Consider the following 72,089-nt stretch of genomic DNA (forward strand, 5'->3'; position numbering starts at 1 on the left):
AAAACAACTAAAGCTAAACAGTTTCATTTGTTCGAAACATCTTACCCATATCGAATCTTTCGAACATGCCGGCATTTGGCTAATGTCTGTAAATTGCCTTGTTATAAAAATACGTTTAGCTTCATTTATAACATCCACGTAAATGATAACAAAACCTCATAGAGAACAGGCTCCCAAAACTCATTTGGGTCTGGTGAGTTCTTGACGCATTAATCCTATTATTAAAAAAAAAAAACAAAATCGTTTGTTACTACTAGAAAATACTTGGGTTCAAATACATTTTCCTCAGAGCTTGGACAACAACTCAAATTAACTGTAATGAAGCTGACAAAAAGGAGGAGCGAGCACAGTAAAATTAATTGAAATTGAAAATTGCACATTTTAACTGTTGACGTTGAATGCTGTTGAGATTTAGTCTAAGAAGTTTGGTCATTGAGTTTCTTTTTTAATGTAATAAAAAAAACTACAAAATTGTGAAAAATTAGCTGCTGTTACGTGTTCTTAAAATATTTTGAAATTATGGTTGAAAAAAGAAAACTGCATCTCAAAATATAACATTACATACAGTAACTGAATGTATGATGGAAATTATTCATTCTTCAAAGCAAACACAATCAACACTTACTTTACGTAGCATACAGGCCCTTTCCTTCATGCCACGTGTTCTTGGTTCGCATCCCTATCGTATCTGGTGCCCGTTATCATCAGTCCTACCACTATCACGAATCTTTTACCAATTCTTCACACGCTTTTCTTGAACAACTCATCCATTATGAAGCGAGAACAAGAAACGTGGTACTTTCCCAACGCAGAAGGCAGAGATCGATACAGCCGTGAATAGGTTGGGCGGGAATCATTACCGATAGATATGAGCAACCTTTTTCATGCAATGGTTGTGAGAGGCAACCACTCTCGTCGAAGCAAGCCGCAGAGGAAAAGAATTTCTCAACCGGAAGGAATAGGAAGGTTGTAAAATCTTGATTGCCTTAATGCATGGACGAATGAAAACGATGGTTAGAGTTTGCTTTCAACACTTGTAATGTGTTGGGGAAGCGGATTGTGGACAGGGGAGTTTCATTTCTTTCTTTTGTAGGTGCTTACCAAACGAACCACCACGGGGAGAGGTGTGAAAATGGATGATAAAGCATTGGCAGCGAGACAGCAAGATATTGTAGAATGAGCCAGTGAGCAGAATCGCAGTACATAATCGAACATAAAGGGCGTTTTAATGCGCGGAAATGCTTCACTTCCCATGTCGCTCACAAAACGATAAACCGCCCTCCACTTATCGATGCGGTTCTTTTCAAAATCGGCTAGCGTAGGCTGGGCTAATACGGTGTACGTGATTGCATCCCTGTAGCGATGGGTATCGTAGCATGATGCAAGGTTTGAGCAAAGCGAAGTACGCCTCGAACCAGTATTTTCACATTTTTCTACGTCAATGAGTTTTATTTGTACATGGCATGTTCTGGCTGATAGTAGGGAGAGCACTCGAAAGCTGTTCAATTGTTTTACATCAATGTTTTACAGTTTCCCGTTGGATTAGCTTGGTGTCTGAAGTAGCATTAGAAATGAATAAATGGCAACATTGATAAAAAATGTATAATTTTTCATAAATTTCAATGTAGGAAAATGAAACCAACGCGGGATAATTTTTTGCCGAAACGATTTATTTTAGTTTGCCAAAAAATTTGTCTAGATTCCGCGAGTGGTTTGAAAAGGGCGCAAATCTTATCCTGCGCTCTTTTTATAGCTTTTCCCTCGTCACTTCGTGTCCTAATCGGCTTGCGCTTCGTGTCCGTTAACCCTCCTGGTTTAATACAGGTCGTTCAGTACCTGCGCTATGTGACAACATTCAATTTAAATAGAAACAAATCCCATTTTTCTTCAGCAGCAAACTTACAACCAGTATGAAAATCTCTAATAAAGAGCCATTATCAATGGAATTGTTTTTTTTTGCCCGTTACATTTTTCCTTGTTTTGGTAGCGTTCAATAGATTGAAACTAAGAATTGGTCGGTTTTTATTCCAAAATAATGTGTTCGAACAAATGCATATTACCATTATTTCATTAAAAAATATACACCTATGGCTACGCAAGATAGCAAAGCAGTCTCTCCTGAATAAAAAAGGACCTTTGAACACTATGGTACGAGCTTGTTTATTTACATTTCATGCGCCATTATTTCAGCAATAGCAATTTCAGCTAGCTATAATCACGCCACTGCTTTGCTTTAAGCGTTTCGACTGTTACACCAATGTAATCTGAAATCCATGGTACAGTATAGTAACAGTTGCAAAGATACGATGTTAATTAAAGCTATTCAGAAGCATTTCAATGGTTCCCTCCGCTGCTCTTGTGCATTCATTGTGCAAAATCTGTGAGATTTGAATTACCTTTTCCTCTTTCAAATCGTTTGCTTATTTTTGCTTGCTTCCAAACCACAAAAAGAGATAATAATCAGCAAATGGATCAAGTTACACAAACAAGTGGTAAGAAAAGTGCAGATGTTTAAGATATGCAAGCGTAGTTTTTTCCTTAGATGAGGTTGGATGTGTTAGTGTTTTTTAGCATTAACTGCAATCAACATTATACTAGCAGGTTGTTTATAAACAATTACAGATAATTTAAGTGAACTGACTTTAATTAATTTTCATGTGTTATATAGAAAGCTCATATTGTTAAAAACAGAGAGATTTCTTTCTTATTAAAGATACTTTACTTCTTTTATCGCACACTCTTTCATGGCATGAATTTGATTGCCAAAAGTTTAGATTAGCAAAGTGTGGATTAAAGAACATGCAGATTGAAATGGTGCGGACTAACAAATGTGCACTGTACAGTCATTCAAATATTATTTAAATGTAGACAACACTTTGTTGAGTTTTGATCCTTAAAAATGCATGCTTGTAAAAGAAGGAATAGGAAGAAGGTCAGCTCTTGTGATTCTTTTACCTGAACAAGACGCAGAAACATAGCTTTTCACAAAACTTTCAAAATATTCTTATACAAACTCGAAGCGCTATAAAATATACGAACAAAAAAGCTTTTCCAAGCATCTGAAAAGTACAAATAACCATTTATACTTGATTTGTTGACAACATTTTAAGCGGCTTAAGTTATATTCTGCACCCAGAGTATGATATATTAACACCAACCTTCGCTCTCGAAACAATCCTTACGCAGCCTGGCATCTTGGCACAAAACCCACTGATCCCCCCGAGAACACACGAACACAGGTCAAACAATTCTTTCTACTTGAGATCCGCAAGAAACGGAGGAAAACGAAAACAAATTGTTGCATTAAAGCACCTTTCTCACAGTTAACACCTGCCCTGACACAAGGTTCAACGGCTTCTGGTGTAAATCACGCAAGAGACGAAGGGACGGTGGGCTTTGATATACCGAGAACCGTTCACAGCACTCCCATTTTGAAAAGAACACCCAAAATCGTCTTCATAAGAGGGCATTACATTCCGCTTGTAGCGGTAATTGCGATGCAAACGATGAGAAGATCGTTGGGCGCGCAGAATAATTTATCTTAATCTAGTGATCCAATTTTCTTACTTCTTCGTGCAAGGAATAAACTCGTTGCAAGCAGTAGAAAGTATGTTGTATGTTAAATGAATGATATATTCTTTCAAAGAGTTATTTTATCACATTACTCGTTTTTCGAAGCTGTTATCATAGAAAGTAAATGTACAGTGAATAATTGCACAAATTTCTGGCAGACTTTTTTTTAACACAATTGCAGTTAAGTTATCTAAAGAAATTTACATAAAACTGTACCGCATTTTATACAAAATACTGATTGAACCTTTTTACATTTTTGTTGTTGCAATTTACATTGCTATTGCTAGTTTGTTATTATTACTAAATACAAACTGCGGCTACGTACAGCAAAGAAAGCCAGACTGAATTGGTAGAGGTATTCAAAAGTAAACAGGCGAATTGAAAACGAGTAACGACCGAGCCTACATCCAATTATTCATGACGTGAGTGAGTGGACATAACAGCGAATGAAATTATTTCGCGTTTATTGTTTTTCCCCAGTATCGATTTCGGTCCCACCGGGCTGGGGGTCAGCGAGAACGGCCGAAGGTGGCGTAGAGTAACGCATTGCGTTATTGCCAGCGGAGTGCAATCGTTCTGTGTGTGTGGTTCGATAAAACCTCGCAGTTGGTCGAGTATTGCGAAAACGTGATGCATATTGAACAGTGTGCATTCACGATTGCAATTCAAAATTGATGCCCCGAACGAGTGTTCGGCGGCGTTGGAAGGGCAAAAAAAATCCTTCATTGACCCCGTCGGTGAAGGTCGCCAACGCTCGAAAGCATAATCGGATGCAGAAATTCGCTCAAGCAAATTATAGATTGAGGTTTGCGAAATCCATCATCGGCACACAATCATCCAGTGATTAATGAGGTGCGTTCGAATGAATGCATTCAGCGTGGCAGGCAATGGTTCAATATCGTTTGCAATCAATTGTCTTTTGTGCTATAGGAATTTTAGGGTATTAAATTTACCGACTTGTGTGCATTGGAAATTGTTTCGGGATAGTATTGTTTAGAGACTGTATGTAAGGTGGAAATAGCTGAACTTTCCAAAATTATCATAATAATTATAAGGATTAATTGTCTTGTGATACATTTGTTAAAAATAAAATAAATCTAATGGATTAGCACTCGGTACACTGAAACAACACAATGCCAGAAAACAACACAACAGATATGCTTTTTCTGTGTTGTCAGTGATAGAAAATGGTCATACAATGAAGTTCAAACATTTTATTATATTTTATGCGGCCCCTAGTGTTATGCAATCTATATATCCGTAAATCTAGTGATAGAATCACAGGCCAACAATGTATTGCATAAAACATGATCAAACAACTCGAAAGTTCGCTACCATCACCTTGACATCTCTTTAAGCTACAAAAAAGGAACATTCCGTTGCTCGGAGGAATTTTGTTCATTGAAGTCAACAATCTAATTTCGTTGTGGTCACGTTACCCACCTTTTATTACTTTCTCCGATACTGAAGCGGCTTGTACTTTAGTCACCTGAAGTGTACAACACCGGTGGCACGAAAATCTCACCCAAAAGTGACCCTAAACTGAAGGGAACAAAAAGTAAAACAGAAAATCGCCAAAGGCCACACTAAGCTGCATTTGCGTGGAAAAGAAACAACAACAAAAACTGGCAAAATAAAAATAAAGTAATTTGATTCAAACTTCATCGTTTTTGAGAGGGACCTTTTTACCACTTACCGGTGAATGTAAAATAGCTCATTCCAGCAATAAGAGAGTGAGCCGGAGCGACTTGAACGAAGCTGTGGGAGCTACTTGATCGTTTCATGTCAGTTTTGCCATTAAGAAAGGTCAAACAAAAATAATGATTTTCTCTTATTAATTTACTCCTTAATTCAATGTAAGATGAATTGCAAATGTAATTAACACAATAAAAAATAATTTCACGTCCCTGTTTAAATAAACAATTATTCATAAATCATGGTACGTTTGCAAGCAATTGCTTGTTCCCTAGTGGTTATTACATCTTTGTTGTTGTGCTTTTAACTTTTTGTTTGCTTAATTTATTATTTCCGATATGAAACAATTTCAACAATCAAAACCGATAATTTATTTTTTTGCTTTCTGCTCTATGTGATGTGATGTAGGACGTATTAGCTTTCGTTTTCAATTAACTAATGTTCCTGGATAACGATATCAAGTCGAGCTCAAATTTCTTAAAGTCCAATTCATTTTGCAGCCATTGAACTCAACACTCGCATTGCAAATTTCACTTCAATGTTCAGGCAAACAAGAACTTCCAACAATCATGCGATGGTAGTGTCTAGACGAGAGGATATTATTATTGCATTGTTTTTACCAGTACCCTGCAATTGGTTTCTCCTGCTACTCTAGTTGTGTTCACCGGTTTAGGTCAAAATCTGGGAGATTTTAATCATTCAGAAGCTTGTTGAAACTCTCAGATAAACGGAGTTTACAAAAGAACAAGATGAACTTCTCGTTGTGTTTCACTCGTTTTGGAATTTTCATTCATTTCATTTGTATTTTGCATTAAACAAAGGCCATATCCACATCGCAGCTACAAACATGCCTGTAACATGCGTTGGTTGAGATTTCTACACCGTTCTGTTGTAGTGGTTTCAAAAATGTGTTAGTCGAATCAAACTCTTATATTATTATAAGTGTTTAAAGCCAGTTGATGCATTATTAAATTATTGTCCAAATACTTTCCCCGACATCATCATTGCGGACACTTCAAAATTGTTTTAAATGATGTTTCATTGTTTAATAATTTATCTAAATAAATCCAAAATAACCTGTCCGGAATTAAGCGGTTTTTGAAAAAAAAAAACACATTTTTAGTTTTCGATCTACAACTTGAACGGATTTTGGAATTCTTCTCTTTTGTGCGGTTATGTATACATGGAGGGCTGAGGGAAGAGTAGATTGATGTTTTGATAATTTGCAAAAAAGTGACTGAAGTAGAAGGTTTTAGCAACTTCAGGTATTTGGATGTGACTGATATGTATGAGCTGAAATACAATATGCTTCGGCTTTCATCGTTTTATTCGCTTTATTGTGTTGAGTAGTAAAGAGCATTTACAAATATTACTATGAGATATGTATAAAATATATATTAATCTCAAATACTTCAACATGTTTCATTCTTGTATAAAGAGGCGTTTAATCTAAATAGGTAAAGTTATTGGTGATTGCTTGCGTTGGCGGTAGGCTTTCCTTTGAGATGGTGGAGAGTGTGATTCTAACATCTCACACGGCATGGTGTGGAATAGCTAACGCCACGCTTCGTTAGAATGATGCGCATAGTTGAACAGTGATGTTAGCGAAAAACGAAATATATATCCAATTACATGCTTGAGGTATGGTCGTAATTCCATCGCTTCCAAATCGCATGTCAATGTCGGTAATCGAACTCTGTTTGGCTCGGGATGTGTAACATAAGCTACATGCCGCAAAATCGAGAAGTAAAAATGCGCACTTAAACAGCATAAAACCGTATCACAAATAAGATTTATATAGATACATAGCATTGCCTAGACATTTATGTTCCATGTTCTAAATAAAAATATATCATTTGTGTTAAATCATCCAAGCGAACTGATTACATAAATGAAAAAGTAAGTTTACTATTTGAAAACACTTAATAGAATGAATGATGCTCATGCATAGAACACATTTAAGTAAATAAATAAATGAATATTTTAATTAAATACAATCTAAAATTCTAATACTATTTCGCTACAACGTAAAAATACATTCCTATATAAAACTACAATAATTCAATAACCTTTTTTCAGCGTAAAGGGAAGCCAGAATCAATTGAATTTCGCAAATGATTGCACTATCACTTTTTAACAACTCCCTTGCCGACATGCATGAGAAGCTGATTGCTTTAAGCTCCCTTGAAACCCTTCACCTCCTAAGCGATTCGTATTCCTTTAAGCAGTTTCCATGTGTCTTTTCGAGAAAGACTCAGATAAGAAACTGTCTCGATCAAAACAAGCTGTCAGTGAAACAAGCGAGCTGAAGTTGCAAAAACTGCAGCAACGAAAATAGCAACATTGTGCCAGTAAAGCTTTCTGTATCATTTGCCCGAATATCTCACGAGAGCATCACAAGCACAACATACTTTATTTTTTTTTTTTCATACCAGTGCTTTATTTGCTGGTTGTGGTCATGTACCTACAAGATTCGTGTCAAAAAATTGGCATTTTTTTCTGGCGACAATTCAAAAGTAATTTTTCACTCCCACGAAATCTTCTGAATGAAACAAAAAACTGTATAAGGAATATAAGATTTATGCAAGTAAAATGCGTTTCGTTTATACTGGTGTTTGTAAAACCCTTTCAGTCAATTAAAAATAACAAAACACAGTACATTTAGTAATTTTAACTAAAATATGTTTATAGCAGTTTCATATACAAGCGACGAACTATAAATTTAAAATTCATTTTAGTTTTCCTATATTTGTTTCAGTTATTCATGATCGTTTCTAGTCTTATCAGTTATCTTTTTTGTTAGCAGTTATACATACATACGTACTATGTACGCAGATATGCACAGTTCAGAACTGATGAATGTGATAAATTAACGTTGAAAAATAAGGGCCCTCCAGCATTGCAGGAATGATTGCATTCACCTATCCACTAGAATGACCTCATTATATGCACCATGAAAGCAACCAAACTAATTATAAATGACAGTCCATTCATCCTACCCATCATTGCGAAAACTTATCTTGTATTGATTTGATTGCGTGTTGTTAAATGTGGAATCGATTCTAAACGAATAAAAACCGTAATACTATTGCTTCAAATGCGCATTAAAAGGCAAAATAATACATCAAAAGTGCATGACTAATTTTGTTATCATAGTTGAAAAATACAAATTAATGTAAAACTTGTTTCATTCAAGAAGAACAGTGAACCGTAATGTTATTTAGAACATTTATTTTACACCAAATATTCAGGTGTGCGAAGGTACATGGTCTTCATGCAGTCTTTTCGTCATGTGTAGCAAAAGATGGTCAATAAGTTGAATAATTAAATTTAAAACTGTAAAACTACTAAAAACTAACAAAAACTATGGAAAAGCATTAAAACCACCCAGAAACTCTGTTATATGCTGTAAACAGTTTTTGTCGGAGATTTATTTTATATTTTTGTATTACTTATTTATTTCCTTTTATTACTTAATTACGATATAAAACGATTTAGCATACGATCAAACAACGAACGAGCAGAGAACAACAAACTCTATTAATACTATATTGCATGAAATACAAAATGAAAAAGTCAATTAGTGTGTTTTGACTATTGCGAGATTTTATACCTACCTGCAAACAGGGATCTCACCGTTGTGGAACTCAACTGGTCAGACTGTATGAGTGTCGAGCGCAACATAAGCTCCTAGAATAAAACACCGGGCGTCTCCAGGGCTCTCCAGACTCCGGAAAAATCATGCGGAGAGGGTAAATACACAAACGATAAACACGCATACACGCACACTTACAAAACCACCTAGCATCAGTACCTTAGCAATGAGCACTAGAAACCGACCGAATGGAGCCCTGTTTTAGTGGCATAATAAAGATGAAACAGAAGAGCGAGAGATTTAACAGGAGAAAATGTGAGAGACAAGTTTACCAGGAGAACTTTTTGAGCAACGATCTCCACTCTACAGACTCTCTATTGCTGCAGATTGGGCAAGGATGCAACACATCTCGGATAATGTCATTTCGGATTCAGTTTCCTTCGAACCACGGTTTGATGCTATCGTGTTTATCCTTAACGCTCCGTACAAAGCGATACTCCTTGCACACAGTGTGTTTCGCCATACGGTGGTAGATGGCAGCTGGTTCGATTTGTATCCTCAATCTATTGGATCGATGGGTTGTTTGTTTAACGCTTTGGAACCAATACTGTGATACAAAAGTGGTGAATCAATTAAAAAACTTGTCGACATTGCAGTGAGTTTGGGGTTAATTGTTTGATTGCAAAAAATGGATTGAACGGATGTAAATGGATTTTGTGTAAGTGTACGACACAGCAGTGAAGTTGGAAACTAGCCAGCAGTGTGGATTTGGTCCTTTAAATTTCTGATTTGTTCAAGGAATATAGTGCAAATGGAATTGGCGATTAAAAACATGTAAAAAGTGATACTGAATTTTGAAAATAAGATCAGCATCGAGCTTACGGTCAGCAACGAATCAATTAACAAAAGCAGTTAAAATTGCTTGGCATGCATTTTAGTTCATATTACCACACACAAAATCAATGTTTAATTATAATTTTCGATATAGAATCTGATAAGTGATTATCAGAAATATGAAAGATTAAATTCTACTTAAATCTTGTTTCTTATGATGTGAAAATTCAGAACGAAACCATGATCGTGGCTCCGTTCAGTGGCAGTTCATGTATCAGTGTACCATTATCCATTGCTGTGCATAGTCGTTTCCCTCCCCATGGATCGTGCGTCTGATAATATTATCGTTTGTAATCCTAGCCATTATCTGCGAAGCAACAATTTATCTTAAGACGGGAAATGGAAGAGAGAGAGCGAGTGAGTGATCAAAACAAAAAAGTGTACCAACATCCGAGCAACATGCTATCCGAGGAATAAATGAAAAGTTACACAACGATGCCTAGCGCCTGGTAACGTAGACGGCATTTTCGTGACCATCATTTTGCAGTGTAAAAATGTGCCATCCGGTTGACGTCGTAAAAATTAATTAAAAGTTAAATTAAACCTATCGTTGGCTCCGCCCGTGGCCCACGCCCGCTCCCACCGTCGGAAGCGTTTGCCACAGCTGACGCAAGGAGGTGCTTGTTAAAAGCACAATGCATTTCATGTAATGAGATTGCTGCTGTTGCTGTAGCACTGCATCCGTTCCGGAAAACCACTTGTATGCTGGTCTAGCTCGTCCTACCGGGTGCTGGCGTGTGCAGTCGGTCGTGTTGCTCGTGGTCGGATGAATGGTTCGTCGCGCGTTCGATGTCGTCGGTGGTTGGCGTGTTTGTGTGTGCTTGAATGTGTATGCCAGCGTACGGTGTGTGCGTGCGGCCGCATCCCATGAGCTAGGATCGAGAAGGCAAATTTCCCAAACCCGCTCAGCGTACTGGCAGTGATAAATATGCGTGACCCTAGCGGCCCTCAACCAGGAGAAACTGGTCGTTTTGGTGGTGCGGCGATCAAACCACGGTGGCACGGGCAGCAGGCGTTGGCTGCGGTGAAAAAGAGTGAGCATAATTTAGCGCTGCTAGTGACACCCGCCCGGTTTGTTAGTGTGTGCGGAAGGTACGGAAAAGTCCGCCCGCTTGCGCGAGTGTTAGTGTACAGTGGTAAAACATCATACCAGCCCCGGGGTAAGTGGCCAACCAGCTGCTGAAGAAGAAGGTGACACGCCACCGTTAGTGCAGTGCGAGGGAAGTTGGGTGACTCGACACGAATTAGACACGCACGGGTTGAGGATGCAAGGTTATTACCGAAACCACCTACCATATTAAAACAACGAGGCGTTGTGTTTGAGCAAGCAGGAGTGTGCTTGCCCCCGTCACTGCCCCTATTTGCCATCCACAAAAACTTGCCATTTCTGAAAGTCAGCGTCTCCCGAGGGTGGATTAGTTTAACATTGATTGGTTGCGAGCTGCTTGGAGCACATTTATCAAACCATTTATATGCAGTTTCAAGTAATTAGTGAAGATGTTCAATCCATTCTCTGTCTTCTACGTTGGAGTCTACATACTACTGTTGCAAAGCAGAATTAAAGGTAAGTCTGACAATCTTCTTTCTATTTTGATCTTTTACTAATGTTCAAATTGTCTAAATCGGTATAATTTTTCAGCATCTCGTAGTGACATTTATTAAAAACTATCTTGAACCACTTGATGTCGATCAGCCCATGCTTGATTATTCCGATACTTTCTATCTTTATCTCAAATTTCTCACCAGTGGTGTAGTACATTTTTAAAATTTCCACGCATGAATAAATGAGAATGAATATATAGGATGGTACGAAATATCCATTGCTGCTCAATGGAATTCTTGAACACAACTTTTTTTTTAAGATTGTAAGCTAAACAATGAAACAAGGGAATCTAGTAATTTTTAAGCTATTCATTTGATCTCAATGAATTTTTATACTGTTGGGGAAAAATGTAATTATTGAACCAAAATATTCTTCTTCTACTTATTTGTGCTTAGATAATAGTCGTTCTAGGGGGATTTGGTTCATAAGAGGGGGTTTACCTATGACAGACATGTTGTTGATTCGGCCGAGGTGAAGGCAGTACCACGGTAATGGAAAGCTGTTATAGCATACGGGCTATACAGAACTTATCATAAAATCACTCTATCAAACATACAATTATACACAATGCACTCCCCGATAGAATTCGGACCACACTGTTAAAAAAAAAACAATTGAGATACACTTATCCAAAACAACTGAAAGGCGCAACATACGCAAAGCATGTGAACATAGAACGCATAGCAACTTCTGGCCAAAAGTGCAGCGTATGAACAATTTGTACACCGTAACCTTACAGTGTTTCTCTAGCCAGCTCAACACTAAGCTTCATTTTCAATCCGTAAAATCCCCATTCAACATTGTCAAATGAATATCGTGCGTACATCGAGCAACCAATGACATATCATTCGAGTTTCCATTTTTATTGTTGAAATGTATTTTACGGGATTAAATAGTTCGTTTCTGATGTTGGGTTGGCTAGAGAATACTTATAAACTAACCAAAATGCTGACGAAGTCGATTTTTGAGCACTGACAAAAATATTAAAATCGAACAGGTCACTCACAACATTTAGCTCACGACACATAAGTTCAATGGGTTGCATTGTCCGTAAATGGTCCTCGTACGCTCGGAGCAAAAATAAAAATTCGTACTAACCATGCTAGATGGTGGAACAAAAAAAAAAATGGCTGCAAGGAGTGCAGGGCAAACGATATCACCTTGCAGCAGCCAAAATGGGAATACACGCTACATGTTTTTTCTCCTGACATTAAGCGACTCTTAACCAAATAATAGGCACCGTTGAAAGTAAGGAAGTTGGACCTCGTTAGACCAAGAGAAGAGTGGTAATGTGAACCTAGTAAACTTGCGCTGAATACTTTCCAGTCAATTTATTGAGCGGGCTGCTCAGGGGCACCAGACTACATAACAATATTCCTGAGTGGACCGAACGATAGCGCAATATTCGGCTTTAGGCACATTAGGCACGGCTTGTTATCCTTGGGGATAACAATATCATGATGTTCATGAAACGTAAGTTTACACTCTAGCAGGACACCAAGATCTCGAATGCAGGATGTGCGCGTCCGCGAGGTATTAGAAATTACATAATTATGCTTGAACGGGTAACGTGCTCTAGTGAAGGATACAGAAAGGCATTCAACTGGACACAGCTTTAAATAGCTATATAAACGATATAAACTCATTCCGTCAACCTTCTGTAAGGTAAAACTTTTAAGAATTTAGTTGATACTAATGAAAACGAAGGAAACAAATGAAGCAATAAAACAATGTTTTTATCACATCGTAGTTACGTTTACAATTATAACAGAAAAATAAATGTTATAACAACTTAGACAGCCTGGGCTATTTAATGCAGCTGACTCCAGCCCAAGTCTTGTCTAAAAATGCTCATTTGCTGTAAACTAAGAATAAATTATTATGACAGAGCTAGACTCTTTGGAACAGAAGTTGGTTGTTTGGCCAAGAGTAGCAGCGGCATGGAATTTACTAAAGCAAAATATTCAACAAAATGCACCTGGTCATCGATTCCAATTTAACGATTTTCGCTATCCTTTGCTAAACAAAATCAAAGACAAAACTCGTCAAATAGTACTACGCCTTTTCTGTAACTATATCATCCACATCATTGGAAACAACGATATTGAAAAAATGTCCTTCAATGTTCCTTAGTTCTTTAAAAATGTGGTAAGATTAAGTTGAAAATGTACAATAGCACAAAAATAAATATGTTTTATAAAAAAAAACTGAATTTCTAATTTTACTGATGTTATTCAGTTGTTTATTCAGTACTACTTTTGGAAATAGAATGTGGATAAAAAAAAGAATGTTAACAGAATCATCAACTTATGTACTGAATGCCTATAATACGGACATATCGTTTACTGCTGAAAGAGATACATTCGATTCGTAGATAGCTAATTTCTACCATCAGCTCGGCGTAAATGTTTTCAGCTTAAGGATTCAATTTATCTTTCTTTTTTTTTTGAAACAAGTATAATCATTTCTTTACACCTGCTTCAAATTTTCAGTTGATAGAACTTTATGTATTAGTTCGTTGATGCTGAAAAGTTTGCAGCCAAACAGCTGCTGACTCTTAATGTGGTTTTTTTTTCGGAGTAAGTTTCTGCCAAAATACTTTCGTTGCAGTTCGTTGCTGCTGAAAGTTTTGCAACTACTGACTGTTTGAAGACAAAACTCAAACGTCTAAGACAGATGTTGACAATTTCCTCTCTCTAAGTTATATAAAGCATACAGTACGCTTTCTTTAAACCAACGATTGCCCGTCGTCTTATTTGTAAGACATCATCTTTGAAATGCCCTTGTGTAAACCTGAACCTTACCTCCACAGGGAGAATATCTATTTTGCTTACATTACATGCGATGCTTTCTTTCCTTTTTTTTTTCTTTTATTCCCAGTTTCCGTCAGCTCAACCATGATGACCACCACGACCGAGGAGTCTGCCGCTTTACAGCCGTACTTTGATTTTGACGTGCCCCGCAATCTAACCGTAACCGTAGGTCAAACTGGTTTCTTGCACTGTCGAGTGGAACGTCTTGGGGATAAGGATGTAAGTATTTGTATCTGGCGATGATGCTCGGAATAGTTGGGCTCACCGTATTGATGTACGTGCTGCTGGGGTGGATGATTCATTTCGTAGATTTTTCACGTTCTCAATCGATTATCGTTTCCTGTTGAGCAGCGGTGATGAGGGTAAAATTGGTTTTCGCTGGGAAAACATTGTTACTTGATCGTGATAGAGGATCATGCTACCTGCGGATGAAAAGGTTTTTTATTTTACTTGACGGTGTGTTTGTGTTGCCAAATGATTTCTTTCCATTCACATACACATACAACGTTACAGGAAACATCAAAGAAGGGTTTTAGATGATAAATTGAGCTCACATCTTCCAATCGTTGTTGACTTCTGGTATTTTAACCTGATGTTTTATTTTTATTATAAACTGTGAGCTAGGGATAAATGTAACATTTGGTAGTATAATAAATTTTGACCAGGCGTTACCATCTTTTGAGGTGAAGATGTTTACTGATTTTTATAATTTCCAATAAGTACGTAATGAAAAAAAATATATAAAAGGTCACATTTTATCAATTGTATCCCGTGTTCCAAAGAGGCTTATTCTAATATGTCTAATATAATATGTGGCGAATGTAAAACCAAAACTAGTAATTAATCACTAGCCGTTCATAAATTAATACTAGTAGTATTAACCATTTTGTTCACAAATTTTATTAATTCTAAAATACTTTTTAAACTTTAGATCAGATCTGAAAAAAAAAACATATTTATACTCCTTTACCGTTGTTAAAGGTGGCATGGATCCGTAAGCGAGATATCCACATACTCACAACAGGCGCTTCCACGTACACCTCGGACCAGCGATTCCAGGTAAGCACGTGCACTCCGAGAGTGTCATTGAATATTTACGGCCAACGGATATAAAATAATTTCCCACGAACGTGCTTCAAAAACTTATTTTCTTTCCTCATTTTACTGCAGGTGCTCCACCCAGAAGGTTCCGTCAATTGGACGCTGCAGATAAAATATCCTCAAGTGCGCGACACCGGCGTGTACGAGTGTCAAATTAACACCGAACCTAAAATGTCACTGTCCTATACACTTAATGTTATTGGTTAGTATGAATTTGCCGTATTGAGACTGTTTTATTTCAATCCTGCTATTTAGTGGGAAACACTTAAGGAAGCAACTCACTTCATACGACCTTTTTCTTCTCCTGGCAGAACTGCGGGCGAGAATTCTTGGTCCGACGGACATATTTGTCAAATCCGATAGTGAAATCACAATGACTTGCGTCATTCAGCAGGGACCACATGAGCTAGGGACAATTTTTTGGTATAAAGGTGGGTAGCCATTCCTCGAACGGATGTAATAGGTGGAATGTACCTTTCAATTTGCCAGCAATACGTTGAGCCATATTGCTGCCTTGCATTGTTTCGTGACATGTACACGTTTTTTTTTTTCAGGATCTACACTCATCGAGCCTTTGGCCCAAGAAAATGAACTGCTTCCTAGCGAAAAGCGTAGAATTATTGTCGAAACAGATTGGACCGATGTTTTGACATCTAGGTGAGCAAAAAAGCATATATTTTCGACGAAATTATCCTCTAAATTAGAACGTTTTCTAGATCCTCGTTTGAACATAATATATGTCGTTCACATTCTAACTCGTCTGAAGTCCTTCTTTTTAAACTTATATGCATTATTTTTTATTATATTTCCTTCTTTTCCAACAAAGGTTAAGAATCAAAAGGGTTGTACAAAGTGATACAGGAAATTATACTTGCGTTCCAACAATGGCAAAATCGGCAAGCGTGTATGCCCATGTGATTAGCGGTAAGTTTGTGCAAACCGAACACAAAAGACTCATTTCTATAGCAACATACACAGTATCAAAATAGAAATAAAACACATATGGAAAACTTTCACGCATTGCAAATACATGTTGTACAATCGTGCACTGCGGACAGACAAAAAGTTTTACGTTTCCAAGCTACCCTTTCCTTTCAAAACAGCTAGGAATGATTTGGTCTTTGTATAGCGAAACATTGTTGTTCTTTAAAAAAAACTTATCTTACGAAATTCTTGAAAGCCTCCATACGGCTAAAAGCACTGAACGCTGACAGAGATCAATCGTTAAAATTGTAAGTTTTCAAAGGCAAAGTTCCAATATCAATTAGCCAACGATCAAAGACATCAAAGTCATGTTTTGTTAGTCACGCGCAGACACACCATCATTACAGTGAATGTCTCAGTAGGTACTTCCTGGTAATATGAAAAACATTTGTGTATTCAATTAGGTCAATACAATTAAGCTAATACAATAATTAGGTCTGCAATACAAACAAATCAGTATAACATCTCATTAAAACTAATAAAACGATGTTTCGAATGATGTTGTGTGCTTTCCCATAGCTTTCCATATCTCATATTATATCACTTCAATGATATCATTGCAAACCTCATGATATCATGAGCATGTTTGCTGGAAATTACTAGCAGACATATGAAATTCTGTTTGTAATTGCTTGCCGATTTATATGTGTAGACCAATCAACTTATTACTTAAAACGTAATAAAATAATGAACATTCCATATGTACCTTCCCGGTTCGTTTCATTTCAGGTGAACACCCTGCCGCGATGCAGCACAACGCCGCATCTAAAGTGTCTCAAACGCTTCTACTACAAACGGCGTGTATCATATGTTTAGGTGAGGTAGCATTAGTAAGGTATTTGTTAGGGAAAATCAGACTGATTGTACGGTGTTTGAGTGGTGTAAATGACGTAAGATGAACCATCGCATTGCCCTGTATTTGGAAATGAAGTAAGTGCTAGAGTACTGAAACGTTTGTCTAAAGCCAGATGCAGGGGTTATGTTTATTTATTTTTTCTATCAACTCAGTCTCATGAGAACGTGTTTGTATCATTGTAAAAAAATCGAAACTCGCTCTTTTCACTCACAACCATTGAAGTAGCGTAAGAAATCAGAGAAAAAGTCACCACTTGCAGTTAAAATCACATACAATAGCCATTTGTTGCACAGTTCATGAAACCTTTTCTGCAAGATACTACGACAGTCTCGGAATGGGATGACTGAACTGTAGCATGAACTATGATTATTAACTACCGTCTTAGAAGTAGGGCCACCAACGTGAAATCAAACTGTACCTTTAAAAAGTGAACCGGTGCTGGAACATTTAAACATAAATTCACTAAGAAAGGATCTTTCCAATGCATAGCAGACGAATAGTAATACAAAATGATACAAATATACGCTGAAGCGATTCTGTTTGTGTACATAAGTTGATGTAAGAAGAAAACACTTATTTCAACTGAATTATTACCCCCCCCCCCTTTGTTTGGCCAACACCTGTCTGTACTGATTTTCGGATCAAAACTATTTTTCACCAAAAGCCATTTGTTAAGTTGAGTGATAATTTAACGAATATTTCCATCACCAAAGTAAGTCGTGTATGGAAATCTGTTCCCAAAAACGCTTAAGCATGCTGTGGTGTGCTTCATCCTAGCAACGGGAAATCCTTTTATGAACGCCATTATCACATCGATGAGTTGCCTGTGGTGTGAACAGGAACTTTGATCTTTTTCGCCCGCCCCGCTTAGTTTGATGCTAATGAATGTGACGCTTTGTTAAGGCTGTTAATTAATTTGTCATCGCTTCTTCCCGAAGCGTTCGGAAACTGCTGTCAGTAGTCAGGGGTTAACGATAATCTTGAAGTTGTTCAAAAGTTAGATCCAGTATTTAAAAGAATCCTTCTGGCGGAAGCTACCAGAAGCACCCGTTTGCTCTAGGGGCCATCTGAGACCGGCAGTGGTTCACGAGCGCAAACTTCCCTCTCAGTGGTGGATGGTTGATTATTGTTGCATGAGCGAAATAAGCCGGCAACGAAGCGCTGTGGGTTGCTAAAATATATGGAGCAGGATTTAAGGGATCCGACCAAATCCCACCATACACCTGGCATGGGCTTTAGCGATCGATAAAAAAAACGGTGTATGTGATTCCGCCGTTGATCATCTAACGTAGGCCAGGATACTTTCGTCATTAAAATGGCCTTTACCTTGCACGTATTTCATTTCTGTGTTTATTCGCATCAACTTGGGATGGGATCCCTAGGGGTACCGGAAATTATGCAAGATGGATTGTGGGATTTTTTTAAACAATGAGCAGCAGTACTACAGGATGTGGGTATGGACCTGATTTTCAACAGGTTGTATTAACTTGTTGTTTTTTTATTGGTACACACTCTATCATAGGGTTTTCATGAAATATTTTCAGTTGTCGGTATTGATATTGACTATTATCCAAATGATAAACTTATTTTGTTCGATAAATATTATTAACTCGGCTATTTTGCTTTCATTATCGAATAATTGGAAACGTTTTAAATAAAGGATCGATAAAAAATCACGATAAACCAATGTCCACCAAACCAAACCAAAAACGACAAAACTGGTGATAACAACATTCGATGTACATATATTTCTTGGTTTAAATTTCATAATTCTTTACTCAAAGAGAGCTGTAGTGAAAACGGTAAAATGGTACTGTACGGACACAATTTAAACAATACAAACAGTACTCTGTAGCATAGCACATCATTTCACAACATTACAACAAAAACGTGACACACACGCATTCTGTACAGTGCGCAAACACTTTGTAGAACAACGTAGCATTGATTGATAGAACAATTTGCCCGGAGCAATCATTAGGACAATAGAGGATTTGATTCATATTATATTTTATCAAAATAGCATCACTGCAATGTTAATTTACAAAAAAGCTGATTTATGGAATGAACGAACCACATCGTTTGGAGTTTCGATTACAAATATTAATTTACAGACTTTTTAACGTTGAACGAAATGTGACAGTTTAGCTACTGGGCACGTTCAAATGGATGTATTGCATGTAAAAGAGTTCAGAATGTTACCATCGATTCAATCGGTGGCAATTTCATCGAAATAGTGCAACATATTTGACGGTGATGATTGTACAAAACTCTCTAGACATCGAATTTATTTAAACGTTTTTAAAGACAAAACATGTAAGAACCTGTTTTTGTTTTCTTTCTTGTTATCCTTGTGTTATTTTGAATACACTACTTATAAGAGTTTTATATTGTTTTTTTTTATCATCTAACTTGTTCATCAACGAAGCTCAGAAACATGAAGAAGCTTATATGTTTATAATTCAAAATGGGATACAAACATGTTTTAGACAAAATAAGATGGTGTTTATAAAAAAACCTTGTATAACAAGAAAACCGGATCTTCACAGGAGAAATAAAAACGAAATTGTCATCTTTGAAACTGCGTGTTTTTGTGTACTTACCTGAAATCAATATATCGTAAAAAAAACACAACAAAAAGGTTGCTCTATCACGAGAGAAAAATCCGAAATAACTGTAAGCATGAGTTTGTTTGCTTATGTAATTAAAATAATATTGACAACAGATTAGTCATATTTTACATAAAGGCAACAAGAACCCTGCTTTTGCAACATCGAAAGTCCGTTAATTTGATTGATATTCGCACGCTATTGATTTTGCTTTCATTAAATCAGTTTGCTAGAAGGCCAATTTTGCGAAGCCTTTTCCATTCTTTTGCCAATTCCTTCTTAGTGATTCATTCTTCCTTTGGATGCAAAAATCGTGAACAGCAAAATCGTTGAACGGAACGGAACAGATTGTAGATAAATTATGCCAACAGCACTTATCGGGATGGAACGTTCAGCTCTTAAAGAAGATGCCGGTATTAGATAATTAATCAATTTCCGGCAGGTGAGACAAAACCCGCACTCAGCAGTACCACGTAAATAAGGAAGTTGTTTTTGTTGTTGTTGGTGTAGTGATACCTGATAAGTAAGTTCGTGACACTTCTTAGCTAGGCTGAGTGGTCTAAAATCTTATGCGATTGAGTGTGGCAGATTGGGCTGTGTGAACTATGTAGCTGATGTAGTTAAATCACCGACAAACCGACGTGACACTTCGAACAAAATGAGCTTCAAAAGTTGTCTCCTTATTTCAAATGAAAATACGTTAAACACTAGCGCCATCTCTATAATGATTCGCTTACTACACTGACACAGAAAAGAAACTGCTAAACCCCCTTTTTGTTTTTCTTCGCAAATTCCAATGCGTATTGTTTTATGTACTTCCCACATCTTTTGCATTGATTTGGAAACTTATAAAATGATTTTCCTGGGTGTTTTGTCCAATAATTCTCACAAAATCTTGCCTCACACTTCCTTCGCCATTTGTATTTAGAAAAGTTGTTTACATCGAAGCAGCAGTGAACAGAGCTTACTTTGACAGAAGTGTTCGCCTCACTGGTAAATGACAGTAATTTCGTGTGGGACACTTTTGTAACACCAGTGTCACGTCGGTTTGTCGGTGGTTAAATATTCATGAAAATCGTAGCATTCATTGTAAATGTTTTTATGTCTTATTTTTTCTCGAATCATGTTGATCTTTTCTTCATGATATTATACTATGTCATAGATATTTTATAATTATTACATGTATTTTTTAATTGTTATACGTTTCATCTTTAAAATGCAACTTTCTTTCAAATTTTAATTATTGTGGTAAATTTGAGTAATGATATAAAATTAACATTTCTATGGCATCTTTTTGTTTCCTAACACTTTGAGTGCCATGCCTTTCCTATATGATAACCAGTTATGTTTCCTGGGGAGCCATAGCTATCATATATGATAGCCAGGGATAACTGACTTTAAAGCTTAATATCTTGTAACAAATTGCCCGTAATATCATGAAATTTAGCAACAAGATAAAAAAGGATAAATAATCTTTTAATATGTACGGTTTTTTAGTATAGAATAATTCATTGATACCCATAAATGGTCAAAAATCTACAATATAAAAGCAAAATAATAATTCCTTCGTTCAAACTAGTATACACATGTATTTTAGTAATAATGTGAGTTTTCAAACTGTCGGATATACAGCAGACATTAGTTAAAATATTATTTAAATGTCACTATCCGATGTTTACATGATCGCTTTTCAATGAAGCATCTTGTTGAAAACAAATGTATACATAACATTTAACGGTTGTTTTTCGGATTTAATGATCAAAGCAAAGCAAGATAAAGAAAAAAACAACAAGAAATCAACCAAAATTCTATTACAGATCATTATTTTCATTATCCTTTAGTGTGTTTATATTTAACTACACTTCCTTGGGGGCCATGGATATCACATATGATAGCCATAAAAAATGTATACAAAAAGTGTTTGGCCTCCGGGGAAACATGAACAAAAATGGTCTGGCCCTCAAAGTGTTAATGTATTGAAAAAAAGTATGCTAATTTTCCTTTTTTTCATTTTTTCACGAAGATGAGTTTAGCGATCTCTAATTCAGACTCTAATATGCTATAAACCGCAGGTATTTGTACCACTGCAATCCGTGTTGGACATTGTTATCCGTGTATCAACAGAACGGTATGGTATATGTTCAGTGTAGATTTTTGTCAATTTTTTACATTATTGTACACACTTTCACAAGGTGTTTGGTGTAGAATATGTTTGGCTGATTGGAATGCCTTGAATACTTATTGATGGAAATAGAAACAGTTTCATAATTTTCGTTAAACAGTTTCATTGATCGAACCTGTACAAAAACACCTTTGCACATAATAAAAACTAATAAAACAACAAAATGGAAAAAAAACATTAAATTGGCAATTACTAGAATATTTTATTATCTTATAATTGTTTCAACATTGCTTTGCATTACACTAAGTCATCTTGTTGTGTTTTGATAATATTACCAGTAGAATATACAACACAAACCGTGTTAATGTTCGTTAAATTTTCATACCCGCCTTCAAAAGTTTTCATTCGTAAGCGTGGCAGACCATGATAAGCATTGACAGTCGGCAACCCCGTGCACGATAAAGCCCGAAGGCTAATGGATGCGTTAAGAGCAGTGCTCTCCAGTGCTGACTCCATTCATTAGCGTCCTCCTACATCGTCATAACTCAAACGTGTTGCCATTTTTCATCCTCGGTCACGTTCATTTTTTCTTCGCACAATGTTGACATCACACGCCGTCACCCAGGATGCAGGATGTGCGGAAGTACCGATCCGTATCTCACAACCAACCACACTGGTGTAACGTTTGCAGAGCGAGGTAACGGCACGGCGCAATGGATGTGCTACCGTAAATATCCGCAAGAGAAGGTACTCAATGCGCGCTGTATGAACCGGCACACGAGCAAACTCTGCAGTGATGTAAATCGTAAGTCTCGCAGCGTAGCGTACGTACCTTTTGATAGGCAGCTACAATCATTTTATCGTTTGCCGAGGGCTGGTTTTAAGCGCCTTCATCAAGCGCCTTGACACCCGAATGAACCATGCTGTTACTGCAAAAGGTTTGCTTTGGTTGTTTGATTCGAACATACCCTGCAGCCTGTTTGCCCATTTTGAAGCTTTTCCAAACTTCAATTCTACACAGCAGTGTCATATTTGATACATAGTGGAAAGATCAAATTGTAGGCAAAATGGTGCGGCATAATCTATTCATTCGAAGTTTGCTAATTGAAAATTGAATTGAAAACCAATTACATGCAAAGTCGAATCAAATATGTTTCTACCTTAAGCGTTTTAGGAAGTTACACCTACTTTACAAACAATTTACAGTCTCGTTAAGGATACTTACCGGTAAGAAAAATTAGCAAGAGCAAACTACCAGGTAATTAATGCTTAGCAAGCACGTCTCTATCTATGTGGTTATGTCTTATACCGTATGCGTCGTACAGCCTGAATTGATATCATTAACAGTTTTTGCGTTACGTTCATTTGGATCACCTACTGTGCATTAAATAAGATTCTTCTATTACCCATGATGTCTTATTTGCGTCGCTTCTGCTTTTCATGATGATTTACATTTAATTACAGTTTTGCCTTTTTATCTGCACGAAAAAGCTGAGATAGAATACAACAGTTTTTCAGGTTCTGCTCTAAAGACGGTAAAGGTAATGAGTGATTCGTTAGATCTTTTTTATGATTTATACCTAGCTCATTGTCAATGCTGACTTAAACAGGCGACATTACTTCAGATAAGCGACGCTTTACTTTTTCCAACAATAAAGAAACTTCAGTTCGTTATGTTATTTACATGAAAGAAAGATTTAAAGCTAATAAAACACAATTCCATGAATGTTATAAGCTGTTAGCGTTTTTCAATCATGTTCATTTAGTTGCTGAGTAATTTTTTTAATATTATTTATACTATTTATTGTAATATTTTGAATCACAGATTATGTTAAACTATATTTTATCTCCTTGTAGGATCGTGGAAAAAATTATACATACAAGATGTACGTGAAGGATATAAAACTATGCTTAAATAAAAAACACCATAAATAGTACTATTGATTTCTACAGGATAAAAGTAAACAAATCTTTACTCACTTCTGCTTTTAACACACTCGCACAATCTCGAACGAAGCATAAAAGTGTAATGATTTTGTGTTTATGTTCAAAATTCCTCCACCCTGGAACTTCAATTAACTATATCACAACAATAACTTTCCACTCAGCAATGGATCTGCAATCTGCTAATCAGTAAGCCAGTAAAGTACCCCTCAAACGATTAGGATGTCATAAAACTGGTTCAGCACAGTGTGGTTGTGTGTGTTTTAGGTTTTATTCGTTAAAATCTCATAACTCGATGCAATCAACCATCCCAAAACAGGGCAAGCTTATGTACGGATCGTTAAAGGGATACACATATCATAGATGTTATACGCTGCCTAACTGACGTTCAAGCATATCCTCACAGAAGCATTTTGCTGTATCCGATAAAAAACGGGCCATAAATTGTTCTTATCACTTGTAAATCATTTAAGCACAGAAGTTTGTCATACATCTACCATTAAAAGCGAAGGATTAAATGCATTTGTTTTTGCCCGATAGATGTAGAATTAGTAAATGTTTCTTTTTTTCTCAACATTCGAAAGTTTTTCAACCATGGACCACCGAAAACAATTTAAATACTGTTTTATCACGTAGAGATGATAAATAATATTCCATTAATTATGTTTTACTTTCCAGTAAAGTCTATGAATTTTAAATGCCTAAAATAGGCTAACAAAATCTAGGTGTTGCTAAGAAGTATCCATAACTGTCAAATTGTTGAAGAAATTTTATGCCAGGGTGTATGAACATGTTACGGCAACATTTTTACAATGGCACACATTTTTTAATTTTCCTATTTATTTCAGAAACTGTGCACACATTTCATCATACAAATATTTTAAAATAAACAAATAAATAATAAATGTTCAAAATAATACTGCCTGATGTAAGGGTAAAGTAAAACTATTTCTTATAAAAAGATTATATTTCGCATATTGCAATCTAATATTACAAGTAATATAGTTAAGTCTATTGCTTATTTGTGGTAGCATAATTGAATGAATTGTAGTTTTTCTTCAAGTTGATTAAATCTATTACAATAATGAAATAATCAATTCGTAAATTCCAACATGCAACATGTAAAATCTGACTAGCTCATTTGCTACATGAAATAGATTACTAAAAAGCTGGATGTATAATTGAAATACGCTCTACCTAGCTTGGCATTATTACCGCAACGTTGATGTACACCACTACTATCTACACTCAAATACACTATCGATACAATATCTCTGTTCCTGATGATCTCTGATCTGAGCATTGCAACTAACACTCGACCAACAAGATTATATTAAACAGATTGAAACTCCTATTCCTGTACGGTTATCGACATTATCGATTATATGGTATCATCTGAACGAGCAACGATGCGAAGGAAACCCCATCACGGGTCACAGCAACATTCACTAAGCGCAAAGCCATAAGGCACATACACTATCACCTGTATATGTATGGAATCATCGACGTTCACCGTGCACCCAGACACATCGAGATAATTTCACGCCGTGAAGCGTGAAAAAGTAGCCAAACCCAACATGGCTGGAATATTTAACGCCTAACTGTATGTACCCAACTGTCATCCTGTGCGGTGCGATCACGTTCGATGAAATCAAAAAATGATCATTCGTCCACACATGGCCTGTAATCATTCGTCATGTAACAGATGGTAGTTTTATGTAACTCTCATCGAATATAATCGAGTGCCATCGATTTTGGCATCGGCGCCACGCTATTTGGCGGTATGTCTGGTTGCACGTTCATGCTTTGTTCAGACATTGCACGGCCATACTGAAAAGCGTCTTAGTGATAGGTATCAAACAGGCCTAATTAATGACGCTCCTTGCGTCATGCATTTGTTACGCCTTGATCTTTCAAGTGTTCATCCATGGTTATTTCCTTGCAATATCTGTGATAGAATGTTCAACCAAACACCCATGTATAGCGTTAGAGTTATGAGTACTTATAACACATCACCGTAAAAGCCACTTCAATGATGTGGATGTTTTTCATAACATCAGGGAAATATAGGTAATACATCATACAGCTAGCGGTTGGCCCCGGGTATATACATTACAAGAATATGCTTATCATAATATACCATAGGTTCCTGAAATGCTTAACTTGATCAGTAACCGACGGATATAACTAAACAACAAAACTGTGCTCGTAAAAGCATGGTTAGTTTATAAAGACCTGCTTATTAAAATATAGTTGAATTGAAATGAGCTAACACGAAGCACTCTACAAAGTATTTTATGGTGCAAATAATTGGCCTTCACAATGTATTCTTACTAATGGCATGCTTACTAATGTGAACATTATTTATGTACTGTAATATGCCAATCTTTTATATATTCTGGACATGAAATTAATGCTAGACTTCCTTATTGCTTTAAACTATTCGTGAGCATTGTCTTGACCATTTTGTTCTAAAATAAAACTTAATCTGTTTAGCCTTTTTATTTCAAATTCGCTTTATACACATTTTATCGACGCCCGCAAAACCTAGCCCAAAATGTGTTTTCCTCGAAGAAGGCTTTCATTCAAATTGGATCATGAATTTCATGTAAAGTGGCAGGCACAATTCAAAAATGTTGCCCTACCACACGCATACATACACGGTTGTGCTGTTCAAGCATAACGACCCATAAAACTCACCATCGCAATAACGTGTAGGCCCAATAAAACAATATCAAATCGACCATGGTGTAAAAACGCAAACCCAATAAAATCAATAACGGCGAAAAAGTAAAAGCAAACAGTTTTATGGACCATTTCATTTCTCTTTACAAGAGATTGAAAACATGTGCATGTCTGTGATCCGCAGCTGCACACGGAAGAAATTATGCGTGTGTGTTTACGCTTTATTAAAGTTTATGTAAATATGGTGCCCGACAAAATGCTTCCGATAGCTTTAAGTCCCTTTGGCATGAATGATCGTGTTATTGTCATTAATCATGCTAATATTTTCAGCTTGCGGTTTGATAAATATCGAGAAAAAAACACTGAGATAAAAAAAACAACATTAATCTATGGATTACTATCGAAAACGTATTTACGATTGATTGAGCATCAAATTTTAACTACTTTTTCAAATGATCAATTAAATAGCTTATCATTTGCATTCAAAATAGTTTGAATGCTACATTATATTGTAGATGAAGCACCTGGTGAAAACAATTCTATGCCCTTAAATGCAAATTAATGAAACAGAAAGATTGCATTCTGACCTGTACGAGTAGCACACATCGTGACCCATTTTTTGTGTGCCGCCTGCAACCAAAGCGTGATTCCCCAAACCGTACACGTGCACGTAGCATCTAATAAGAAAATATCGCTTTAATCAGCAGAAAGCTCATAAAATATCAAGCATAGCATTAACAGGGCGACCGCAGCACGGCACAGCTAGGTAACAAAATCGGCAAGTATTGTAGCTGACTACAGCTAGCAACCAAACACCGCAGCAATGGGCACCAACTTTCACGTACGGAATTGCTCATACCAAACGGGCGACGGTTTGAATCTACAAATATACTAAAAAAAAGCAAAACAAAACCCAGAAACCACGCTCCAAGTGTTCCATTCCGCATCGTTCTTATAGTTGCAGAACACAAACCACACAATAAAATTATGTGAAAAGGTGCTCTCGTTGCATTGCCGTGTAGTGGCGGTGTATGTGTCGACAGTTCTCATAGTCTCACCTAGCAGTATTCATCGGTACACGCCAGCGTTGGAACTGCCTTCATTAGTATGTTTGTGACATTGCTATGAGTTTCGCTCTTTTGTTTTGCATTTAAGGTGGTTTTAAACATGAACTTGAATCAAATAAAATTAATAAACCGTGTTACTTTACAGCGCGGTGTTAACCAGTACTTCTGAACATGCTTGGGGTACGTTTATTATGAGCATATAAATTTAATAATTGGGATTTTCTAAATACCTTGACAATTTTTTTTATGAATTAGTTTAGTATATGGAGGCTTAAATTATGACATACAAAATCAAACGCAAGAAGTATGATAGTTCACGAAAAGTGTACACGAATATAGAACAGCATATCTATAAGATGGACATATAAGGGTACAACTCGGATTGTTGTTTAACACTTTTTGGCTAAAAAATTAACAAATTTCATAACATTGACTTTGATCAAAGGAGCCATTATTAGCTTTTGTTTGGACTCTTTTACAAGGTTTGATTCCGACCGTATGTGAAACAAGCTAGAAAAGAAGTTTTAAGAAGTAACTGCTCAAACCTTACTACACATCCTTCAAGCTGTCAAATGGTTCATACTCCACGAACGATTTGAAAAGCCTCCAAAATAGTGATGGGAAAAATGAAGTTTTTGTCGGAATCGATTCCGGCTAGCTCCGCAGTTTTCTGGAATCGATTCCGCATAGTAGGTCCGGAATCAGTTTCCGGAATCGATTCCGGAATCGGCTCCGGAATCGGAATCGACTCCAGAATCGGAATCGGCTCCAGAATTGATTCCGGCATCGGCTCCAGAATTGATTCCGGAATTGGCTCCAGAATCGAAGTCGGCTCTCGAATCGGAAATGGCTCATAAATTAGAATCGGCTGCCAAACGGAGTCAGTTTCGGCATCGCCATAAAAAAAGGCGTTTGGGTCCAATCATACTACGCATTGATAACCGCAAAAATCCAAATTTACTTGTAAAAGATCCATTCTCATCGAGATTCCTGGACTGATTTCGCTCCGGAATCAACACCGGAATCGACTCCGGAGCCAACTCCGGAATCGGCTCCGGAATCGGCTCCGGAATTGGCTCCGGAATTGGCTCCGGAATTGGCTCCGGAATCGGCTCCGGAACCGGAATCGATTCCAGCATCGAAATCGGCTCCGGAATTGATTCCGAACACGGAATCGGAATCGGGTAGGTCCGATTCCGAGCTCCCACCACTACTCCAAAATCATCAATTTTTGGTGCTTGAATTACTTTTCCATGAGTACAAAACTCATGATAAAACTACTAAGGGGCTCTCAATCGCAGCAGTGTGCTGTCATACGATCGCTACACTGTTCAAACGAATTTCTTTTTGCACTTTCAACTTTTCAACGCAACGGCTTCTTTGCCACTTTCCTGGTGAGGGTCCGACACGATTTCGTGACGATCGGGAAAAAAACTTTGTTCAGGTACCGGGAAACAGAAAATGTTTCACCGAAAAAAAGGCTCTTCTCTGAACGGCCAATTTGTGCGTTGTTTTGCATACTATTTCAACTTAGTTTTGCATTTTCAGTGAGAAGCCTTTTAGGCAAGGGTGGCACATTTGCTGGAAAAATGTTGAACCGTTTCGTTTCTAGGTTTCTAGGTTCTTCGGTTTGAGATATTGGACCGAGCTGCCACGTGTAATTTGAAATTGTTTTTTTTTTCTTTTTGAAATATGTAGGCCTCAACTTGCAGCTTTCAAGCATTTCTGTTAGATCTCGTTAACGATTTTTTTTTGCAATAAATAAGGTGAGCTTTATCCAATGGGGGATATTTAACATAGCTCTGGTGGATTATGGGCAAAGTTACAAAAAAAAATTAACAATTTAAGGCACAAAGATCTGTCAAACCTATTTTTTACACTCCTGTACCATTGGAATTATCGACCCTGACCTGCACAACATTTTCAATCTTTTCAGTGAGCACAAGAACAAAATGATAGCTTCAAACACCCTGAAAAAGGTAACATTCATTAATTAATGATGAACTATTGAAACGTTTCTTTTCACGACTCTGTTGATCGGCAATTCTCGTTCGCGATGGCATCGTTAAGTTTTAGTACCAATTATACGGTCAATGCCGGCTATTTTTTCACTGTAACTGAGGGAGCTGACAAATTTGAGAATAAACATTAACACTGCATTCGCTGTCCGATTAATTGCTCCCATTATGCCTTGGCAGTGATTACGAAAAAGCAACGCAGCAATGTACCTTACCAGAGTTAATGTTACAGTTACAGTTGTATCGATTTTCCCGCCAAATAGAACCCTCCTCATGGATGCTAAAAATCAGAGATTTCTCAGAAGGAGCTGGATTGGGCTGGCAATACAATAATGGCAAAATGTTGGTGTACTCTTTCAAAGCGTTTTCCTTTCCTCATTTTCGAATGATGTTCCAGTAAATATCGTCCGATTTTTCGCCATTTGTCATAACCATAATCATGGTTAATCTAGATCAACGAATAAATAGCTCCACCACAGGCCTTTGTAGTGAGAAAAAAACGTCCTCCATTCACAGAACGTTCCTTTAAAAATGCACTTAATGGAAGTGGTAACTACAACCCGTCCACAAGCACACTTCTTTTGTGCTCATTTTTTTTCTTGTTCAACCTCACCCACGGCTGTTGACCAGTGTGCCTGCATGCTCAATCTCTGATGCAGGGATCCGGGATGCACATTCCTGTCCACACTCAACGGCTCCAGACTAATTGCTTTTCTCCTACGTCGGTATGTGTATTTCCTCACACTTCTCCCCAAATGAGTGGTGTTGGTGGTGGTGGTACAATGCTTTACCACTCATGCGTCTTGCAGCGGAACTGCATCGGGCTACGGTGCGGTAGAAGTGCAGCAAAATCAAAAAGAATCCGTTGAACAAACAATTTTCCCGTCCTGTGCAGCTGAGCCGTCGAGGAACGCAACCACACCCACGGTTGTACATTGCTTGTGTTTTGTTTTCTTTCTTTTCATACGCTTGTGCTATTATTGCCGTCCCGGGGAGCGCTGGTAGAATTTTGCTCTCCCCGAGTTAGTAGTGAATGGTTTCATTTAAATCACTTTTCACGACACGTCGCGACTGCAACCAATTCAATTACTCTGATTACGATGAGTTGAGTATGATTGCCGACATGTTTAACTCATTTGGAAGATTGGGTTTGACGGAAACATAGAGCCTCTCGTTAGTATATTTCATTTTATTGATTTACGCTTTCGTAATATGGTCGTGGATTAGGTACGATTTCGCAAAAATTAACTTTCGATAAAAAAAAAACAAGACAGAGGAGGTAGAAAAGTTATCTTGAAAAGTGTAAACAATAAGCTGCACAAAGCTTTAATTGTATCTAAGCGTTGATCACACAATCCATGATATTTATATTTATTTTGTGTTTATTGCAAACTATTGCAACAGCACTCTTTCTTTCGCCCGTAGTAGTATTAGGTATTGTGTAACAAGCGTTTTCTTAAGCAGTCTAATATTATTATTTTATTGCGACGCTAAAAATCAATCGCTTGACTCGGGCTACCGCGAAAGAGTGGCCTTCGGTCATTGCCTTAGCCACGATGTTCGGGAGCCTTTGAGCGATCGGGAATATTCGGCTCGATCGGTATCGGATGCTTCCCACACTACGCGTTTGTACCGCGCTCTGTCGGGAATCACGGTAGATAACACCGACAGATCGAATCGAACGTTAATTATTATTAACAGTGTTATTAATCGCAATATCTGTGGTCACACCTTGGGCTGTCTTTGCGTACAATTTGTTTGGTCACTCATGGATTTGTTAGGAATCGATCCTGTTCGACCCGACGTTTATCGAGTTGACCACTATGATTTGTTATTCACCAATCAAACATTCAAAAATCTGTCACTTGATGCAATAAACAACAATTATCCGCCGAAAGCGGTTCTCTATGTATGCGAATAAGCAGTACGCGATAGTTTGACAGCTTCCTGTACGTTTTTTTTTCTAAAATATTATGATGTTTTGATATATTGTATAATATTTTTGAAATTTACCATTACTCAAAAGGCATCTGAATAATTATTTCATTCTAAGTTATGTTTTGTTAATTTTTTGATGTAGTTAAATACTGTGTTCCGTAAGATTTTGCCACATCCAAAATCTCTAGAAGTGCTTGGTCCCGTACAATAGCGTATATCAGAGAACTAAAGTATAGTATATTTCTTAAGGCTAGTAGTAAAAATAACTATAGATTTTATTTTCACTTTAATGTTACATTTTAACTGTGCTTTAGATAAAACACTTTGGTAGCAACTATCATAGCAATCATTTTATTAACTTTTGCTGATATTATCATAGCTTATCCTTTCTTCTTCAGTATTAAGAAGAAACAAACGGAAACTCGTTCACCAATTGTGATACTTTCAAACAAAGTTGATTTGATAACATTCATAAATTTATGCTATGAAAACCATAAATTGTGCAACTGCCAGGGCCAAAATGCATTAGACCATTAATTTATTCCGTTTGTTGATTCGATTGCACCGTAGTCATTGATTTCCCGTAAATTGATTTTACGGATTTTTCTCGAAAATTTAATTTCCCCCTCAAAAATTGAACACCCCGTTCATTGTCATGGTGGTTGCACAATGCTACCGTTCTGGGAAAAGTTTTTGTTCCCTCCCGCACAAGCAGAGGTGTTTGGCACTCGCACATTCTACAGTCAATTATTCTTCTCGTCGCGGAGCGCGATGAGTCAAAAACCAAAAAAAAAAACGGAAACGAACGACCCGAGGGCAGACCAGCGCGCTACTATCATTCATTAACGCCTCTTTACATCCCGCCCGGCACAAATGGGCTACCATTTTTCATCCTCAGTCACGTTCATTTTTCACCCGTAAAGTTGACATCACACGCTAAACGCAGTGTAAGGTGCGCGTTTGCAGCCAAAGGGCTCCCGATCCATAGCAGACGGTAGGTAGAAATGTTTGAAAGAAAGTGAATGTGACGCAGTAAAAAAAAAATTGTGACTTGTACAAGAGTTTTCCGCGGATTTTGGTATGAGAGTAACGCACGAAAACGGAAAAGAAAAGAAAATAAAACAACAGTACATACGATGTATACCTCTTCAGAGTTGTGCAAAATGTGAACTGATGCCACAGTACGTGCTCACTTAAGCCATCTTATACGGGGATCTGCCAACAACGCATCTTCTGTCATTCAACCTTCCCTCCCTTAACATACCCCCTTCGGCCCAACTCAGATTGAAGCTCCTCCTTGCTGAATGGGTAATCCATCTGCCTAATATACCCGTGCCCTGGTCTGTTGCCTCAACGCTGCTGTGCTTTTTGTCGTATCTTTGATCTTGCCGAATTGCACTCGAGCCGCGACTCACGACTAGAGTATCCATTAACATATTTTTTAATTACCGCTAAGCAAATGTTAGCGTGACTTTCTGCCACCGAAAACCATCATTCTAGGAAATGTACATCCTCCAGCTGCCGTCGTCGGAGTATTTCGGTGGAATCGTTCAGTAACAGGCTCTCCGCATGTTTGTTTTTTGACAGCGGTTAGTTAGTTTTAATTCATTTCTTCATTTCTGAAGTTTAATCTGAAGCTGTGTTGTTTATCGTTTGTTGCAGATCGTTTATTATGTTCGTATATTATTCACCTTTATTATTCGGATGCAAAACCATCGAGAACAACTTTTTTGAAGCTCTAAACAAAATGTATGAACTAATTACAATTTTTCATTTTATGAAAATAATTTTGACGGTTTTTTTCAAATTTAAATCTCTATAGTCTTTACATCGTCTTTCTTGTTAAAATACGTTTTTAACTGATTTATCTTGGTTATTATTTTATACAGCCTGGTCATTTTTTGTCTGAACAAAACATCTAATTTATCCATTTTAGTATCTAGTTTATTTATTATTATTTGCTGTCATAAAAGTGTAGTATAGTAATACCTTCTGAAATCAACATCAAGTAAAAATCTCATTTATAATTTTACCATTTACTTTCTATAGAACAAGTGGCGATTATCCAAACCAGTTTTAAAAGGAAATACAGTACTACGTCGATTAATCGCGGCTTAACCGGCGAGCGGTTTAACCATGCGCATCAATTTGACAGCTATTCAACATTTGCCGCCATAGTCAGTTTGGACAACTTTTTTTTTGTAGTTATCTAGTGTCTAGTAATATTTTTGAACTTAATTTTTGTTGAAAAATAATTGCTAAACCTAAACTTAATATTTCACCATGTATCAGATTTGTTATCAGATTAGATTAAATCAGATGGTAGAATACAGACACAAACGTACCATCTTCTCATTGACTTCAAAAATGTATATGATAGCTTAGCCAGGGTAAAAATGTACGACACTATGAGCGCTTTTGGAATCCCGGCCAAACTGATAAGGCTAGATAGAATGACTATGACCAACGTAGAGAGGGCCTTCCGCGACTCGGGGGTGGAGACTGCGGGAACCATCTTCTATAAGTCATCCCAGATCCTGGCATACGCTGATGATATAGACATCATTGGTCTGCGGCTCTCCTATGTAGCAGAAGCCTACCAAGAGAATGAGCAGGCGGCAGAGAACTTCGGATTGCAGATAAACGAGGCAAAGATCAAACTCGTCCCAGAATTCACCTATATCAGATCAAAGGTCAGCTGAGTTGCGCGCAAGGATGCTGGTGGCCAACCGGTCTTTCTACAGCCTGAGAAATCAGTTCACCTCAAAGAACCTGTCGCGACGGACGAGGCTGGGACAATATAGTACATATATAGTACCGGTACTCACACACGCCTCTGAGACTTGAACGAAATCCTCTTAGCCGCGTTCGAGAGGAAGATGCTCAGAAGGATTATTGGTCCCGTATATGTGGAGCCGTTATAACGACGAGCTATACGAGATGTATGGCAACCTCACTGTGTAGCGTATCAAGCTCGCTAGGCTCCGGCGGGCTGGTTATGTTAAACGCATCGAAACGGACGACTCAGCCCGCAAAGTCTTTTTAGACTGTCCACAAGGCGTGGTAGAATAACGTGGATTATGAGTTTGAAAGTGTAAAAGTGTAACAAGATTTATTGGGAAAAAGGCTTATTAAGTCTGGGTTATGTTTTTTAAAGGATGGAGAAACTGCAAGAAACTATCATAGTTTTTTTTCGTCTTTGACAATTTCTGTGACAAATCAGTACAATTAAGTTAAACCAAGGTCCAATTTAGAAAATTGCGACCAGAACGTATTACTTTAAAAAATAATTTTTAGATTCAATATGTTTTAGCTATTTTTAGTTTTAGTCAGATATAAAAAGTCAAAACAGTTTGCTAAATAGTTCCCAATCCTGAATTTGGAACAAGTGATATCAAGGACATAGGATTATACACAATCGATTTGCAATTGAAATCTGATCTCTAATAGCTAAAATCTGCTAAGAGAGCTTCTTTCATTTCAATCGTGCATCTCATGGAAGATAACATTGTTTAGGATTAAAATATGTGAAGTACGTATTCATTACGTACTATTTTTTTCATCTTTTTCATACAGGTGAATTGTACCGTTATAAATGTCACACAGCGTCATAAATAAACGTCTGTTTCACGGTTAAACGGGCCCTGTAGCACCATTCAACAGCTGCTATTCACCCGGTCCCTATTCACACAAAACCCATTCCCCATAGGTACAATTCTTGAACGAGCAGCTTGCAAGTGAGCACATCCACTATTCATCACATTCATTAAAGGTGAAAAGTGGAACGACCAGTTTCAAAGCACCCTTAACCTGTCAAACGCAAAATATGTTTGCTGAAATCCGTCTCCAGGGAGTGCTATTCAGGTTAGCTTCCACTTATGAGGTGTTTTCTAAGGACAGTTGTTGGCCAAAACGTTTTCTTTTCATGGCAAAGAACTGCAATGGATGTAGCTAAACGAGGCTCAGTTTTCTGTGTATGATATGTGACAGATGGAATACTCTGCAATTTATTACGATGCATGCTAAGTTTGGATGTGGCACGTACTATCATATAAGAGCGCTGCAAGATATTTTCTTTCCTGTTCAATGTAATACATACAACGCTGCTTGAAAAATCTACTTTTACTTGCAAATTTATCTGGTAGCTTATTGTAGACACTTCAGCCAATATTTACAATCGTTAAATGAAGTATAATTCTTTATCTTTTCTTTTTTTTTTAGCATCAAAGGAAATTTCCTATTCAAACATTTCATGACTAATCGTTATCTAGTTCATAAGGAAACATTATGGAAAAAATATCCATCGTTGCTTTTATTTACAAATGTTTCGTTCTAGTTATAAGCTCACAACTGATAATTTATTTATTTCGTAATTTACGTTTCTAGCCATACAAGCAAAATAAGTTCCACGCATTATAAAAATCGATTAAAAATCTTTGTTCGATTAATGTTTTTCACCGAGGGCAAATTTTCGTGAAAAAGGTAAAATACAACGATCTGATAATATTGCTGTTATCGATTCCTCTACAAGAAATCACTGAGTATCTAATTTCTTCGAATCATAAACCGACATCATGGTAGTAATAGCACCGACAAACCGACATGACACTGGCGTTACAAAAGTGTCCCACACGAAAGTACTGTCATTTACCAGTGAGGCGAACACTTCTGTCAAAGTAAGCTCTGTTCACTGCTACTTCGATGTAAACAACTTTTCTAAATATAAATGGCGAAGGAAGTGTGAGGCAAGATTTTGTGAGAATTATTGGACAAAACACCCAGGAAAATCATTTTATAAGTTTCCAAATCAATGCAAAAGATGTGAGAAGTACATAAAACAATACGCATTGGAATTTGCGAAGAAAAACAAAAAGGGGGTTTAGCAGTTTCTTCTCTGTGTCAGTGTAGTAAGCCAATCATTATAGAGATGGCGCTAGTGTTTAACGTATTTTCATTTGAAATAAGGAGACAACTTTTGAAGCTCATTTTGTTCGAAGTGTCACGTCGGTTTGTCGGTGGTAATAGCGCAGCTACCGCTGTGCCACTGATGCTGGGCTATGGTCATCCCGATTGAGGTCAGGTATGGACATCACCGCTTTCCCAATATGCCAGTTCAACTCAATAAATGGAATATTTGTCACATTCATTTTCATGACAAACGGCTAAGGCTGCGAGCTAATGAGGATTACCGTGTATGTGCAAATGAACCGCACGTCGTGTCTGCTTGCAAAACATCCACAATGCCTCGCGCAATACGCAGCATCCCTTGGAAGCTGCGCTCATAAACCATACGACATAGAGATCTTCCCATCGTATGGGAAATGTGGAAAATTAATCATCAACCATCGGTCATTCCGCAACAGCACAGCATGGAAATTGGTGTGTATGTTCGCAATATCTGCATGCACACCGCTGACAGATTTACAAAATGCAATATCAGCTATAAGCAACGCTACATGCATAAAGCAGCATGTAACATTAGTCATATGGATCAAAGTAAAAGGCCACCTAAGGGGTCTCGTAAATTACATTCCCTTTATTGATCTTAAGTGCTTTTGTGATCGATATGAGAACGCAACAGCATTTTATTTACAATCAAATCTCTGTAAAGCTGATACAACATAAACCGAAATTTCACAGTCGTCTGCCGTCAATCCTTTGTACAAAACTGTCAAACTGTGAAACTGTTTTCACTGTATACATTGCCTACAGGAATACAACAAGTTTATTGATATCAACATAGCAGGCCGTGCACCAAAAACGAACAACAATCTTTGTCTAGTGGACGTCTATGTGTTAATCAAACATAACTTAAAAAACGGAGAAAACCCTCAATCTAAATTTACAGCAAATATAATAAAGCCAACATTTCGAAGGAATTGTAGCTTCGTTAAACCATGTCCAGCAGACGAGAAGCAGTATCAGATGTTTTGGAGGAGCTTTCCAACGATGAAATACGCAGACGATTAATTCTTTACGGCGGTCCAAATCTTCCCGTGACCGAACAAACACGAGCTAGGCTGCTGGATGTACTGCGAGAATACATCGACAAACCTCAGCAGCATAATATAAGCAAAAGCAACTCCAGCGATGAATCAAAGTCATCAAACAATGCACCGCGAAATAATGACACTTGTTTGCAAAGTTCCACCAACGCCAGCACTTCGAACACTAACTCAGCGGCAGCTAGAGATCTGATCGGTATTCCACTTCATATTATTGTCTACAGTGGAGCTATCTTGATACTCAGTGTATTCGTGTATTACTTGCTTTATCGGTTTTAAACAATATACTGTAAGTAGTATGTTTTAAAATTCTTCTGATGGATAATTTTTTAGCTACGACACGTTGTGGTTTTATTTCACACCGGTACAGCAGCTCTGAATGTAACTCCTCTGTTGAAAAAAGCATTTCACTAGAAGACAAGCCCGGCATAACTGGATGAAGAAAACTACATTTGAATAAATTTCTAAATTCATATAAGCTGTTTCAATAAGTTTTGGTATTTTTTGCGAAGATTCTTTCAAATGAATGGAATGAATTGTTACACAATTTCTTTGTTTTACTACTATTGAAAATGAACTTACAAGCAATAATAAGCTTTTCATAAGCTCCAAAGTATGTACAAATGGGTACGCAAGTGACAATAAAGGAAAATATTCGTCTTATGAATAGAAATTTGCATAAGTAAATTTTTTTAATTCTTCAAGCATTCCTCGTTTGACACTATAAAACTATTACATATGTTGATCAACCACTCCATTACGTCGACGTATGTCGACAGTCAACTCGAGCTATGCAGTCAAACTTCTGAACCCGTCATCTTATCTGACACTAACCGCCGAATGTTCCGCTCCAGACGCAAGCAAGTTTATAAACCTTCACCTGATACGTAAATCTGCTGTCGTATCGTGCTGCTACTTTTCAAAGTTCGCATACTCCCAATCGAATAGTTGTTACGTCCAGTGCTGCCATTTTCTTACCCTTCCCAGAAGCAGCAAGGATATTTCACCAGCAGTGTGAGAATTCCCCAATCGGTTCGTATTGAAAGAATCATTTTTCAATATTTTACGCTCACACACATACACACGCTTCGACACACACACAATCACACCAGCATCTGCGTAGAGAGTGAAGGTGAACGATGGCAAAACTTGCCACAACTCCGATCGCCTTCGCCTTTGTTCGGCTTTGCACCCTGTACAAACATGTCCGAAAGAAAGTTGAACGATTCTCGGAATGTTGTAGCCTCGTTCTTGAATCAAATTGTGCCCTAGAGAAATATGTCAACAGTCTGTCTTCCTTACCTTCGTTTTCAATTCTGCCTCACCGCTCGGGGTATTGATAAATGAGAATTCGAACTATGCCTCTATGGTCTCTTCTATCCACACCTTGGACAGGCGCCTGGCCAAGGGGCACCATTTCATCGATGATTGTTTGTAAATCGTATCATTAGTTTCGATCGACGCAAACAGAACTGTACTGTGGAAAAAATTTGAAAGAAAGCAAGGTCAAAACTTATACCAATAAAAAAAACAAAAACCATCAAACTGTTGTCACCCTTCTGAAAGGAAAAAAAAAACAAAACACTCACTCAAGCTTTCTCAAAACAAACAATAGTTACGAATTGCTAAACTTTTTCGTGGTAGATTCCATCCCCGGAGGTTTGCCTTTTTGTTGCGTCCATTCTCCAAACCATCAGTCGTCCGTATCATATTTGCGGCAATTTTGAAGGTTATTTTAATATGCATGCAAAACCAGAAAAAAACATTTTTTGTTTTGTTTGCATGAGCATGTGCAATAGGACAAGAATAGGTATGTATGTTTGATAAATATGGTTCATTTATTTGCTGTCACATAAACCACTTGGGCATTATGAATACGACAGGTTGATCTGCATACTGTGGTTTGTTATTTAAAACTGGAGGAGAGTGGTGTTCTTTTTTTTTTAAAAAGGTTTGATTTTAATAAACGAATCCAAATGTTTTTCGTTTAATGCGGCCCCATTTATTCGATTGTTTCTCAGAACCTTTGCAAATAAAATTAATGTTCCTCGGACGAGTATATATTTACCAACAGTTGAATTTGTTGAGTGACGTTAAAAATAACTTCTTGCATCAATTTCACTCCGCAACCGGCCAGAGCAGCTCTACCTTCAAGCCGCTACAAGTGCATTGCATTCTTGGTGCTCTACGAATGGTATTGAACTGTTCATCGGCGAAGTGTGTTGTCGTTACGTTTGCAAGAAAGAGATTTTAGTGTATGACTACGCGGTTAATGGATCCACCATTGATCGCAGAAACTGTTTCAGAAATCTAGTAGTGCTCCTTGACAAAAAGTTACCTTCCGTGACCAGCCAGGGCACGTTGTCGCAAAGGGTAACCAATTGATCGGCTGTCCAAAACAAGTGGGTCGCGATATCACTGATCTGGTCTGCATTAAGGCGCTGTACTGTGCTATCGTGCGTTCAGCGCTAAAATATGTTTCGATAGTATGGTGGCTTTCAGTTGTTCGGCCCGTTTGGAGTCGATCCAGTGAAAATTCATGAAGTTCGCTTTATGCTCGTGAAGTGTCCTAAATTGAACTATGAGGAACGTTGTGCGCTGCTAGGCCTCGAGTCGGTGAAGCAACGGATCTGCAACGCTCATAGGCTGCTTGATGCGGGACTTGTTAACAACAGGATCGACTCGCTGACGCTTCTTTCGATACAAAAATATGTTTGTCCCGCGCTAGATCGTTACTCAACGAGGAGGAACGCTGCACTCGCTTTAGCTTCTCTGATCTGATCCGATAACTAATACGATGAATAAAATGAAACTAAATATAATGTTTATGTAACCTTGTTTCGCTGCAAAAGGGCCGCTCACGGTCCGTTGAATTATAACCAATAAATAAAAAATAAATAAATAAACAAATAAATAAACAAATAAATTAATTAATTAATAAATGACAAATAAATAAATAAATAAATAAATAAATAAATAAATAAATAAAAACATAAATAAATAAATAAATTAATTAATAAATAAATAAATAAATAAATAAATAAATAAATAAATAAATAATTAAAATAAATAAATAAATAAATCAACAAATAAACAAACAAATAAATAAATAAATAAATGAATAAATAAATAAATTTAAAAAAAATAAAAAAAGCATAAACAAATAAATAAATAAATTGATCAATTCATTAGTTAATGAAAAAGAATAGATTTTTTAGTCGTAGCGATTAGACCAAATTGTTTAGTAAATAATTAGTTAAACTCGAAATTATTTCGGGTTTGAACTGATGTACACGGTCTGTGTACCAGTATTTTCAAAAAACTTGAGAGACAAATTTCAAATCACAAATCACAATTCCATATCACGAAATACAAATGTATTAATTAAGGCATATTTTTCATTATAAAAGATGGAATTATATAGAATTTCCCATTTGTTTATACATGGGACGAAAATTAAGCAACAGATTAAAGAAAGAACAATTGCAATGACGAGCCATCGTGCTTCGTTAGTAACGAAAAGACAACATAAGCGATTTTTTTTTAAATTAACAATAAATTATATCTACTTGACAATCACATAATCCATCCATTTCTAGTCTATTTTAAGACGACTGATGTTTCTTTAAAATATCACACTGCATTTATGGTTTGAATCACAATAAGAAAAATAGTAAAAATTGTCTAAAGCCAAACATCCTCTTATCCCATTTTAGTACAACTTTATTCGTGATTGGGTAAAAAAATGAAGCTAAATTTTCAAAGAATTCAAGATCAAACTGTCCCAGGCTTTAGAAAACTTCCAATATACTAACTGCAAACCATCTTACCAAAGCTATGTTATACATCGATGAAATAAATACAAACGAATGAATGAACCATGCAGTGGATGTGATTACTTTTTTGGATAACTTATATTTTATATTTCTAATAGAAGAGTACTTCTAATAGAATAGTTCTCTAAGGTAGTCGATTGCTACTGAGCGAACGGTATACATGAATACAAAGTAACTCTCCTTCAAACTAGTACATGTAACTAAAGAAATACCATACCGTTGCTAACTGTTTCAGGACCTGTTCTCATATTTGTCTCATTGATTGACTGCTAGCAGTTGGAATGTGGCGCCCACACTCCTATGTGCCGGCTACAGTAACCAAGCATCATCCAGCAAATCCATAACACGGTTCAGAATACCACCGTAAAATCTCCATAATGTGCACCATTTTTCCAACTTATAACGAAGCCGTTGTTAGACGTGCGCATAAAACGAACACTGATGGGGGAAGGGAGTCTTCGACAAACTCGGATGCTCTCCCGGAATTGCTGCACAGATGGGTACATTCCTCGGCACGAGGTGGCTCCCTTCTCTATGAATACCGGGTTTCCAACTGACTTCCTCTACTGAATACCACTCAACCAATCAAGCTAAGGGCAGGGAAAGCACACACTACAAAAAAACACACTCATACAAAAAAAAATACACATCCATTCCCCGCTTGATGGTTAGTCTGTCGTCAACAGACATTCGCAAACAATTGCATTACTCACTATTGTTTGTTGTCTCGCAGGTTTCGCATTAACACTCGGCTCAGATTCCCCGCGCCGTAGCGCTGTGTGCCAACCTACACTTTTATTGTCATCTGACAACGGTGTCAAACGTACCGAGAGGCTATGTTTGATCATCATTATCCAGACCCTGTAAAGTTCATTCGCGCCATTCACAGCCTTTTTTTTGTTTTGCTCCCTTCTTTCACACCCTTCACCGGCTTCACTCTGCAGCCGTTTGGCCGGTTGCACCTTCGTCGAGCATGACGCCTTTCGTTATGCTGCATGAATACCCGGATACTTTGTTGTGTCGTGATTTTACGCCTCCCCCGGCCCTTGCTTTCTACTCCATCGTTTCCGGGTCGTTTTTGTACGGCTCAAAGAGGCTTAAGCGGCAGCCTAAACTGGGTGGCTTTTAGACGTAACCCGAAACGAACCTGCTGCCCGGCGGCGAAATATGTTCGAACGAGCGCCTACGGGTAAGATCAACACTTTTCTTGTCAAGGTAAGGACTACTAAGCCTGCCATTTTCTTCTTCTCGCCTTCACTCCCGATGGCGGCTGCTATGGAATCACGACCCCTTCAAGTAGAAGAGTCTGGATGGTGAAAAATGGAGGGCAAAAAGTTGTCGTTCACTGTGCGCGCCAATGCAATGGATGCGGTCTGCTGCCGCTGCGGCTGCGTTATTGCTATAATGAGCTTTTTATAGAGCAAACGTGACAGGAGGAAAAGTGCTCCTTACGCTAAGGAAAGGGCCAACCGAGCAAGTGAAGTTTTAGTGGCTCGTCTTTCTGCTCTTCTCGGAAGTAGCCGACTCGCATGCCAACGCTACCGTTGCTAGCGTGTGTTGTGGAACGTTTGTACGCCAGTACGGATGACCGCCCCAGACTTGGATCAAACCTTTTTTTTAAGCATAAGTTAGCGTCAAGAATTGGGGCTACCTTGAGTTTTCTTTCGGTCGATACAACTGTTCCCATAGTTTCCTTACGCGAATTTCACAGAAGCGGGATGGTTACACACACAAAACCAACCGTACCACCTTCTTACTTCTGACTCATCGGATTTAGTGATATTCCATATCGTATAAGGCGATTGTGCGTACCCTGCAGCGATAATCTTTACACACAACTCAACGAAGGGTAGTTTTGTCGACGTTGGAAACATTTATAGGTAAATTAAGCGCAAACATTGGCTTATTGTTGCTTTGGTGATACGTTTTTATTTGGCCTTGAAAGTGTAACCCCATTTTCTAGCTTAGATCTGCCCGATATGCATGCCATCTAACTTAGCCTAACTTTGAAATTGTTTCAATTGTTTGTTGAACTTGATTCACATCAATCAACAAACAATAATCGTTGAAATAAGTGGACGCCTAGTTTATATGTTAGTAAACATATTAAATTTACCATCAACAATCCATAATACACCAGTTTTCGAAAACTAAATAGAAATAGCCTTTGTAACAGGGCTTTAAACATTGATTATAAAATAAATACTCCTTTTTGTGAATTTCGGGTGCCCAAATAATCAAACTAAGTTATTAGAAATAAATGATGATGTTTTTCTTACAGAGGAAAACGAATGGGACAAAGAACAAGGAACAAAGACATGGTACGGTCGTATTGTCATATTTTGATACATTTACACATCATTGGTACATACTTCTTCTTCTTCTTCTTTGGCACAACAACCGCTGTCGGTCAAGGCCTGCCTGTACCCACTAGTGAAGTGAGCTTGGCTTTCAGTGACTTATTATTACCATAGCAGGATAGTCAGTTCTACGTATGGGGGCACGGTCTATTCGGGACTTGAACCCATGACGGGGATGTTGTTAAGTCGTACGAGTTGACGACTCTACCACCAGACCGGCCATTGGTACATACATACATACATAACATATTATCCAATCTCAAGATGACAAGTAGAAGGTTGTTATTTACATATATATTTTATATTTTTTAGGATTTAAAAATGGAAATATAACTTTATTTATTCCTGACTCAACGCAAATTAAGAAAGGCATATTAAAGAGAATGCACTAATCTTTTGTTTGTGAGCTGGATTATTAAGTTGACTAATAATCTACGTTGATGTGTAAGGGTAAGAAAAGATAGAATCTTAAAATCAACTAAATAGTAAAACAATTATTTTTCGCAATTTACGGAAAATTCGGAAAAGATAGATAAAAACAGTTAGTGTATGTATGTGTAATTTTTTTCACATCTTTGTGTATTATCAATTTTTTTAAACCATTAATTCAATCCAACATGACTAATAACAAAAAACAAATTTAGAGTCGTAACCTTACATTGACGAAACTACGAAAAAAATTGTTTTATTTTTATACTGTTTATTATAACCCTAAAGAATGTCCTAAAACGAACCTTTATTTTAAGTGGGTTTTACATAAATATTTTTAAAAAGCAATTAAAAAAATAAGTTTTACAACTTCATTTTGGTTTTGATTTTTTTTATTTATTTAAATTTTTTATTTGGTGTGTATTTGGTTTTGTTATGTAAAAATAAGCTAAGTAAATAAAACGTTAGAATTTATATAATTTTTTTATTTAAATTGAACAGATGTGAATTTCGGACAAAACCGTTACAAAAACTTCAACAACGATTTATAAATAGAACCCAGATGTGTCGTATTATTACGTGCATAGTTGAGGAATGTAATCATAACCTGATGTTTTTCCTGCCACCTAAGTGCCTAACTTAACACTCGCTATTTTCTTGGATTGTTTCAAAACAAGATGTGAAATAGCCTTATTCACAAATCATGCATTAACATCATGTTTTTATATATCTTTTTCGGATTTTCCACAAATCACGAAAATCGACAGTCCATATAGCTACGGCAGGCGACTTAGTGAAATATCCTTTACATGGCACGTTAAATCAACATTTCTCAACACCGACATAATACATTAATCGATCACGTAATATTTTACCAATGAAATTTTTATAACAGGATATCTTGCACAAAATATTGTAACTACAACTCCTCCAATCTTTATGCAAATATTTATCGATGTATCGTGAGGGGTACATTAAAGTTATTTTAAATTGCAAAACATCTCACTTTGAATATTTAACCTCATTGCTTGAAATCAATTTCATTAAATAAATATTAAATATATAAATTTTACAGGTAATTAGGGTCTTAATTTGAATGAAAATGATACTTGACACATAAATTATAAAAAGAAAGCAGCAAATAATATGTATCATATTTGTTCAATTCTAATCCTATTTTTTTTAAATCTCCACTTACCAAGTGTTGGATTGTTTAGAAAACATAATTTCCAAATGTCTGACGTTCGTTCATTTTCAGGATCTGATTGAGTTTTAATGCCGTGGTCTGCCAAACAAAACTCGTTACGATAGAAAACAACAATCCGTTGCTAATCAAACTGCTGCGCTCATTACGTCGCCTTATGTCTTAGATTTATAGCACTGTTTGTGAGTATCCTTCCGGGAACTTTTGTACGCCCAGACTCAAACACACACACGCTTGCCAAACAACGTTCCCATCCTGGGCTCTTAGCGTGATTTCAACTGAAACAAAAAGCCGACCAAAGCTGACCAAAGCTCGAACCGGAACTAATAAATTAGCCCTCCGGCAACAGTTGTTTGTTTCCCACGTCTTTTCAATTTTGCACATTTTGCACAGTAAAGTCCTTCCCGTACCAATCTGTTTGACGCAATGTTCGTGCAAAAATTCATCGAAACCGTATTATCGTCTCACCTTACCTCAACTTTTCCTGCTGTTTTGTGTTGGCCTTCCGTTATTTGTTTTTTTTTTCTTTGTTGCTCTCCAATTTATTCTGTCCTTTTCGGCAAGCGCACTGCCCAACTTTCGATCGAAGAGGATCTGCTCATTTAGTAATCAAAGCAGAAATGAAACCAGGAGGTAAAAAGCGAAAGAAAACGAAGTATACAGCTCACGAAAACTGCATTCGGAAATGAACCACTCTGCAGTGAAAAGTTTTTCCAAGTCAAGCAGAGAGTTTGCGTGTCGGGAGTTTGGAACGCTGTGGCACGAGAACGGCAGTGGGCGGACCGTTTCTAGCCGTTACTCAGCAGTTCCCGCATCAAGAACGGAGGGATTTCAATCAGAAAGTTTGAACTATAAATTAGCAACGGGAACGGGTTTGCTTAGCCGGGCGCACATCGTGCAATTCCCTGCATCCCTTGTCAATGGATCTTGCATCCCAAGATGTACACATAATTGATGAGAAAAATAAAGATCGGTGTATCGGAAATTATTTAACGGCCAGCGGAGTTTGAGCATTCGTGACCTATTTCAATCGTTAGGATTCCTGCAGTACTCCCGGAAACAAGTGCACCAACTGGAGTAGATTGAGCGTGCTGAAAGTTTCACGCAAACGCTACGGCAATTGAGATTTGAGGCATGCCAGTGTTGAAGAAACCAATCGGAATGGTTAACTTGTAGAGAGATTGAGGAATCAATTGACGAGATTTTATAATTTATATTGTTTTACATTTATATTTTTTTGAATTTGTTATTTTAACTTTTCATACATTCTACAAAAAGAAATTTGTATAAATAAAACACGCTGTAGTATTCAATGTTTAGCACATTGGTATGGCGAAATGTAAAACTGCTTCTCAGATTTTGAAGCATTTGCCCCACGTTTATAGACATTTTAAGACATTTTGTAAATATTTGACCCTTCATTTCGTTCAACAATAGTAGGAAAACAGACAAACATTTTTGAGAAATATACATTTTGATACATGAAACTTAATCCCCAAATCATACATTATTTAATTGAGATTACGTTTAACAATAGCAAACGCCTCGTTCGACCATGAACCATCGACGCAGATAAAAAGTCTTGTCCAGAGCAGCAACAATGCTCAAATATAAATAAAAACCATGCCAATCAGTTGATTGAGTAGCATGAAATAGCTTTTCCATAAGTTTCCGTAAGTGATTGATTCACGTCGGTACGTCCAACCGTTAGCTTTCACGTCCACAAGGAAGCCGATGTGATTCCACTACCGGTGCATAAAAGGGAGAGAAAAAATCCTCAAAATAAAAAAGCGACATGGACCGAACGAAAAGCAAAGCTTTCGAATAGCTACAACATAACAGCTATTGAATGGCGGAAGCTTCTCATCTACGACTTCAACACGGTGCCGGTTCGCGTTATGTTAAGAGGTGCCGCTCACGGACATGAAAGAAGCTCAGCAACGGTGCCGGTGGTTGCCGGCCGTAGATAAGATTGAAATAATTGTATTTGCCTAGAAAGCAATCCGCTAGCTCAAGGTCGCGCATGCCGACGAACTCGAATGATGCTCACGGATCCATCATGGCTTTGGCAAACGAAGGACATTAAGTCCTGCCACGCTTGTTCGTGCATGCGTATGGATAGATAGATAGATGTGCGTGTGTGTGAATGTGTATATGCTTATACAAAACACAATTGTGTACTTAAGTGATTACTTAAGTGACCAGTGAGGGAACAAATACCAAACGAAGGCGGTGTCTTGTTTAACTTGTCTTTTGGCTCAGCTCGGGCAATTTTCCTAGCCCCGAAAGGTAATTTGTCTGTACAACGAGCCAAGGGACACATTCTTAATTACTTGTCGGCAAAAGACCTTCACTAGGACTATCCCCATGGAAAAGATATTATGGCGCTTTATAGCAAAATCGGTGAACGGTTGATGGGAATCATTTATCTTTTACAAGTAGATGGCTTAGAATACGGCTTTTCTGCGTCTGCATTATCTACTGAACTACATGGCAACCTCTATTACTCTTTTAAATAGATCTCATAATCATGTCTTAATGCATTATATATTGTTTGTTTGCAATCCAATTGCTCGGTTCGTTTCGTAGCGACAAAAACCTAACTATTTTTGTGAAAACGGGAGCTTTTTTCTCTTACTAGAGCTTTTATCTAAGGCAATAGTGATCCATTGGTCGAAGGAGACATATCAGTAACATTCATTTATGTTTATATTGATTACTTTCTATATTAATACACGTAACATCTAATGTCTGCTTAGTTCGTTAATTCATGTCCATGCTCTACAAATGGTGAAAATAGCAAACAGGAAAGGTTTGGATTTCCGTCAGGTGAAATAACTTTTTATTGTTAAAGTTTTTTTAAGTGTAAACTTATTATGCGGCCACTATTACAGCTCTTTTCGCAGTTATCAATATATTTTTGTGGTTTTTCAAACTTGACAAAAAAAAATCAGCATATTCTAACAATAGTGGCCACGTGACTATTGACATACCAACATACAAGCATTTTTTTAGTAAAACGTTAATGTATAAACTATAATGTGTGATTTAGCAAGATGTATGCTCTATCCTTCAAAACTCGTCAATCAAAGAAACTCGAATTATTTGTTCAGAATTAGTTTCGTAATAAATACTCAAGATTACAGAAATTATAAAATCAAATAAAAAATCCCATTTTAATTAACTGTATTAGCGTGACTATAGGGAAACACATTTCCATAACACATATGAAAAACCAACAGTTTCTACTGCTCAGAAAAAGTAGCCAATACAAGCATCGGGATAAAAATATGTTGTTTGTAGACAATGGGACCCTTTACGATTCTGCTCAGCTTTTTGTATGGAGTTTGACAGTTAGAGACTGAAATCATGTAAACACTCCATACAAAACCACACACTAAATTAGCCTGCAATTTGCAGTCTAGATTATTATAACCTCAAAGCTAGAATTAGATTCGAGCACCTGCTCGAAAAAAATGGCTAAACAAGGTGGTGTTTACATTTATCCCAAGGTGCATTAAAGAGTGCATGGTGATGGAATCCAGAATCAAAGGGTATGTAGTCCAGGTGGTATCATAGCATGTTTTTATACCCAAATTTAAATATCACTTTTTGGCAGGATGGGCGAAATCTTTTGTTCAAACTAGCTTTCTGGAGGCTTGACCAATACAAAAAACACACTTAAAATCTTCATTCAGAAACAGAAGCGATAAAATTCAGCCTTCTAAATTCATACACCTTGGGATAAGCCCACCTGTATATTATACTCACTTAGATAGCTGCTCGAAAACTGCTATACAATGCAAAAAGCTGACAGGCTGAAATTTCAGCCTACCAACTTAAAACGGAAAGTACCCATATAATAGTTTCTATTGAAAATGAATTTTATATTATATTTAGGCTTAACAATTATTGAATTTAACATGTAGCTAATACATTTTGATAGTTAAACACTTTTCCAACAGTTTCCTTGTGCTGATATTTCGTCGCTATCCTATTTATATCGTGCAATAGAAATGGAAAGTAACAGCCATTTATAAAAATCATAAATCAGGAGGTTTCCTGGCTGAGATATTCTTTTGTAGACAAATGTAACATCCAATCAGAAATAAAGAAATATCATATTACTAATTAACATTGTAACCAAAATGCTAAACGTCCTCATTGCGTTAAATAGAAAAAAACCTGTTTAATTGCCCAATAAAGTCTCATGACACCAAAACCATCAATTACAGCCTAAACATTCCACCACCATTCCACCAAACCTGTTAATTCTATCTAGCGGTATCCGGATGGCGGATGGCTCACCCTGTGGGTCGTCAATAGATATGCTTGATCGAGGTTTTGAAAATTGATTTCCGTTCGCCGGTTTGGACCCACCCAACCTCGCTAACCGCGACAGGAACGCAACGATACGGGGCCTGAATTTTTAATATGTAATGAAATATGAAATTTATTAGAGAACGAGTATCAGCTTATAAAGTGCGTTATTTCACGAGCATCGAAAGCATTCCATGCCTCTTTCCCACACCCCAAACGACTTACATTGCGCTCCCGCCTAATTGAAAACTGTAAACTTACACGATGGATATTTTCCCCCGAGGGTTGTGCACACCACAGGGCGGGTAAATGCGATGGTTATTTTACATTCTGGCAAACACGCTCGCACGATCTAACTTTGTGCGTAACTCACGGTTGTTTAATCTTTTTCCTCGTTTTATTTATGTAGATTATTTTGCACCATCGAAACCATTACCTTGGCCCAACCCACCACCTCAGTACTAGGCAGAACTCTGTACCACACCGTCAATTAACACGTTATTGACATTACGCCGCGTACTGGCTGTGTTTGAATGTTCTCTCATCACAAGCCTCAACGATCAACAAGTGTACAAATCGCGTTTCGACTTTATCTTTCAAACATACCAGTAATCAAACGGGGCCTGTCTTTTGCTTGCTTTCCCTTGGCACTCGACTGACTCGAGCTGAGGCCCCGCAGTAAGTCGGAGGGTCAGAGTTTGTATTTCTCTTCAATATTTTCTCTTTCTCTCACATACGCTCATACACTCTCTCCTCTTGCATACTCTCTCCCGCACACCCCCTCTCTCTCTCTCTCTCTCTCTCTCTGTTTTTCACCCGTAAGGTCCTTGTTCGAGGGCTATGGGGCGTAACCTGTCTTTTGAATATTTTTGCTCATTAGCAAATGCGCAAATTTCCCATCCATCAGCGAACTCTGCACGATGGCTCTGTTGTCTTGAATTAAGATATTTGCTCAACGTTGACGCCTAAGGAAGCGCCGTGTCTGGTGCCTTACCTGGCGCCCTGTACCCGAAACGGCACCCACTGTGCAGGCGACCGGGCGCCTCCGTGCCATAATCACCGTTTTGCATTCTAATAGGCTCAACTTTCATACCTGCTTTTGATATTATCAGACGCTCTCACCTCGCGTAGTAGCTACAGCGCGCGGTAATGCGCGGTATTAAAGGGAAAGAATTTTAGACGAAGAAACCCCATTTGCATTACATTACGCAGGGCGCGCGAAAGCGGCCTATTTATTATTAAACATTCCCGTTTTCGCCTTCCCATTTCTGCACCGTACCTTCCCTAAACACGGTGAAAAAGTGGGAGTGCGAAAATTAGAACGACCCCGTAATAACTGCGCTGACTAGAGATGGCCACCCACGGGGCGGGTAAAGTCGCAGGAATGGTTGGGAAGGTTTTTTTTTTGCTGTGTGTTAGGCAAGCGAGTTGGTTAGGTTGTTTAGTATCGGGAGTTGCTTGATTGAGTTAGGTGAAGGATGGAAGATTTTTTTACAAAGACACACACACACACATACAAACGTTGCAAAAAATATCTGGTACAAACCGTACCAAACCTTCCTATGCACGGGTTCGCATCGATGAGAGAATTCATTTAGATTCGAAACAGGTACTTGGCAGTCTCCGAAAGGGCTCCGCTGTGAGCTTTCGCCAGCATTCCATCATCCGCGGTGCTCGAGCCAACGGCGAGTCAACAGTAACGAGCACATATTTACATATCGTTCGAAATTTTCTTCTTTTCACGCTTCATCAACGTTCGATCATTACCGAGCGGTCCCGTGGGAGATAGCGCTAGATTGTTGTCTGGGGCGGTGCAATGGGCGGGCGTTTTTCTCGGTTGCCAACAATTTTTTTCCCTCACCCCTGCTGCCCCATCCCCACTCAACCGTTACGCAGCACCAGGGGTGTGGTTGTTTTGGGTAAGTTATTGATTTTTGGTACTTTTTTCCCACTCACGCGCTGCAAACTTCTTGCTCGGCATGGGCAAAGTGGCTGTACTCAATAAAAAAAATTATGCTTCCACACCACAAACCGCCCCAACCGGCCCGGGCAAGTCACGTGCGTGATTTATGAAACATAAAACCAATAAAATCCTCCTTAAAGTCGGAAGGCTGAAAGATTACTCGGTACAGATTTTAACGCGCTTTTCTGTCAAACATTTTCTGCCAATCACTTGTTTCATTTTTTTCATTCTTTCTTTTGTTTTCTTCATTTTTGCACCCGGTGTTTTGTTCACATTGTTCCACCTGTATCAACAAGTTTCTTGTTAATGCGCTGCCCTGCCCTGCATCCGTGACAGTGGATAAGTAAAATCCCGAAAATTAATTTTTGATTCCCAGTTCGGTGACTCTAACCTCGCTCTAACCATAAACATTCATCATCTCCTATCTGGACCGCCCATTTGTTTGTGCAATGAAACAAAGACCACCGAATCGTTCGCAAGCAAATTGTCTAAAGCTTTCGTTGTGGTGTAGCTGATTTTTATTTTTTGTTTCTTCCACGCTTTCACTCTTATCTCGCTGGCTGATTCATTTTCTTGCTTGTGGTTTATCCACACTGCATCACATCACACCACCGCGGGAGACGAGTGTACCCGGACCGGGCATCCGCACACTCGACATACAGATCTGGCGTGAATGTTTGGCGATCCCAGGCAGCCTGATCTGCCAGCCGCCTGCTCATCGGCACCAAGTGCAGCTCCCGGTTGCCGTGAGCTTGTTTAAACAGTGTTACTTTGGAATAATAAATCAACATCAGAGTGGGCTGGTTTTGTGTTGTTTTTATTATTATTTTTTTTTTGGCTGGTGGAGCCTTTTCTGCACGGATGAAAGAATTATTCTCTCCTATGATGGAAAGAAATACGGCAATGCTTCTGTCTCTTCCGGGTTCATAGTGCATTGTGAGGGCTATTATTATTTTTGTTTTTTTTTTTGGTGTAGATACGATAATAACTGTCAGTAATACAAACGAGCGTTTCATTTATGGACATTTACCCATTTGACCGGTCCAGGGGCTAAGAAAAGTAAATGTGTGGGAAACGGATAGCATGGATCGATGCAACACTATGTCAAAACTTAAAGCTGAAAATTTGCCCCGATAACACAGTCAGAATTCAAATTAGTTGGGATGCTTTTTAGTTGAACGCTCATTATACGGCTGACAGTTCAATTAATAAGCACCCGTTTCTAATAAAAACCGGAGTTTGAAAAATTCACGGAAATATCTGAATTATCGGAAACTATCTGAAAAGCATAAAATCAATGATTGACAGGCAATCAAAGTTCAATCAGTGAGTTCATTATGTAGGGGTTCCAGGAATAAGATGCGCCATACAAGGCAAAATTGATAAAATATCAATGAAATTTGATTTCAGACAGCAGTTGTTTATTTTTTAACTAATATTGTTATTTAAAGCGCAATGTAGTATAGTCTGTACTCACTGGTTGAACTTTAATTCCCTGTTCACTATTGAATATTTACTTTAAGGTTGGCATATTTTTCCTTACAAAAAAATTACACAAGCATGTTTTTTCTACGGACTATGGATTTTTTGTTAATTTTTCATAAACTGGAAAAAAGTTCAAACGCATGATTTTTAATTGTACTGTCTGCCAACTAACAAACATTTAACTAAAAAGCATGTGTTGAACTATGCTACAAAGTGTTGAACTATGAAATTGTGATTTTACAGTAAGTATTCAATAGTTGAACGCTTTTTATTTGGCATACTTCTTAGTTGAATGCTCGATAGTTGGCTGACAGTTTCATTAAAAAGCATGCAATTGTATGGGAAAACCGGTATTTGAAAATTTCACAAAAATCTCATTGCTTATCGAGAACAATTTCAGATTTTTTTGTATGTAAAAACGTGCTAACTAAAAAGCACATATTAATTAGATGGCAGGGAATCGAAGTTCAACCAGTAAGTTCAGACTGTATATTCTCCATACAAAAATTTATTTTATTTATATTCTATCAATTTTAGAACGATTTTTTACTAGTTGAGACAAAATTCTAGTTGAGAGGCATCTCGTATTACCGTGTACTACACGAGGTGAAATATACAGCAAAATGAACAGACAAAAACAAGCAAAATGACAGATGAAATATCTCACACATACAGCTAAATGGTTGGGGGAGGTACGACATCCTCCTTCGAAATTCACTTAAAAAGAATATCTTCTTAAGCAGAACATCACCAAATTGGAAGATATGATGAGTTGTTGACTGAAAATTAACGAAAGGCATGATATTGAAGTTATTTAATGGATTTAGTTGCGATTTTGTACGTGTTATTTGTTTACATTGGACATTAGCTGATTGCTGTGATGCGTTATCTGACAGATAGTTTGCCTGATCATATAGTTCATTTTGCTGTATATTTCACCTCGTGTAGCCGCACGATCATAAGAACGCACCAAAGCAACGGGCAAAATTGTCCCAAAATGAATGCTAACTAAAACAACACTCATTCTAGTTTGCACTACACTAACTGGTGAATTTTGGGCCGATCTACTTTGTGCGCATAATATCCCCGTTCATACTTGAAAACATTTTTGATAGTATAAATATGCACAATCATTCACAAACTTATGTGCAATTTTAATCTCTGATTCTCAAACTTTGATCTTTGTATTCCACTTTGAAAAACAACTATATTCATTTTTCACGTTGATCCCATAACCGAGCGGAAAGCAAAATTGTATTAGAACATGTCCGAACCGATGAAGTTGTTGTTGTGTTAATATGTTGCGTCAGCAACCCCTACAATGAAACATTTGCAAATGCAAAGCTGCTTCCGGTAGTTAACTAATACATTATTCACCGGAATAAAGTAACATAGATTTGAAGCTGCAGAAATGTTATAGGAAGTGTGATGGCTCTCTCCTGGCTATTAACAACAGCAACAACAACTAAATGCACAACAAGTAATCCATGTTAGCAACAAACCAATACACACCGTTCGCATTGATAGTGCTGAAAGCTAAATCCCTTTTCGAAGTCTCGTTGTCATTACCTTCGTCACTTGCCACCGTGATCCGTGACTATAAAATTAACTGACGACATGAGAACCGACTGTGCCAAAGCAGTCCCATACACGTCAATCAGTTTCAATCTGTAGCGTCAGCACTGCAACCGCTTCGTGATGAAAGTGTCGTTTGCTTTTTTGTCGTCTTCCTCCACCGTCACGGTGCTACGTGCCACAGCCCTAGTTTCATAGTTCAAGAGTGTCTGCTGCATTTTTAATCAACACTAATGGTACAGTTGTTTACACCTTGGTAGGACACTGCTTTTTCTTCCTTTTTGTGTATTTTTTTTCGACGAGATAGATTATCCTGTCTATTAGGGATCGGTTTTGCCTTTATAAGTGAAGCTCTGTCACAGGATACAGAATTAGTTTGATTCTTTCTAGAAATTTCGCTTTACATTGTAGCTAAGCAATTTTTCGAACATGTATTTATCGAAATAACTTATGAGGTCTGTCAATTAATTAATAAGTAAACAAATATACAAATGTCCTGGTGATGTGATAGATATTTCCTTGGAACGAAATGTAATGATTTTAGACTTTTCTTCGTCTAATCGTATTTATTGTTTGGTAAAATTATAGCTGTACATTAGGATAAAAAATGAGTAAAAATAAATAAATACAATTTTTAATAAGACAAGTCTCTTCTTTTTAGTCTAACCGAAACCCATCAAATATTTTAGCCAATGATTTTCTGAAAAACAAAACTTTTTTCTTCAATTAACCTTAACGTTTCTCAACAAATATCGTACCGCGTATACATAACAATTAAACATTTCGTAGAAATTGTTCACACTTCACCGGTCTCATGGTACAGTGAGCCGGTCTCATGGTACAGTCGTCAACTTGTACGACTTAACAACATGCCCGTCATGGGTTCAAGCCCCAAATAGACCGTGCCGCCATACGTAGGACTTACTATCCTGCTATGGGGGGAAATCAATAAGTCACTGAAAGCCAACCCCACAAGTGGGTTGGCAGGCCTTGACCGGCATCGGTTGTTGAGCCAAACAAGAATAAGAGGAGAAGTTCACGCTTCACAAACATTAATTATGTGTGTTTGAATTTAGCCGAAAACCAAATAAAATACTTCAAAGCAACCGTGCTGTTTGTTACGTGGCGTATGTGTTTTTGATTTTGCCTTTTTTTGTTTTGATTTCATGTGTTTTGTGTTCTGTTTGATGTATTTAGTGTCAGCATGGTGGCAACGAATGGTGGTCAGTGATTAATTCATTGTCCACAAAAAACACTCAGAGCGGTCCGATGATCCGTTGCGATGTAAATTGAAAGTCGCGACCCCGATCCTTTCGCACGCTGTCATGTTACACCGTTATCTTCTCCTCTCCTCCGCCGAAATCAAACCCTTTGTTTCCCGGAATGTGAGAGTTAATTTACGATCCGGTAGCATACTAATCAAAGCACCCCCAAAGCGACGCAACTGACGAGCGAAAGCTAATCACCAAGTTGAAGCGAATGTAAATTACTTACCCCCTTCTATCGCCCATCCTGGCAGCAATATTCCCTAAAGGTCTGCGTCGGTCAGTGTCAGTGTGCGGAAGTCTGCACGGATCGAAAGTAAGCAAAATGTATCCCAAATGAAAACGGATATCCTTCATCGCAACAGCTGTGTGTACTTTTCTAATTGCTCTGTCAGGGATCTGTCCTCTTATTAACGGGCGTCGGAGAGGGTGCGGCGTTGGTTTATCCATATTCATCAAGGGCCGATTAACGCGGTTCGTTAGCCTATATATTTGGTCAAAAGCAGCCGAATGTCTTTTGGGGAATTCGCTAATGTTTGGCCACAGCCGTGAGATGAATGACTGGAAATCCGAATCGCCACCGCTAAAACTTTATCCTTCATTAGAGATGGTTTTGGTTTTGTTTTGCATTTGTTTGTTTGGTTTTTTCTACTTCTTTTTATTGCAAAATTGAGACACTTTTACATTAAAACGATCCCAGTGGAGACGCCCAGTACTTTGTGCGTTTGTTTTTCTTGTTGTTGTTGCAAAAGTAAGATAATTCTGCAAAAGTAAGGTAACAAAAACTTTTTCCAAGTATTGTTAACTTTTTCTCCACAAGTATTTAACAGCACTACCTGCACATTTCAACTGTCTGTAGGTGCCCGATGGAAAACAGAAACCATCAACATCAAATAACGCAACTGAAATAGGTCACTGCTGGTCGTTCTCCTTAGCGCATATCCGTCATTTGACTCCATGTTGTCTAGGCCGGGACAGCTGCGCAAGCACTAGAGTGCATTACACAGAAGAATTTGCAGGAAAATGTCAAGCATTGCACTTCTCAAGCGAGCCTTCGTGTGTTGTGAAGATGAAACTTAATGAAAACTCCTAGCACGACCAACGACCGTGCTGCTGTGGGACGAGCTTTGATGATAAACGATAAGGTTGGTGTAATATTAAAATCGTTGAAAGCGTAAGCCACCGATCAAAGCAAAAACGTTCCGCCGAGTGAAACGTTGTTGATGTAAAATGACAGCGAGACGTCGCATTGCAGCGCACTTTTTACGTACTGACCCGTTTGCCAAGAAGAAGTATAAATAATAATCCAATGTTCTGCAAAGACTTGTCTGCATCGCCGTAAACATGTTTGAATAGATTTGTTTTTTTTTATTCATCATTGCTACACCGGCTACACTAAGGATAGAAGTACATTTTTCTGTGCAATGTGTGTGTTCGCTGTTCGTCTTCGGTAAGCGTTTTACAATAAACGAGAATCCCTCGACGCATTTAATCGAGAATTGATTACGCAACGGTGATTGATTATCTTGCTGACACTGAGCGACAGTGTAAGTATAGCTCGGGCTATGACGAACACTTCCTTGGGAGGAGATAATTGAAAGAAGATTTGCGTATGCGTATGCGATGAATCGAGACTAATAGCGATGAAGTATGTCATGTGGTTTATCATCATCTCGTGCCTCATGTGGATGGGATGGTGCCATTGGGCTATCTGAAAAGGTTCCGATAGATGAACACAACACGTGTTCAAAATGCAGTGTTTTATAATTGTTTTTTTCCTTATTAAACGATGCAAATATATAAATTTAAATAATGTAATTTGAGTAGCACAAAAATTTCTAAAGTTTAATAATAAACTACAATTCATAAAAAATGTCACTCAAACCCACCGAAGATATCATAGTCAGACCAAACTAACAAGCCATAAATTGTGCGCTCCGAATGAGGTCAAAGACCGATTCTAATAAACTTAACACACCATGACAAAAATCGCCTACCCAGAAGCTCAATCGAGCCGCCCAGTAAACGTTATTTATGGTACTAAATCTTTTATAAAACGATAGCCAGCACAACTTGGCTGAGCGAACTTTTACGAGCCTTGCATCTGCTAACCCCAAGCGTGTCAGTGCTGCGGTAACGATCTTGTTGTTTTCTCGTTGTGTCCTTTTTTTTCAATAATAATAAACTTCCCACTGCACCGGTGCGCGTAGGGCAGTTTCGCATTTTCAACCTTCCGTCATCTGAGGTTTCTAATTAGATCCGAACCCTTCAAATGAATCGTATAAAATTCATGATTAATGGCCATTGAACGTGATGGCAACAGCATCGACCACAAAACCACTGGCTAACCGCCGTATTTACAAAGGAGCGGAGAAGTTCTGGCAGTGAAGGGTGTGATGTTGTAAGCACCCGTTAGCGTGTAGCAGAAATGCACACGTACAGCAATGAACAACAGAAAAAAATCACCCCATGCTTGAACCGCTCAATAACCAAACCGAATGATCGTTGATCGGGCTGATTTATTTCCTCCGCCGGCTCAGTTGGCTACTGTAAATCTACCGAGGGACACGGGGAGGGCGATGGTTAACAGAGTTAACACGCCGCTGCTGCTGGTTTCGAGTTCAATAACACTTCTTTAGAAAACGAAGCAGACGCCCGGATCATATAACCATGTGCGGTAATGTTAGTAGTCGCAGTTAGGCGAAAATGGTGGCAAAAAGGCGAATTGATAGCATCATTCCGCGTGCAATAAAATTATACGGTTTCAAACCGCTTCGGGGTGTTATGGGTTTTGATGCCGGTTCTGCCACACTGCTCCACACCGGCCCGAACACGGGAGCGGAACACTTACTGTGCGATCCTTGAAACAACCACAACTTTCACCATAATATCGCCGCAGTGCAGAATGCTGAGCGGAATGGGAACACCGCAAAAGGAGAAGATGGAAAAATACTACACTCACAACCTCTACACCCACACACACATCCAGTTATGGCGTAGCGCGCTTACAATCTCACCATCCATGACGGTGGTCAAAAAATGTCAAACAATACCATTATCGTAAGAACACCAGCGTAAAACATGGCGAACGGTCAATGATAAATATGGTAAACAACTCTTACACAAACTACGGTGGAGTAGTCTAAGGAATCATAAAAAAGCTATTACACAAAATTTATGGCTCATGCGCTACGTACAACAAAAGCAAACGGTGCATTGTCTCATCAGAACCTATATGCATGGGAAGCGTACACGATCATTGCAAAGGTGACTGTTACCCCGGCACCCGCTCCAGATGATCTATTAACGTAACCCAAAGCTTTACTGAGAATGTGTATGATTTCTTTTCGGAACCAAATGGAACATACCAAGATAAGTGTTACAAATTTTACAGAGAAGGGGTCGGTTTGAATTTTTACAAAATCTATTTAAACGGATGTTTGAAAACAAATACAATTTTGCAAAAAATGTAAGTTTAACATTATCATAATATGATTCGTTGCAATCAGAATAAAATAAGACATTGAAATATACTAGAATTTAAATATTTATATATAATTTTATATAATAATAAGAATAATGATATGCAATACCAATATAGGGGGCTTTTACGATATCAGCCAGTTTTTTATATGGTGTTTGACACTTGGCAGCAAAAATCATGTCAATACTCCATACAAAACCACACACAAAACTAGCCTCAGATTTGTCTAGAATATTTTGGCCTAAAAAACGCTGATTCGTCGCGGGCGTGATCAGGTTAGCTCATGAAGGATTTATGTGTTTATGATAAATATTGTGCCAAGTTGTTAAAATTTATTTGAATCAAGTTTTTTGAGTTTTATAAAAATGATGTGTAATGTCACCGAACAAAAAACATACAATTTTAAAATGCATCTTTATTTATTAACACTTTGACTGCCGGCCTGACGTCGCAGTTTTTGAGTGAGTTCGTAGCGCATGGCAAGAGAGCGATGAGAACGACAGTTTCTCTTGCCATTGTTATCACTCTTTTGTTTCATTGCGATAAGCGGCGTAGCACATGTCGTTCTCGTTTTCTCTTTCCTACCTTATTCGTTCTCAAGAGAATCACTGAGCGTCACATCCAATGCTGAACGGTGAGCAAAACCGTCATGCGAATTTATATGACACGGCGCTTAAAGTGTTAAAAAGCATCTTTCATTGCTGAAATTCAATAAGGAGAAACGCAAGCGTCAAATGGATACATCACGGCTGATGAATACTGTTTCACTGAAACGCTGAAATTTCATCTTATTGGCTAGAAAAAGAAAAGGCTTGGTAATGAAAAAACAGGTCTGAAATCCAATATGGAGGAACATACCATTTAAACAAGATTTATTACAACGAACGCGTAATTCATTATTATTCCAAAATTTGTTTTTAAGATTTTTTTGTATTGAAAAACGTTTCAACTATAAAGCACATATTCAATAGTTGGCAGGGTGTTGTTATGCCTGGTAACAATCTGTTTATTTTGGTAGCTGGTTTGACTTTCTTGTAACTGGCTCTCGCGTATTATAAGTTTTCGCCGCACACTTCAAAAAATAGTCTTTCTTCTTTCAATGTAAGTTTGCTACTTCAAGAACCGTACTTCATCGCATTAACCATTGACTTTACTCACTTTCAGGGACTGTCGACTCTACCGTTCCTGAAATGGGAGTTGAACGCCATGATGCAACGCAATGATTAGCGTTATAAACGGCGAATAATCAAGCGACATATTATGAAACCTTTAGTGCCACACTTGTGTCGAGAAGCAGGAAATTCGTATATCGTGCTAATTATAAGCAAATCCTGCTTTTTTAAGGATTTACGGGGTGTTGGCACGATATTGACCTCGTGCGAAATCTGTCAGGCGATTGTAGACAAATATCGAGCTATCTTGATAATAGCTCGAAAAAGTCAAAATAAACCCCTCAGATGGCGCTATAACTTACAGACAAGGACAAAAATACGAGACAGCTAGATCTCCAACATCCGACATAATAGGGCCAATTAGGAGATAATTCATCTACGGTCAACTTTAGGGCAAACAAGGTCAAGGAGATCAGCTGATCGAGTAAAATGCCGCCATCGCAAAAGGGACAGTAGCAAACTTGCATTGAAGGAAGAAAGACTATATTTTGAAGTGTGCGGCGAAAACTTATAATACGCGAGAGCCAGTTACAAGAAAGTCTAACCAGCTACCAAAATAAACTGATTGTTACCAGGCGTAACAACACAGGAAATTAATAAATTCAACCAGTGAGTTCAAACTGTACAACCGCTTTTAGCTATTGTATTCGCAGATGATCACCCAAATTAGTCGATGGACCTTTAATAGCTGATATCAAATGATTTACAGGGTTTCGAATCATATAATGGACTACTTGATCCACTCGGTACAATGTTTCAAATGGTTAGGGGATGTATGCAACGTTGCTATGGAGGTTTGTAAGCATATAAGGGAATATGTCAAACGCTTAGGAGAAGTGTGCAAGACAGCTATGGAGTTTTGCATCCAGCTATGGAGCGCTCGTATGTAGCGCTGTAGAAATTAATCCTAGAATTTTTTAAAAAGCACCGCTTGATGATTTAAATGTTTGGGGTGATTAAACACATGTTTTTGGTATTGTCAAGCAACATAATAATTTATTTTTAAATTGAATTTGCTATTTAAACAATATTCTTTGTAAAATTCTCTACTCTACTATTTTTTCTTTGCGGCAACATTTTTCCTCATATTTAAAAACGCATATTCAAGTAATGTTCATCATAGTCCTCCTACCTAGTAATCAAATTACCCCCCTTCTTTAATCACCCGCGTTAAATTTAGAACGCATTTCTTTTAAAACTTTGACAATACCCTCAAGAATCATCATGTTTAAATACGTGTGAAAGTGTTGATGATGTGAAGAAATAGTAGAATAGGATGTTGAATCGGATAGGACGTAGTGAAAATTTAGTCCGAATAAATATTATTACGGATTAACCACCATTGCCTTCTGATGATCCTATAACATGTGTTTAATCACTCCAAACATTTAAATCATCACGCAGTGCTTTTAAAAAATTCTAGGATTAATTTCTACAACGCTACATACGAGCGCTCCATAGCTGGATGCAAAACTCCATAGCTGTCTTGCACACTTCTCCTAACCGCAGGACTCCACACAGCATAACACGGAGCGCAAAATCCGGCTGCGCAAAGCGATCGAAAAATTTTCAGCCTCTCGCTCAATGTAGCTAGAGAGCAAGAACCAATAACGATAAATCGTAATAAAAGGGGAAGAAGGGGAGAAGGAGAACGTGGGTGTGAACTAATTTTCGGCCATTATCATTTATGCGCCAAAACGATTGCGCATCGGAGCTTTTTTGTCAGAAAGAAATAAACACATACAGCGCGCTCTCTCGAGCGACCGTAAACGCTTCATTCGATCAAAAGCTTCGATCGGTTCTTCGGACGTTTTTGCTCGCTTTCTCGATCGGTTTCGGCGGAAAGCGAGCTAGAAAGCGAGCTCAAAAACTGCTCGATTTTGTTGTGCGGGGTGGAGTCCTGCGGTAAGCGTTTGACATATTCCCTCATATGCTTACAAACCCCCATAGCAACGTTGCATACATCCCCTAACCATTTGAAACATTCCACCGAGATCAAGTAGTCCATTATATGATTCGAAACCCTGTAAGAACCATATTTTCAATGTTGGCTCGTTACGTGGCCATTTTACTATGAAATGAAAACTGTCCGACTTTCAGTGGACCGCATAAATGCCAATTTCTCACATTTATGCATAGTATTAAGGAATTTTAAAAGACATCGGATTTTTGGCAGGGACATAGGCGAAGGGTGTCCTCACTGATGGGTGAAAAACACTTTCAAAAAAGTTTTTACGTAAAGAGTTTTGTGAATGATCGAGAGTTGCTTGGCAGAAAATGCTTTTTTTTATTTTTGCACATTTTTTTACATTAGCGGAACTTGGGGCAAGTGTGCCACCTTAAGCATTTCAAGTTATAACTCACTAAAACGTGTTTTTCAAAAGCCGATTTAAATCTCATAACCATTTTACATCTATTTCCTCACTTATAAATGAGTTTCGCTTGAAAAAAGTGCAAACAAAACAGTTTTTGAAGCGTTTTAAAAAGGGTCCAAAAAGACGTTATTTTTTGGGCTATGGGGCAAGAGTGCCACTCGTATGGGGCAAGACGGCCACCTGGTTAAAATAACCGTATTTCTTAGGTAATTGGAAATTATTACGTTTGTACCACTAGTGTATGTATTCCTACATGTATTTAGTCACCAATGAACCCTTTTTGACCACCAACTGCACCACAATATAGTTTGTTACTGTTCTGTTTTTCTGGCGTGGAATCCGCTCACAATAGCGCACCATTCCGCAGCACGCTACAACAATGTTTACATTTTTGACAGCTCGCGCCTATGAAAGATGGTGGCACACTTGCCCCAAACAGAGATGGCACACTTGCCCCAAAAGTTGTATCTTTTTTGAAATTGAATTTTTAGGTGACAAAAAGAAAGTTTTTTTCAGCTAAACCCACAAAAAATTTCACGTTTTCTCAGCTATACGGTGGTGTAAATATTATCTCGGTTGATTGTTCGCATGATTTTTGAGAGCTTATTTGGTTGGATTAAAAAATTATAATATTCTGCTCAATTTTGAAATTCAATATAAATCAGTTTAAAACAATGGCCAGAATCGATTAATCTATATGAAATTAGGCTCAGAATACCTAGTCATTGAAAAGCAACTAACTGTATACACAATTGATCATTAAACTAAAGTTTTTAAGGAAAAATGCTTGGTGGCACTCTTGCCCCGTATGGCACACTTGCCCCAAATTCCGCTACAACGTTATACAATTTAAGAAGCACAATAGTTGGTTAATGATATCAATAAATGCGTTATATTGTTGTTTCACTGTTATTATATCATCCAAGTAAGGTTGAAAATTGGTAAATCCTATTATTAAAACTAATTGGTAAGATTTACACGTTAGGCCACAGGGCCACGGGGCTTTCTCAAGCTGAGAAAACATTCTTAAACACTCATTTAAGCTTCTCAATAAGTTTTTCATCGTTTTTTTCGTAATGGCGTGGTTATGTGGTTATTTGGAACGTTAACAGAAATATGAGTTTCGTTATGAAATCCTAAGGATTTTAAAAAAATGTTGACACATTTTTTTTTACAAAATAAAGGATTTTCGGTTACTAAGTAACGGAATAGCCCCACTTATCTTTTAAACCCTTTGTAAAAGGTTGAAGAATATTTCACACTAACACAAATAACTTAATCACTTTTAATTTGCCGTATGGACCGCATTTTACTGCAATACCAACAATATTGGTACTACCACCAATATAGGTACGTTTACCCTAGCTGTTCACGCCTAGAGCGTGGCCTAATCATGTACATACTGTTAGTGATAGTTAGTGATAGGATTAGGATGAGATAGGATAGTGTAAGAATAATTGTAAAATAAAGTTTAATCTAAGCTCACAAGCCGTCCCTGCAACATCAATTTCTTTGAGCTATTGAAGAATAGCTTTTAAATGTTAAAATCAAAATCGTCGTATCTGCGAATCGTCGTAACATGGGTATCGTACTTGGATACGATTAAAAACATAGTTATGGCCTAATAATTGACCTACATAATATTGTTTCTTAATGAAAAACGTTCGCCCCTCGATTTGTTGTCAATAAGATTATTTTGAATAATAATCGCATGTTTTAACATTTTAATAACACATGCACACATACACACAAAACCGCACCAAAGTTATCAAGACAAATCACATAAAAAAGGATTGACCTACAAAGCTTTGAACATACTTGCTTTGACGATTCTACGAAATTCAAACAAAAAGCTGAAAACAACTTCCAAAACCAGCACACAAAATAGAATCGTGTGTACATCCTTTGAGCGAAACGCAAAATGCGTGTCAAGCGTTCATTGAAGGAGAATTAATTGGATTACATAGCCAAAAGCGTGCAACGCACAATGTGGCTTACCCTTTTTTCACTTATTATTATTATAGTATTTTCTCTGTTCGCTCATCCCTTTCGGGTTACCGTGAATCACGATCCTAGGAATTCCCCCGACAGTTTGACAGCTAATGGGTTCGTTTATTGGAGTTGTAATGACTATGCTAGGCCGGGTTTTTTCCTTCTTCGCCTCGCCATCCCACTCGAGCCTACAGACAGCAATAAAAAAGACAGTAAAAGTAGCCGGATGAACCGGTGCCGAAACTCGACGATAAATCCATGATAGATTGAGTTGGAGTGTATTTCATTCGCAGAAAGCAGTGTTGGGCTCGTGTGTGTTTCGTTCTGCATTGATGCGGTATGATACGGCTTGCTGTGTGAGTGTGAGAAAATTAAGCCCATTCTGTTATGCCACCACCATGTGTGTTAGGTGAAGCAGTTGTTGGACTAAAATTAAGCTCATTGAATATGATTCAGTGTTGTTTGAAAAGATTCATATTTCGGTATTCAAATCCTTTCCTTATGGCAATCATTCTGCTGCCGTGTTCAATGAGCTCAACAAATTCAACAATACTCAATACACAATGGTGCTTTATCTGATTTGACAATAATATGCGACTAAATGTTTGTACTTTTCTATGAAATTATAATTATAAAGGGTTACAATTTATTGTTCCCCGATGAAGCTCTCGTAATGGTTTGGCCCGCAACCAAGCAAGTTGAATTTGCTTTCCCATTTTATTGTATCTCTTGCGAAATCTCAAACAGCATGTTCATGCTCTCCATTTGCAGATCCAATTTGCCCTTTTCGTAGCTCAAAACCGTCATCGCGAAATCCTACCACGACAGTGCACATTTTTACATTGCCCCATAAACAACGTCTAACAATTCGCTGCAATCTACTTTCAGCATTCTTCGCAATTAAATAGATCCTCCAAACATTCCCTGACATCGTAACGCCAAACGACGTACACGTACGTAGGTACCTTTCGCGAATACCTCCAACTAGCTCCCACATAGCTCGTTCGGCAAATAGAATTTTCCATGTTTGTCAGCTGCAAAAGCTCAGCAATGTGTAAAGCAAATTTGTTTCACCTGCATCGATCCTTCGTACGAAATGTGCAACGCTGCACAATTGTAAGAGCAGAGAGTCGTCGACCGAACGAGAAAACTGTCAGTTTCATGCCCAGCCCAGAATGTGCTTTAGTTTTGTACGTTCGGTTTCATCTTCCGAGTGGTTTAACTTCTCCGTAGACCACGTCGATGGTCTTCGGGTTGACTTATGTTACGAAGAAAATTATGCAAATAATGTGCTGCTTAAGCCATGATTGCATCGAATGTAAATTTTGGGAAGTTAAATAAAGGACTTGTGTGAAAAAATATATAATATATTACATTAAAATAATACTTACTACAAGTCAATTGTATACTGGTACAAATCGAATGCAAAAGAAATTTATATCAATTTAAATGTTGAATGCTAATAATTGTATCTAACAATTCGTCTGCGATCATACAATGCATTGCGAGCACTAGCATAATAGCAGTCATATTCCGGAAAGAAACCGCTCTGGTTATGCTAAAAAAATTTCTTCATTGGTTGTGCTAAAAATATATTTTTCATTAGCTGTCACGCGCTAGAAACGATTATTGTGAGTTTAATGCATAATTGAAATGTATCGTTAATTTGCTTTTTAACTTAATGATACTTCCGGTTGACCCAGTGCCGTCAATGATCTGACGAGTTGAGCATCCTCGTCCTCCTGATATGTCTCTCTTGTCCTCAAGTTCAGAGAGCGGGTACTGAGAGAAAAGTTTGAGCTTTGCCTTGCCGATGGAACTCGAGATACGTTCATTAATTTAAGTGTATTCATACTGTTTCCCATTCACAAGGGAAACCCTGCTCAAAATTCGTACCCACGCAAACGCACCGCCTCAAACACAGCCACACGCAACAATTAATTCAAGCTGTTGGAAAAGTTATCACATTGAAACTTTTTCCATTTCCATCTAAATTATAATAAAGTTGCAGAGCGTTCACGCTCTATCCGTCTCCAACGTACGGGCCTCTCGGGAAGGTGTTTCAAGACTCGGCTCAGGTGTGACATGGACCCCGCAGCATCGGCCTCGACTCGGTAAATGTTTGTTCTACTTCATTTGCAATACTCAAAATCAAAGCTCCGCTTCACGGTCGGTCGTATGATGATCCCGAAAAGTTCTGCACGTCGCCCAGAAGCAGTGTCGTAGCAGCAGTGTCGAACAGATTCATCCAATCTACGCTTCATCCAGATTTCTGCGACCACCCAGGTACGGCTGGCTACATCTCGACAGACACCTTCGACATCAGGTGTCCTCCTTCTGCCGTCAACTCCCTTTGCCTCACCCTGTGTGCGGGAATGTGTGAGGGTATGTGTGTGTGTAAAATCTATACAAAAGGCAAACAACCACCGATACCGGGGTCCCACGGATGTCGTTTACATAATTGAGTAATGTCGCTTTATCCCCAGTGACACTCGTTCGCACGAAATTGCTATCCGCATGCTTCATGCATACGAACGGGCAATGCGCTCGCAAATAATCGATTCCGGCATAGGTCGGGCCCAGCCCAAGTTTCATCCCTTTTTACTCGCACACCCGGTAGCACACCTACAGTGGTACAGTGTGCTGCTCTACGGTGCGCTACACTCACACAACCTGGGCGCGTTGTGATCAGGCTGATGCTCTTTTCAACGCGATGCTGCAATTTACTGAACCCTTTAGTAGATAGGAGAGTACTCGGTTAACGGAGAATTCACGGTGAGCCACTAAAATCGGCTGCAAAAGGAAAAACAAACGTGCCCAAGTTTATCGAGCAAGGGGGAAACAAAAAAGAAACCGTACAAGCGATGCCATAACCCTTCGAACTTACCGCTATGCCGCTGCGCCGGGAGCAATAAAAATGGCCAGACAATTGGTGCCAGCAAAATGTCATCACGATTTTTAAAGTGGAAAAGCAAAAAGAGATTCTTAATTTCAGAAAATTGATGGGGGGGAGGTGGTATAAAATATGTTACTGCTCATCGATTCCCTAACTTTACCTTCGTCGATTGCTTTTGTAGTTTGTACACAAGAATATTTATTCAATTACGATGCAATTTCCGCTCTGGTTTGATGAGAAACTGATCCGAAATTGGAAATTGGAAAACAAACATATTGACTTTGGGAGCTTTCACAAAATATCGCGCAAATTATAGGGTAAATGTTTTCTGATTTTGTGCAACATATTTAAAATTGAAATGTTTCCACGAAATCAAAAAGCAAGTTCGTCTACATTTTTGATTGTTTCTTCGTACTATTCGTACTTCGTACTATGTTAGTAGGGAAAGGTAAGTAAAGCCGGACACTGTGGGTAAGATGGAAACTTCTCATAAATGTATGAAAGATAATTTTCAAATAATTCAACAATGCAACATCCAAACTGAACATCACATTTGAGAACAGTTTGACACATTACAACACATTTGAGAACCTTTTTGGCATAATATGTTTGCAGCAATGGTTAAAATCACGAATAATACAAATTTTCAATCGTCCACAGTCCTTTGTGGATCTAACTACTGCGAAAATAAAGCTGTTTAACTTGTATTGTTTATATTTTCGGAAGTCAATAAATGAGTTGTCATGATTATTAAGCAAAAAACGAAAGAACGAGAATGAAAGCAATAAAAAATATTGTTTTGTGGTGGTATATGCATGATGACACCAAAGCGGGAAAAACGGACACTCTGTCGTAGGAAGAGATGGAATTTATTAATTTATTCTACTTACTATATAAATTGGTGATGAATAGATTTCATTGAACGCTTTAAATAAGAATATTCCGAAGATAACCATCCAGCTACTAGAGAAAGCATAGAGATGACAATGGAAATGCGAGAAACGGAACTCCGCTCAAAATATCGCCCATGCGTTATGCTATTACTCGTTCAAAACCCTATATCTTATTACGACTTCGACAACTTTAATCAACAAAAAGGAGAGACATTGATATGGCACCGTTCAGGAATAGATGAGAGATTATATGAGATTAAAAAGATCAAAATGTTGAATTTAGACATGGTGGTAAAAATGACTTAACTTATTAACAAGTCCCTCAAGCATGCTCTGGTCGGAGTAATTTCCTATAGAGATATTTTAGACTGTTGTTCTGTAAGCTGGAGCAACATCAGCTGTTTGTGCCAGATATGTCAAAAATGCTTTAAATTCTGCATTCTTCAAGGTGTTAGAAGTGGCACTTACATTCCCTAAATTCACTTCTGATTACACCGACGTTGGAATTTACCAAGTTTTTTTTCTGTACGTACCAGGACGTGGCAAATAATAAGATATGTTAAAGTACTATAAACCACTTCAATTTCCAGCGTTTACTACAGGTGTCCATCCTTCTATTCATGGTGTCTATCTTTTGCATATCATGTGTCCGTCTTACACGAACATTTCAAAACTTCATTCAAAAAGACATGTTTTCAATTTCTGAAAAAAAAAACATAAAAAGCGATAAGAACTTAAAAGTAAGATAAGGTACGCACATTTTCATGATCGTATTTATGCATCCCTAGATTTTTAACATGTTCCTTAAGCTGTCCGTATTTACCTACCTTCCCCTGCTATTACATGAAAGATAACATATTCATTCCGCTAAAAGTATTACTTCTGTATAAGCAACAATCTCAAATCAGCATATACGAAAGAAGTGCAAAGTAGATCTCCTTACTCAATGGGGATGATGGGGGTCCATGGATCCTCCTTTTAATTACGTTAGAAATTCGTAAAAAAGATGTACCAATTAAAAGTCTACAATCATCTAGTTTTACATTCTTTAACATAGATTATTTAATCTATATCCAAACGATTTAACCGCTAGTTTAAAAAAATAACTCAGAATTTCCACGTAGTAGCTAGCAAAAAACATTCATCTTCAGATCTATTTTTAACTATTGTTTCATTAGATCTGTTCAAGTTGACGTTTAAATTCTACGATATTTTACACATTTTATTTGCGTTCCTACACACTCTAGAGCTAATGTTCCATTTTATTTTACCATCAGAGAATTGTTGAGATAGCTAAACCTCATCAAACTTCACAAAACTGCCCACCGCCACCAATGGGAAAGGTAAAACTAAATGTCTTCATACAATATTCAATATACCACCTTTTCCAAATTTATCAAATAAATGAACCATAACCTCAACGGTCAAGTTTGGTTTTATAGAAAAACTTCCTAACAGAACGCCCAGCACTTTAAATCATTAGCCAATTTCTTCGGTGTACCAGCGTGGAAAGTTTTGCCTACACGCCTGATTGCACTCATAACTTATTAACGGCTGAGGCGCATTCGCCGGAGAAGGATGTTCCATCTAGCTCTGTTTGCCTGTTTGCCTCTGCTTGCCTCTGTCGTTCCCAAAAATAACCGAAAACCAATGAAAGAAAAACGTCCCACGAGCAAATAGCAAGGGGCAGAGGCAATTGGAAGAAAAAAAGAAAGCTTGGAATTGATTATGGTAAACATTTTCCCATCATCCGCTCTGGTACGATTTGCGCAGCGAGTCGAACACAACAGCAGGCAGCAAACAGCAAACGTTGAAACAGGCCGGACAAACATTCCCAAACCAAATATCATACTCAGGGCACGTCGAACGGGGGCACCGGGCCAGGGAACTGGCGGATACGAAAGCAACCGTGGACATTCCGTTTTCAGCTCATTTGCGCCGCTCGGACACGATCGGAAAATGGGGAAGCCCGTACGTACCCGTACGTACGTACGTCGATGATGTAAATATCCCAAATACTAACCCAACCATGAAACCGTGTTCGTCTCTCAGCAATAAAGTCAGCCTACGGTAGCGGAAAGCGGAAAGTGGTTGGAACGGGAGAGGGAGGACGAAAAACAGTTCCCGACCGGAATTCTTCGAGGACGACAGCGAGCCACGACAACCAAGTGGGGGACCAGAAACAACAAAGAGAAAGTGAAATATTTGCAGTTACTTTTTATCGCCATAAATAGGAACGGCAACATCGAACGGCTTCCGTCGCCAGTCGGCCAGGCTGAGCGCACCAGTCCCGAGCCGGGAATGGGATTTGGCGGTCCATCCTACTGCTTCCGGACCTCTCTCTCCGGTACCGGATGGTCCCGCGTATGCCTTGCGGGGGCTCTTTCTCAATACTGTCGCGAAGAGGCGTCGGATGTTTGAACCCCGAAACACATGAGATAAAATCGTTCGAGAGAAAGTTGCATTTATTTGTTTCGTTTGTCTGTGTGTGCTATTTGCCGTGCGTTCGTTATTCGGTCTGCGGGCGGAACACAATGGGGTACAGCCCAAATTTGAATGTCAAAAAACCGTTCGTCTCGCGCGCCCGCTCGATGGACACGCGATGGTGCTCCGTTGGTTGATGTGGATAGTCGGCAAAAAAAAAAACAAATAGTTCACTGCGCGATACTGCCAACCGGCTGTTGCTCAATGGTCGATGGAGTTTTGTGGCCGGAAGTGAGCATTATCGCTTGACATCGGGACAGACCAAAAGGGCCAAGGCTTGAAGGCGTACGATAAGTATCCGGTTAGTGTCACAGCGGGAGACAAATCGATGACCTCAACTACGGCCGTAAAGCGCGCGAAGATGGAAGGAGGGTGGGGGTTGGAGGAGGGGGGGGGATACTTTTATTTCGGAACTTTTGCTTGCTCCACTCAAGATTGGAAACCAATAAAAAGGCAGCGCTCCTTCAATTCGCATCTTCAGTACTCAAGCAGCTAGCCGACGGTTCTAGCAACTGGACTTTAAACATCGTGATCAACGAGTTGATGCTTATTTGAAAGCACTCGAGATTGTTTTCCGCCTTTTCTTTCCCCCGAAACCGTTTGCAGATTTACGATTCTACAAGAATCTTATCACCCACAGTGCTTCTGCCAGCAAAGCAAGCTGCTAGCTCATTTCTCTTTGAGTGGTGGGCATTGGGCCGTTTTCAAAGGGCAAAACAGAACAGCCGCCTCGAACGAGGTAGGTCAATAAAAGCGGACCAGTTGCCGGTGGGGGGGAAAGGAGGGAGAGGGAGGCGAATTCCGTTCCAAAAGTGTTGGCGTGTACATCCGGCGGTACTCTATTTCGGGTAACT

The 72,089-nt window shown here is 38.1% G+C and overlaps 1 protein-coding gene and 1 long non-coding RNA gene across 8 annotated transcripts; one reads left to right on the forward strand and one right to left on the reverse strand.

The window, feature by feature from the left end:
- The first annotated feature begins 9,307 nt into the window (after positions 1-9,307).
- Positions 9,308-19,686, forward strand: LOC121593403 (zwei Ig domain protein zig-8-like). Of its 7 annotated transcripts, none has more exons than XM_041915706.1 (9): positions 9,308-9,746; positions 10,058-11,321; positions 14,241-14,392; positions 15,155-15,232; positions 15,344-15,476; positions 15,586-15,705; positions 15,829-15,931; positions 16,101-16,198; positions 16,988-19,686. In XM_041915706.1, the coding sequence occupies exons 2-9, from the start codon at positions 11,255-11,257 to the stop codon at positions 17,155-17,157; spliced, it is 921 nt and encodes a 306-aa protein (XP_041771640.1). In that variant the 5' UTR covers positions 9,308-9,746; positions 10,058-11,254; the 3' UTR covers positions 17,158-19,686. The 7 variants fall into 7 exon arrangements, with proteins under 7 accessions (XP_041771640.1, XP_041771639.1, XP_041771641.1 ...); XM_041915705.1 differs by having other exon boundaries at positions 9,308-9,581; positions 9,929-11,321; XM_041915707.1 differs by having other exon boundaries at positions 9,308-9,581.
- An 18,531-nt stretch (positions 19,687-38,217) lies between these two features.
- On the reverse strand, positions 38,218-40,154 carry LOC121593510. The gene is made up of 3 exons (XR_006004786.1): positions 39,571-40,154; positions 38,805-38,979; positions 38,218-38,695 (listed from the first exon to the last, which is right to left on the reverse strand). It is a non-coding gene; the product is annotated as an uncharacterized LOC121593510 (long non-coding RNA).
- Positions 40,155-72,089: the final 31,935 nt, after the last annotated feature.

This window comes from Anopheles merus, chromosome 2L (genome assembly GCF_017562075.2).
Source record: "Anopheles merus strain MAF chromosome 2L, AmerM5.1, whole genome shotgun sequence".
In the NCBI taxonomy this organism is placed as follows: domain Eukaryota; kingdom Metazoa; phylum Arthropoda; class Insecta; order Diptera; family Culicidae; genus Anopheles; species Anopheles merus.

Bases quoted from the DNA above. Each gene is read 5' to 3' on its own strand.
- LOC121593403 (XM_041915704.1), top strand. From the start codon at position 11,255: ATGTTCAATCCATTCTCTGTCTTCTACGTTGGAGTCTACATACTACTG. The intron at 14,393-15,154 runs GTAAGTATTTGT...CCGTTGTTAAAG, and splicing joins AACGTCTTGGGGATAAGGAT to GTGGCATGGATCCGTAAGCG. The intron at 15,932-16,100 runs GTGAGCAAAAAA...TTTCCAACAAAG, and splicing joins ACCGATGTTTTGACATCTAG to GTTAAGAATCAAAAGGGTTG.